The sequence below is a fragment of the Ambystoma mexicanum genome, chromosome 6q (genome assembly GCF_040938575.1).
Source record: "Ambystoma mexicanum isolate Mex_15411 chromosome 6q, UKY_AmexF1_1, whole genome shotgun sequence".
Lineage (NCBI taxonomy): Eukaryota > Metazoa > Chordata > Amphibia > Caudata > Ambystomatidae > Ambystoma > Ambystoma mexicanum.
Genome location: NC_090937.1, coordinates 1231988883 through 1232060971, shown reverse-complemented (window position 1 = coordinate 1232060971; position 72089 = coordinate 1231988883).

Here is a 72089-nt window from a genome sequence, read left to right as displayed (position 1 = left end):
TTTGAACCAAGTCAATCTTCCCCTTTTCTAAAGCATAGGGATGTTGGTTACATCTGGGTTGTTCCCTAATTTGGCATGGTGGTCACGGTCGGTTGGATTTACAGGGGGTTGGATAAAACATATATTAAGCTGTAACAACCAATTTGAATTTTAAAAGTAACCTCAATGTTTTTAGTTTATTTCAGCAATTTCTGTATTGAAAGTATACAAAGGAGTCCTTCATACACAATATTACCATAAAAATGATTGAACAAGAAAGCATCATTAAATACATTAAGAAGTATCAGATGTTGCAAATGTCACTCGTTTTTTTACCTTTGTCACTTTGGAATAAAATTGATCACAGATAGAAAACACTGCACAAATTGTGGTCTTCTATAAATAGATCACTACAGTTTAAAATGCACCAAGGATCTACATTTCATTCATTGATGTATGCATCGAAAGTGCAAAGAACGTAAAGTGAAATGAGTGCCAAGCAGCAGAATTCAAGGTAGGAAATTAATTTAAAGACCAAAGGAGTTATGGTGAGCACAAGGAAAGAGCAGAAGTTACAAACAAATACATTCCACATTTACAGGTGTATAAAACTAAAAAGGTAGAAGATCCATACAAGGGCAGGTTTTCAAGCAATTTTAGAGCATGCTAAAATCTTTGTTAGTTTGTAATGGTAGATTGAACTAGCCACATTAAATAAGATCTCCTTCGCCATGTCCTGCTGAAATAGATGTCTAGAGCCACTGAGCATGCCAACAAGAAAGTGAATGTATGTCTTAGTGCATTCTACCACTTTCTATTAAAATACCCCTAAAACACCTCTACCTAACATATCAATAAAATCAGATATAAATAATACATTATTGTAAGGTCTCTGCCACCACTCAAATACAGCATAGGTTTGCAAGCACTTTCCATCTATATGTGTGTGCTGCCAACTGCAGAACATTAAACCTTGCTTTAGTTAGAAGACTTCTTTGCTGTAACTGTGTCACAGAGGTTAGAAACATATGGATTCCCATCAAGGGAGCGAACGGTATAATCTGACTTGAGGTATGGTGACAATTTCAGCCTCCCTGAAATCTGCGAAAAACTAGATAATCTTGAACTTTTGTATCTGCTTTGGCAGTTTAGCTAACAAATGGGTATTTTCAAAATAGGCTCCCAGACCCACCTATCTTACATAAAAAAGCAAATCATCTCTGCTACAGCTTGTACATTTCAATAAACTAGAGACTTAGCTCCTAGTCAGTCTTTTTCCTTTGTCCGACTACAAACTGTACTAAAATAGAATCTGTCTCGAGCATACAAGGTCCACCAGATTTGTTCGAGCATTCTCTAAATGTGACATGGATACAGAAGTGGACTGCAGTACTGACAATAATCTGGTCAGGAATTGGTTTTCTGATTTTTTCAAGGAGTCCAGATTCCTGTATCACCATATTTCGCTCCCATACATTTCCACTGAAGTAGCTTTGTCTCTATAAATAATCAGCTCGTAGATGGCCGGATAATGCAGGATCATTTTGGCAAATCTTCAAACGCCGCCTGACACCTGTCTAATTTTAGTAGCTGTTATAAGAGGAATCCCCTATTCATCCATGGTTACATTGCATTCTATGAACAGTACTCTTCTGCCTGTCTAACATGTGAGTTATATGAGTTCAAAAACCTTCTAGTAAGCAAGTTAAACTGTATTCTACAATTGAAACTGCTTTGTCTTTGGAGTTGCAACTTATTAACTATAGCAATGCCACTGGAGCGCTAGAATGGGTTTTGATTATCTTTGATCTCTCACAAAGAACACAAGTCAGATTTAGATTTTTTTTCCATGTAACTCCTCTCAACTGAGTACACTGACGCACTATAAGTATGTATTTCCTCAGTGACTATTCAAATGGGAATGCATGTTTCCGTGTGTTTGTGAGAACGTGTAAAATGTTGCAACTTTGTTTTCTTCAAGGGTAATGCTTTCTTCTCTATGGCAATGTATTGGGTCTGGCTGGAGGGAGCTCCAAGCCCCTTTATACTACAGGTCTGCAACATTTGGGTCTACATATGTTTTTGACTACAGTTCCCATCAGCTCTACCCAACATAGTCAATGGTGAGGGATCATGGGATTGGTAGTCCCAATAATCTGGAAAGTGGAAGATTGCGGACCACTGCTCCAGTGTTTATTTTTTCTCTTGGATTCATAGGTTCTCGGTAATGTCAAAAAGGTGTCTGAGGAGACGTCCTGTGGCTTTCAACTGCCAATGGATATGAGTCTTCATTATAACGCCAAAGTGCAACACACCTGTGCAAACTTCCCTAATTTAGAATTCCCTCAGAGTTTAACGGAAAGTCAAATTTACTGTAAAACTTCGGGAAAACTGCAACTTATACTAAAGACAACCCAATGAGAAAAAAAAAAGTTCTGTCCCACTTAGCCCAACAGCAATTCCAAGGTACCAGTAGTGATATTAATATCAGTAGACAACAGTGATTTGATAGAGCATGCTTAAATGATATGGACCTGGTGACACACGTAATGTAAATGAATAGTTTCCTATTGCTGCTTACGATGAAGACATGCTGCCTATTTCAGATGTACGTGCCTTGCAATACTTCACTAGGCTTCTGCTAACACAACACATCAGCAGCACGGTTACTTGGTTCCGCCGCTATCAATTTCCAAACATCACTAAAATTGGCAAATATATCACTGAATCTGCCACTGCACTCTGAGTGCACTCCTTGGCTCCCGCCCATATTGATTACTGTAACTCATTATCGATGTGTTTCAGCCTTTAGTACTGTAGGAAATGCAATATGTTGAGAACGAAAGGTGCTTTTGAACATTTATAAAGGCATATGATCAGCTTGCTCCAGTGTTGGAAAATATCTGTATTTTAAAGGCATTGCTATAACACAGCTAACAATATATTCTGGCCCACTGATGAACAAAACAATACCAATTCAGCATTAACTGGTCGTGCTGCAAATATATATATATTTACATATACATATATATACACATATCCGATTCCCTCCAGCAAATGCACATAAAAATAATGAGTGAAATGAACGCACCAAATGACATAGGCACTGTATCTGTAACTAAATGGAGTCACACATCTTATTTGATAAAGCATGTTTAACTGAGGCTCTACAGGAGTCTCGCGAGCTGGTCCCTAACGATAATATCAGTAACACCTAGATGGGTTTATCGCAAAACACGTCTACTGATGAATTTATAAACTACTTGTCTGTACGTTTTACATGTTTGCAGTGTAAATAATATCTTTAAATTAGGTCGAGTGAATTTAAATTGGAAAGGACCATAGATCAGCTCTCTTGGGTTTGTTTGGCCATTGTTACTCTACAAACAACAGTAATGTCAAAATTACTAAGTAAATCTAATGAATTATTTTCACATACAATTTGTCATGGCGTCATTCCTATATATGAACAATGTCCATCATAGCAAACTATTGCACGTCAAGCAGGTGATTTGTGTGTGAGTGTTTTAGCATTAGGATCACTTTTTTTTTACAATCTGTATTGTAAATTTTGCTTATTTGTATGAGTAGTCTGTATGCTATGGTCAAATCTCAACTTTCACCCAGTGCAACACCTCTCTGCATTACCTCTCATTCACAACACAATTCTGGAAGAAGACCCAAGCAGCATGGTACTAGCAAGCAGAATGGTACCAGCGTGTGATACTCTGCAAAGTCAAGCCTTTCATCCTTTCCGATTGAGAGCCATAGTCCTCTCCTGCATAGAGTCAATGTCCAAATCATAGGGGCCCCGGGTGCCTCCTTGGCCCTCTGAAAGCCACCCAGCACAATGCAGCAAGCTCATCACAGGACTACCAACCTTCAGACCTATCACTTCCATCCTCAAGAAGCTGCAATGGCTATCCTGCAAAGTTCACGGCAGCCTGCATCACATTCAATGCAGTCACAACCAAAACACCACTCTTCCCGCCTAACAAGCTGACATTTGCAAAGGCTAGTGCACCACCAGATTCCACTGCACGATTCAGTCGACAGAGCACCCAGCCATCCACAAATAAGACCACCGGACCGCGTATATTAGAAAGACGGCCTGGTGCAGAGTTCGAAGCCGATGCAACTACTTCGTTGCTGTCCCTGATTTTACACTGAATGACACAGTACCACAGGGGACGGAGGTGCTTGCCCACAGTGTCTCACGCTGAGGCATGCTGGAACCAGAATGATCACTGATTACAATCATGGTCCTGAAGGAGAAGGCCTAACTTCACACGCCATTGAAACCGGTCGACCTTCTGGGTCACATGACCTCTTTGATATCCCCAACACCAAAAAGGGATACAAGAAATATAAATTATAACTAAAACTCATGTCTAGTGAGCCTTTTAAATGTCCCATGTGCATGGGCTTTCATAACATATTGACTTGTTGAACACAACCAAGCGTACTTGGCAAACTAAATTCCTAAGGGTGAATACATTGCAAACAGAAATCCCCAGGTTACAAGTTGTTGTGCCAGCCATTTGAGCTGTTTCAACATAATTTCATAACCAGTCCTGTCGATGAGAAACAGTCGATTAGATGTGCTCCCTTTTTTTGTTAGCCATAAATCTTTCTTATTGCATTTTATATATAATCCCACAATTGATAGCATTGAGGGACAGTTCTCTTTGGCTATCCCTGTTAGATAGGCAGTGCACCGTTCACTACCTAGGGCCAGGTACCCCGGTCAGGAACAGGGTGTTCTTCCTCTAGGGACAGCTAACAGATTGTTTCCTAACTTGCTGGTTTGTTAACTATGTGACAGTTATGCGCACATCAATTTATTTTTCTCCCAAAGAACCGTTTATGTTGTGATACCCACCAGAAACCACAACATTGCAGTAATAGAAAGAAAAATCAGCAAGAGGGAAAAAAACAGAAAACGTGCATTTCCATGCTACGCACACTGTCTCTGATAAGCCATAATAACATTCAGGATCCTACTCTTCAAATATCATCTCCCCAACTGTTGATCACTGCACACAGCGCTACTTCTCCCACTCTGGATGTCCCCACTGGAGCTCCTTGGTAACCTATGCATCATACCTCTAAACCCCTTAGTGGGCGCCCTATTTATAGTGTTCTGGAGCTATCCAGCTGGAGTTTGCTTATTGAATCCCATCCATAAATACATACATATGAACACATATGCATACATATACTTTCAGCTGTAAAACTAAATAAACGTATTATTACTGTAAAACAACCACATTGAGAAACAACACTATATGAATGTCTACCTACACAACATATTTTACCCATGCCTACAAAGGCCGCATGACAGACTCTTTAACATGAATGCATATCATATGTCAGTCGCATTTGGAAGTAAATGGTCATTTGTTGGTACTGTCTATTAGCACTTTCAGTCATTTGTTTGCACAGTGTTCCATGTTCTGTGAATCTAAGGTCAGCAATATGATGGGTTACTACACCCAATATAATGGTACTCAGTTGATGGACCTGAGAAGGATAACCTGTTAAGATTCCAACCTGCAAATTGCAGACCTATTCCAACTCACCGTGGAGTGCTTCATCTGTGAAACATCCACCCAGAACTGGAAATGTAAACAATGTATATTGACTGAAACTGACCTTTGATCTTGAACAGTGTGTAGGCATTTGCGGAAATATTGATGGTTGTGCGGAAAGGCGGCCATAGATCTGATTGTTTTAATGTCAATAGTGCCTTTTTTTTAGCTAACCCCAACCACCAATTTCTAGATGGCATGTATGGTGCATCTGCAAACGTACAGCATTCCAGGAACGTTTTCCAGAAAAATGTTAGGCAATGCATTAAGAATCTATGGGCAAGCATAGTGTGTACACCTTAGAGCATGGCTCTGGCTTGATAGTTTCAGATAAGACCAAGACCATGCCTCGAAGAAAAACAATGGACAGTAGTGTGCTTACATAACATAGACAAATACCAGCGTGTGCCTCCTTTGCCTAACCACGACTGCTAAGTGTAAATCATGAGATCTCATAGGTCTTTCATTGTAACAGCAGGAGAAAAACCTTAGAGAAGAAGGTCTAGCTACAGGATCTTCCTGTTGCAAGATAGATCTAGAGATATAATGGAGAAGGGAAAGGACTTCCCTGTGTTAAGCCCATCTCTGAAGCAATTGGGTACCTGTTCCAGATTTGTTTTTCCTTGCTCCTTTACAAATACTCGAAATAATAAATCGACCATCTTGTAGGAATCGGAACTATCAGGAATGTCCTCTAAGATTTAAAACATAAGGACATAGAAATACTGACGGTGGACTTATTGATTTATTAGAAACTATTTTCTTCCTACCTGTTCAGCATACCATTTTGCACTGAAAAAAGTTCTTCTTATAGGTATTCCGAGGACATAACTTTCAGCTAATGTTTCAAAAATACGTGTTACAGCCTATTGTACAAACCTTTCTCAATTTAACCTGATGTTGGTGGGTTGATTAAAGCTTTTGAGCTTTGTTCACTCCAGTGGTTTAGTAAATGCCATCTTTATGTCGAATGTATGTTTTTTGGGCATCTATTCGTGGTCTTAAAATGTGTCTCGTGCTTGCCTTCTTTTCCTTTGTGGGGACAGTTGTGCTTGTAAATCAGCCAGAAACTTCTTCATAATAGAAATGACCTGCCATGCCTGGGGATTGTTACAAATGTGTTGGAATCTGTGCTGTAAATCCACCAAATGGTATAATCGTTACAACAACTTGGTCTGGCGGTATTACCACCGGCATACAAGTGGCAGTAGGCGGACTTAGTTCCCATTTATTTGAGTCCACTGGAATCAATGAGGGATTTAGGCAGAATTACTGTGGCAGTAATTCTGCTGCAGTAAATCTGCCGAAAATGGATACAAAATTAGAAGATTTACATCCAGCTCATAGCTGGAGGTGAATCCTCCAACTTTCCACCAAACTTAAAGTTGGGTTGTCTGGTAATGCAGCAGTATACCGTAATACTGGCACATTTTATCCACACTGCTAATCATGTAATGTGACCCAATTAATTATTTTATTATTATGCTCTTCTCCCAGCAGTTAGATCCTGATGGGAGGTTGCTGCTAACTGATTTCCTTCCGGATGTGTCATCTTTATTGTTGTTAAATGTACAGTATTGCTAGGTTGAGACATATATAACAGCCGGAGCTGACTAACATTCTTTATTGCAGATGTATTTTATTTATTTATTTATTGGATATTTGTAAGGCGCCTATGCAACAAATGGTGTTTTCAGGTGCACGTGGGGGGGAACAAGGGTAAAAGCTAACAATAACGGTCCTACTAGGTCTTGTAATACTCAAGATCGTACAAGCACAGTAACACAGCGTGCGAGGGGGGGTGCCGGTCTGAACGAAATACAAAGTGCAAATGTGGGAAGGGAAGTGAAGGGTAGAGCGGAGAGAGTGCAGGTGAAAGGGGGTGGGGAAGGAGGGGAAAGGAAGAAGAGAAAAGGAGGGTTGTGAGGAGCTTCCAGAACTTAAGAAAATCTGTCTCAAGTCTGAGAGGGGCAGGGAGACCATTCCAGAGGGAGGCTCATGTGGAGGAGAGGTATCTACCCCTCTGTCTCTGATTAGAGAAGCATCTGAACTGCAGAGAGTTGGAGCTAGAACACCAAAGGGCTCTAGCAGGGAGATGTTTAGGGAGAACAAGCTGGATGTAGTGGGGTCCCAAGGCCTTGTGGATGTTGCAAAATGTATTGAACTTGATCCCAGCAGCCACCAGTAGCCAGTAGACAGAATTTGGAGCTGGAGAGATGCGGCCCCTTGACTTGAGGACAAGGATAAGTCTTGCCGTCCTACTCTGGATTAGTTAAAGGGAGTGAATGGAGGATAAAGGAAGTTTGAGGAAGAGGCTGTTGCAGTCGTTTATCATAGAGAGGGCCAGAGCTCTGGAGACATTGAGTTTCTAGGGGAAGGTGAGGAAACAGAGAATGCCTCTGAGGAGGTGTAGCTAATAATGTGCCTTCTTGGCAAGGACGGCAATGTGAGGAGAGAAGGAGAGAGAGGAGTGAAAGATGGCACCAATGTTTTTTGCCTCACAAGAGGGTGAAGGGGTCTCATAGAGTACGGTCAGAGGGTAGGTAGGAAGGAGGTAGCCGGGGTCCCAATGAGAAGGATGTCAGTCTAACTGGCATTAAAGCAGAGATCATTGGCAACACACCATACCTGAATAACATTCAGACATTCAGGGATGAAAGAGGAGGAAGAAGCAGTAGAGGAAAGCTTGAAGGAGAGCTGTGTGTCAGCTGCATAACACTGCAAGTGAGGAGTTAAGGAAGAAATCAGGTGGGCCAGAGGGGCAAGGTAGATGTTGAAGAGTGATGACGAGAGCATGCCACAGGTGGAGAGTGTGATAGCGGGGAGAAAAGGGCACAGTTGAACCTGGCAAGTTCAATCGGAGTGGAATTAGGTCAACCAGTCCAGTGCCAGGCCTGTGATGCCAAGGGTATCATGTTGACGATTTGTCAGGGTGAGATGGTTGACTGTGTCAGAGGCAGAGGAACAATCCAGAAGGATAAGAATGGAAGGAGATTTGAGAGCTGACTTGATGCTGAGCGGTTGAATGATAAAGCAGAGAGGTAATATGTACTTCTACAGGGTCTATGTAGGGAGCATATTAAATTATGGCCATGATGCCCTTTATAGGCAGCCCTCAGCAGGACTCTTTTACCTTGACAATGTGGGACATTCCATCACCACTGCTCTGGATGGCAAAAACATGAGGTTCGAAAAGATAGCCCGCCACGCTAGGACCTGCAGAGTACTTAATTTACTAGGCCATCTACACATGGACCTTTTCTTCCAGATTAACTATTGAACAACTGCGTCAACCTTAAAGTGAAAATATCCAGAAACACAGACGCTTTATGCAGCATGAACGGTGATGCTGAACAATACAAGCTAGTCATCTTATTGGCAAGTTTATTCATTAAACATGTGAGCATCTCATCGACCATTAGAGTAGCGCATGCAGAGGAGTTGCAAATATCTAACGTAAAGTAATCAGTGGAGTGGGTCGTCCTTAAAGTCTTCAGCATTCCTACCAGCAGCCGGGGTACCAATCAAAACAACCTGTTCCTTGGGCAGCTCCCAAAAATAATCATCATGGGAATTGTTGAAACTGTAGTGATCACTGGCACGTACGATCGAAATCGATTTGACTTCAAAAACTGGAACATGAACTATGCAGTGTCCGTATCCCTACCAAGAGATGGTATAGATGTTAATGTTAAAGGACATTTGTACCGCGCACTATCACCACCGTAGTGGTCCCTTGGCGTGCCGGCGGCTCTGAAAGAGGAGGGGAGGTTGTGTTAGTCGGAGGAAGCAGGAAAAGTGCATGAGAGCGGTGATGTACTGTTGGCGGCCTCAGCCCGGTGGGTCCGTTGGCCGGGCATGGGGTGTTTGCAGCCGGTAGTGGTCGTGTACTGTTGTGTAAGACTATGTGTGTTTTTTGTTTTGTTGTTGCAATGTAGTGAAGTTTGTGCGGTTTGTTGTGCTGTCGGTTTTGGTTCTGTCTGGTTTGCAGTTTGAGAGGTGTATGCAGAAAGGGAAATTGTTAGTAGGGTGGGATAGTTTGCTTCTCTATTCTGAATTTGGAGCGCTCGGCTTGCATGGTCTCCCTGTTGCGGCTCTGTCCTGTATTGGGTCTGACTGGCATACAGGTTCCTTACTCCTCTAGCCCCCGCCTCTAACATGCTCTCTCATAGCTCCCCTTAACCTCCATTCATACTTCTGTGGCCAGTGCCCCTGCCAATGACAACCTCTCAAGTAGTGGGTGATTGCCAATATCTTGATAGTTCCACACCAATGTGGTATCTGGCGGTAATTAAGGGCGGGCGAAGTGTTGGTGGGATTGTCTGGGGTAGCTCCATGTGTGTCACCTGTGTTCCATTCTATCAGGTGTCACCCGTCCAGGTGTAGTGGGCGTTACTCTCTCGGGTCAGAGATGTCCGTGTCTTTTCGGTTTAGACGTCCTTTTTCCAGTTTAGGTTTCCAGGTTTAGTCTGTGATGTTGTAGAGCCAGGTTTTTAGTGATTTCCTGAATTTTAGGTGATCTTCAGTGTTTCTTATTTCTTTTGGGATGTTGTTACAGGTTTTTGCAGCTAAGTGGTAGAAGAAGGTGCCTCCAAGTTTTTTCTTCAGGTATGGTTTGAGTTCCAGGCGGATTTCGTTGCTTGATTGGAGCGGTCTCGTTGGTTTGTAGACTGTTATTTTCTTTTGTAGGAATTCTGCTCCTTGTCCGCTGATTGCCCTGTGCGTTATGCACATTGTAGATAACAAAAGGGGACCTGGCTAGTCCCTGATTTACCCAGGTGAGTATATGCTTATACATTTACATGATAATCAGGGTGAGAGATTATACACACTTTCATGTTTATACCCCTACGGAATAAGGAGAAACCCATAGATTTTGTCAAGGGTATGAAGGGTTTTCAACCCCTAGATTTTTAATAAACATTTGCTTATCATGGTAGAAAGTAAAATACCCAGGGGCACTTGTCAATTCACAATCTTGTACATAATACACATGAGTACAATCCTGTCAAATTGACTTGATATTAGTAGACATAGAACATGTTTTTGCATTTTGATTGACGGGATTCAATTTACAAATAACATGTGAGTACACAAACAAAGTAACAGTTGACAGAATATCAGTGTTAGTGATGGACACTGAATAGAGAAAAAAGGCTGTCGACACTATTGTGTTTTGGCCAAAGAAATAGAGCTATTGGTGAATCTTTCATGTGGTGGCTTTCATCAGGACGGACGAGTTGGTAGTAAAGGAAAGTGTCCTGTTGGTTCCTGTCAAGATATAATGACAAGAGAATTGTGGTTCAGAACATGTGTCATCTCTTAATGTAATTACTAAGTAACATAAATCATTTAATGCTGACTTTTTAATATAAAAAGAACGATAGTGCTAAAAAACACCAAGCTGAGCTTACCGTATGCAAACCTTTGCTACGGTGAGGAGCTTGTGTGTTGTTCCCCTGTTGTCATTGTAGGAGAAAGGATGCACCAGGTTCTTAGTGAATGCGGGCTGACCAGAGCCTTGAGAGATAAAGACAAGGGTAGGAGGGACGATAAGAGAATAGTGGTCAGAATCTAATAATGATAAACACGTGTGGGAATTGGCAATACACAGTTTACTTTAAGGGGTGCTTGACATCTTACCTCGATGAGAACAAAATGTGGAGCAGTGCACTGGTACAATCACATGCGAGTGTAGTGAAGTGATGGTGAAATCCAACATCGAAAAAGGAAGTGAATCCTAATGCTGCAAATTGAAATATCATATGGGCAGATATTAGGTACCAAATGCCCAAAACTCAAAATGTCACATTCAAAATGGACAGTGATCTGCAGTGATGTAAGTGTGCAGGCGACATTTAAATACATGGGGCCGAGACCTGGCAACGCGGAAGAGTCTCTGGGTGCTATGTGGTAATTAACATAGAGATGGCGGTGGGGGAACTATGTAATCCAAATGTCCCATCCCTTCACATTCATGTTGACTGAGGCAGTCGTGTTGGATAAGTGAGCAACACAATAGTGCAAAAACCACTGATTACTAAAAAATAAGTGATTATTAAAATGGCACGGCATGAGAGATACTGTATCGGGTTCATCCCGATGTGCCATGTGTGTTCTCAACGGAAGCATGAAAGTGCTGTGCACCCGCACCTACACTGGACTGTATAGAAGGTGAGGGCTTGGGATGAACGTGCGACGGGCCACTGGTCGCATGCCCATGATTTTGTTTTTAGTGCAGTCTAGGTTAGCATATGTCTCCATGCTGAACACTTCAATCCTTTATGTTCACGCGTTGCTGAGGGACGCTGATGCCGAAGTCAGGACGCAACCAGGAAAAAGACAGAGCTTAACGATTTCTCTGTCGTGCAGGGTTGCCTGGGTTACGCATTGTTATTATAGTCCCATCGGCCATTTTGGAATACACAGCTTACGGGAACACACAGCGTTGCCATGGTGACAACCAATCGCAAGTGACTGCGTCGTATAGGTGATAAAATGTATGGGATTCTATTAGTGTTGGTCCACGTGTATGAACTGGATTTTCATAAGAACACACACAGTGGCCCTCATTACGACCCTGGCGGAAAGTGACTGACCGGAGCGCCACAGCGTAAATAGCGTTTCCGCCATTGCACGAAGGAGCAAAGTGCAGCCCATTCCGACCCATCGGGCACGAGCACCACGCCACGGCGGAAGTGCAAAGTCCGCGATGGCGGAAATGACCCAAAAACGGCCCACACCGCCGCCGTACGGCGCCCTAGGTGCAATACCGCCACCCCTCTTAGCGGTCACCGCAGTGTGCGCCTACCGGAAAGTACGGTGACCGGAAATATACGGAAACGGAAGTTAAAACATGGGCCCGGAACGGGAAACATCCCGGCGTACACCTATAAAAACACTAAAACCACACAACCACTAAAATCACTACCCTGAAACACACCCCAACCCGTCACCCACCCTAGCGAAACCAAGAAAAATGGGAAAAGTAGCGAAGAAAGCGTGCGACCGCAAGCGGCAGGTCCACTTCTCCCGTGAGGAACTCACCGTGCTAACAGAGACCCTCCAGGAGAATGCTGCCGTCGTCTTCTCCACGCAAATGACCAGAACGGCACTTGCAAACAAGAAGACCATATGGGCTCTGGTGGCACAGCGGGTAAGTGCGGTGGGGACCGCACCCCGCACCCCACAGCAATGCCGCAAGCGATGGGACGACCTGCGGATACGCGTCCGCAGCATACTCTCTGCCAACCGCAACATTGCCACAGCCACCGGGGGAGGTCCTGAATCACCCATCAAGTTGACCCCCTGGGAAGAAATCTGTGCCTCCACCATCGGAATGGAGAGCATAGAGGGAGTCGGAGGGATGGAGAAAGGAGTGCAGACATCCGAAGATTCATGTAGGTGGGCCAGATAAAACAATGCCAAATCCACACAGTCCATCCATGTGAAGTACCATGCGTCCACATAGTGCAACAGAAACACATGTCCAGGAGAACGTCCACACACATCGGCCTGATAGCGCACATTAAAACCAACAATAAATACATAAATAATTAAAAACCCCTAATACACGCACTACACGTGCAGCAGGCACACCCTAACTGCAGGCTGCAAAACAACTGCACCCTCACTCCACACACAAATTAAAGCACCTCCAAGGCCCCGACCCAAATCACCCTCAGGTACCACCCCAAAGCATGTGATACAATGCCATTCCAATTCCCACAGACCCATCAATAACCCTCGCCCTCCTTTACTCCACCACAGGGTCCGATCCAAACGACGAGCTACAGGACACCCCTACCAGCACACCTGCAAAGAGGGCCAAGACCAACGGCCAGAGACCCTCCACCTCAGCTGCACGCATCAATACACGGCAGCAGCACAAATCAGGTGGCAGCACAGAGGAGGGAACATCAACAGGCACCCCAGCAACCAGCATGCCCACAACACCACCACCACAGGTCCCCCCAATGGATGCCACAGAAGGCACTGCCTCTGGTGGCAGCAGCACCATAGGTGACACCCCATTGATGGCAGCATGCTCGGACACAGAAAACGGGGATGCCGAAGTCAGATCCATCCATGACCTGTCCCAATCCCCCTGTCTGTCCCATCCCGTACAACATGAGGATACCACGCAGGGGCACCCACAAGACGACGACTGGCCATCCCCCACAAGCCCTGTGGCAAGGCAACATGAGGACAACAGCCCCTCTGTGACACCCCCGCAAATGGCCATGGCCCAGCAGAGGCAACAGTCCCTCGACCAGTTAATCGAACAACAGCAGCAACTGGCCACACTCCTCAAGGACCATGCCGATGAATGTGGGGGCACTAAGGCAGACATAGAAACATCAACTGAGACACTTAGGGCAGAAATGGAGAGAGGTACAGAGACGCTAAGGGCACAAATGGAGAGTAGCACCGAGAGCCTGAGGGGGGAACTGCATGCGACGTCCAAAGACGTATGTGCCGAACTTGCCGCAGTGCGCCGTGTGCTCACTGAGCTCTCGCAAACCCTTAGGGACATGCATGGACGTGAGCAGGCAGACACATCATCCGTTGCAAGTTCCGTCCAGGGCAGCCCCCAACGTAGATCTGGAAGGAACCTGCGCTCCACAGGCAGGGGTGCCCCTGATACCCGCAGAGGGGGCTTGCAATAGCGACAGCCCACTGACAATGAGCATCTTTGGACACTGGTGTTCGGGGGGGAGGTAGGAGGGTGGAGGGGGTGTGTTGGGCTCACTTGGGTGGCGGGTCGATAGGGTGTTCAACATGACATCACATATGCCATAAAAAGTGCACGATCAACCAATGAGATGTGTGGACATTGATCTTTGTGTACTAGGCCATCATAGGCGTACAGTCCATATTGTGCATGTCCCAGACACACGCAGTGCCACGAGTCCCGTGTCCATGTATCAGCCACCAGGCGTGAGTGCTAGAAGCATACATCAATGAGATGCTGACGAATGTCACGGGCCTCCGGTGCCTCGCAGACTCCATGAGGTGCTGCCACATCCCCACCCTCATCATGACCATCATCAGGTGCTTGCAGTTCTGCGTCAGGGGGCATGGGCACATTTCTACGTACGCACATGTTGTGGAGCATGACACATGCCATGACCATCTTTGCAACCTTCTCATGGCGGTACAGGAGTGCCCCGCCAGACCTGCTGAGGCAGCGGAAACGACCCTTCAGTAGGCCGAATGCCTGTTCTATGACTACACGGGTACGTGAGTGGGCATGGTTGTAGTCCTCCTCATGCTGGTCCCGTGGGTTCCGGACTGGTGTGAGGAGCCATCTCTTCAGTGGATATCCAGCATCACCTGTATGTGGACGAGAAACGTATGATGTGGAATGCCATTGATACGTACGCACACCCCCCCCCTTCCTGCCAGGTCATTGCCAATTCACATACCCCACATCATCATGCATGTAATGAGACTCACCGAGTAGCCAGGATCTGTTCCCTGCGTGTCGCTCCATGTAGCGTGGTATTGTAGAGTTCCTCAAGACCATAGAATCATGGGTTGATCCAGGGAATCGGGCACAACAATGTGTAATGATCCTGTTGGAGTCACACACCATTTGTACATTCAGGGAATGAAATTGTTTTCGGTTGCGGTACTGGGCCTCCATGGCATGTGGGACGACCAATTCAACATGGGTGCAGTCGATGGCACCAATGCAACCCGGTATGCCGGCAAGTGCATGGAATCCCACTTTTGTGTTGGTAATTTCCTGCTCCGAGCGTGGTAGGGAGATGTAGTCGTCTGCGTGCTGCAGGAGGGCATCGAGCACTTGCAATAGTGTCCGTGAGAACAGTGGCTGAGAAATGCCATGCAACTGTCCGACTGTGTGCTGGTAGGTGCCTGTGGCCAGGAAGTGTAGTACAGACACCACCTTCAGTAGGGGTGGGATGGCGGTTGGGCTATCTATCATGCTGACAAGGTCAGCCTGTGTCATGTCCACAATGGCGGCTATGGTGTCCCGGTCCAGACGGTAGAGGGTGTGGATCTGCTCATCAGTGAGGTTGAACGGATGTGCTCGGAGGCGTGGGATTGCGGGCTGCCTGCGTGGTGGTAGTGGCTGTGCTGGTGGGCCTTGCTGGCCCTGCCTTGGCCTCCTCCTCCTCCTGCGTCTCCTCCGTGCGGCTGTTTGTAGTTGGTGTTCGTCTTCTTCTTGGAGTTGGAGCACTTGCAGTGCTATCAGGTCCCCCAGGGCCAACATCGCGAGTCCTGCCGGTAGCATTTCGGTGTGGTTGTGGGAGGAGACTGGCTGTGCAATTTATGTGTTTTCAGGCTGTATGGCCTCCACCTGTGGTGATTAATTCCACCTGTGCAAACTGCTCTCCCCTTTGGCCGAGCACGTCCCGCGCACAACGCTGCAATTCGGGGAATGGTATCTTGCTATTGCAATCATGTATTTGTACCCGATGGCCGTGTAAGATTGGTTGATATGTTCATTCTGCTGTGGTCCCATTGTTTCACATACTATCTGTGCAGTCGCGAACAGACTTGTGAAGGGTCAGTGGAACGTAGTACTCGAGTAAAGGTGGGCCCTCATGCATCACTGTACCGAGTTGCAACGATGGGCGGGGCGTCCCATTTGTGGGTGAAGGCAGTTGCCATTTTCACACACAGCCGCACTCGATGGAATAATTAGTGATTTCAAACGGCCACAGATGCCTTTTCGACGTGATGTTGCAAATGAGGAATTCGAAGGGCGGCGCTTTCGGTTTCCAGCTAGCGGCGAGGAGATGCCCACAGGTCTGACTGCAAATATAACGTTCTATTGTTCAATGTCCTTGAGACAGGGCCCATGGCGAGGAAGCAATGATTGATATGAATAGTTTGGGATGCGCAATAGCTACGTGGGCGATGAGGCCGGCCGTTCCCAAATACATGTTACTTCACAACACTGGAATTACGGGCTGGGGCACTGTGGATTTTGCAGGCTGCATAACGCACAGACTCAATGGATGTTTCTAATGTTATGTGAGTAATTATTCAGGCGTTTTGATCCCGGGATGAGGGAATGATGAATGGATGCATGGGCAGGTGATTTGATACAGAGTTTGCCATGTACAGGGCTTCTTGGGATCTATCCGCCTCCCCTACGCTATGTGATGCAGGGCTGCCATAGTGGGACCATCGTCTATCTGGCCTTGTTGAGCCCTCCCTGTCTCGACGCGCCCTCAGACACTTGTGTCCATGCACGTTAACATTCCCATCTGATGGATTCTGTTTTCACAGACGCATGCACAGGTACACTCGTTTGTGATGGTGTTTGCACCTCGATATAGATGGTTATGAGTCGCAAGTGGTTTTGGGGTGGTGATGATCCTTTTGAGTGGGCTAGCATGCATATGGCTGTGGATTTCGTGTGATCATTGAAGTGAGTTGTTCGAATGTAGTTCTGATGGCCATTCTGTTCTTTTTCTTTTCTTTTGGTTGACAGGTATCTCCTCCCCTTTTGCCACTGCCATCTGTATGCCACTCCTGCAGATGGATTTTACTCCCGACACCTGCTGCTTCGTGTTAATCAGTGGAGCAGCATTACGATCTTATGGGACGATCGCCAATGGCCCACATGCCCTTACGCAGTACTGGTGGCTCGGACCAACATTTCGGCCTTTCAGCTGGACTAGTGCCTCCCCATTGGGACGGCCCTGCGGTTCTGTGCGCTTCCATGTTGCCTTTTCGTACGTGAATGTGGCTCTGTGTACCATGGGGGAACAGGGCGACACACAAGTAGTGGCTGGTCATTTCTTGCGGATGCAGCCCACAATGGTGATTAGTGTTTTGGAGTTCATGGCCTGATGGCTGTATGGGCTTGGTGACTTTGATGTGCATAAAATTTCTATTCTGATTTGGCCCGTGTAGCGTTTTTCTTTGCAAGTGATGTGGCATATGCCTATTTGGGGGGCGATGTATTGTGAGGAGATCTGCATTGGGTTCCAGCTTCGGGGTTTAGTTGCGTGGTACTGTACTGGGCGCGTTTGCCTACTAAGCCCGTGAGGTCAGGGATGGGGGCTGCCTATATGACAGTTTGAATGTTGTCATGCTCAGGGGCGGGGGATTGGGTTTTGTGTAACAGATGCCGGTCAGCCAGGTGGACTGGTGGAATGATGTGATTCTCGGAATATTGCTGGTCACAGGTGCCTGTGTTTGCGTGCGTTTCTTGGTGGGGGACTGTGGTCATGTCCATTGGGATGGCTTCTGTATTCGTGCCATCTGTGCCCTGCAGCTCCCATTGGCCCCTCTTGTGTTTCTTTTGTTCGTTGCCATGCATGGGTGACTTGTACATTTCACTGGTTGCATTGTGACTTCATTGCACCTACGGGGAGTTGTACTTTGTGGGCAGGGAGCGGTGTACAGGCACTCAGTGGGGCCGTTTACGGTTGATTCGCGATGCCGTACTTCTCACCATGGCGGAATGGTACATTACGCCATGCCTGATGGCGTTAGGTACATGTCCGCTAGGGTCGGAATTGGCGTACCCTTGCGCCATGGTGGTGTTTGCGGTTTGGCATGGCGCGCGCGCGCGTGCTTGGTGCAGTTAGCGTTGGCGTTCACTACGGTGTCGCTAATGGCTTCGTACTTTGCGGTGACGGGTCATAGTCGCACCGAGCGCTATTCGATGGCGGTATTGCATTTCCGCCATCGTTTTCCGATTTCCGCAAGGGTCGTAATGAGTGTGTTATAATTTAACAGATTAGTAAAGGGAAACCTTGCATATCACATCCTGCACATTTTAGGGGTGTTTTTGTAGGGGGAGCTCCCTTGCTTCAAAAAGACTGCTCAAACGGCTCCCTCCACCCAAATAGAGTGTGAGTGGTGGCTATGCCTTAATAGAATGTTTAATGGGTGGAACTGTCTATTAGTATATGGGATTAGCCCCCATGGGAATGTTGATGCATAATTGACACAGCTGGCCCTCACAATGCCTTCAAGATCTGTTGAATGATCGCATAGAGATGAAGTTCTGAACGCACTTAAAATGGTGAAAGGGCTATGAGCCTAAATGTGGCTGAAAAATCTATGGCAGTCGAAATTTCGAGTGTAGAGAGCTCCCCCTATGCACATCACAAATCAAGTGGTGGTCATCATCATAATTAAGCACAAGCATAGAAATGCAACATGTTTGTTTGTTTGTTTATTTATTTATAATGCACGCCTCACCCAAAGGTATCTGGGCGCAGTGCAAGATGATGCAAATTTCTTATTTACACATGCAGAGATAAACTGTACAGTACAATATCATAGAAACAAGGTAAAAATAAACTATACAATCAAATCTTGAACAAGGTGTGCGATAGAGATTACCAGGTTGTTTATAATAGATGCAAGGAAGGCAAGGCAGTAAAGGAGGACATATAGAGGTGCAGGAACATATGGCTATCTATATATCTATATACATCTATATACATAGTAAGAGGCTAAGGGCCTCTAAGGGTCATTGTTGGCGATTAGCCAATTTTTCATTTTGAGCCTGAAGTTGGAGAGGGAAGGGATGGTTCTAAAGTTAGGGGGGAGGGAGTTCCACAGTTGGGCAGCTAGGACTCCTGCTTGTTGTAGCTTATATCTGGGCACTTGTAGAAGGCCCAGGCTAGCTGATCTGGTAAGTCTGGATTGTTGTTTAGGGGTGAACTTGTCGGAAAGGTATTGTGGTGCAGCGTTGTTAAGGCATTTGTAAGTGAGGGATGCCGTTTTAAGTTTAATTCTTTCTTTAATAGAAAGCCAATTATGGTCTCTTCTTATGGCGATATGCGAGGAATGCTCAGGGCTGTCCTAAGGGCATTATTTTGCAGGATCTGCAATTTTTTTGTAATGTATTTATTGGCTCCAAGGTAAAGTCCATTACAATAATTGAGTTTTGACAATATCATGGCTCCGGCCAGAGTGGTGCAGCTTTGTGTGGAGAGGAAAGGTTTGCATGCCTGGATAAGTTTACAGGTGTAGGGGCTAGCTGAGGCCGTGGCACCGACCTATTTTTTTAGCTTTAGGGAGGAATCTAGATAGAAGCCTAACGTTTTTGTTTCACCGGCGGCTTTTATGATGTTACCGTCAATATTGAAAGACTGATATTGTTCACCTGGGAGCGTTGATGGGAGTGGCTAGGAGGAAGAGTTATGTTTTTTCATCATTCAGACAGAGGCTATGTGTGGCCATCTATGCCTGAATGATAAGGTAGATTGTATTGATCAAGGCTATATCCTTGGCATATTCACCCGTCATGGGAATAAGGATCTGGGTGTCATCTGCATAGTTCATGTAGGTGTAACCCATATGATCCAGGTCATTAAACAATGGTTTGGTAAAAGCCTTGTACATGGTTGGAAATATGCCTGATCCTTGTGGGACTCCACATGTGCTGGGGATAGGGTCTGCGGCCGTAGCTGCCGAGAACACTCTCATTGACCTATTGCTTAGGAAAGATTTGATCCAAGATGGCCTATGGTGAGAAGTGAGAAGTGGTGGAAAGGTGGTTATAGAGGATCTTGTGGTCGACCAAATCAAATGAGGCAGACAGGTCCAGGAGGAGTCGGAGTGCTGAATTTCGTTTATCTTTAAGGTCGTCTAATTGAATTTGTAGGTCAATCAAGACTGTTTCAGTGTCATGTTGAGGTCTGAAGCCTGATTGACGGAGGCCTAACAATTTGTTAGTCTCTAGAAAGTTTTGAATTTGATTACATGCAGCTTTATCTATAATCTTCAGCAAGAAGGGGACAGTGGTGATGGGTCTGAAGTTGGTGGGTATATTAGGGTCTAGGGTAGGTTTTTTTAGCAGGGCTAGCACCCATGAGTCCTTTTGAGGTGGCAAGGAGAGCTTTTTCATAGAGATTTTCTTTTGAAGAAAGGCAATTTTGTTGGCCAGTGCATCCTGGATTTTAGTGCACCAGGATTTGTCCATGACACCAAAGTCAGTTTGGGGGGTGGGTGACTCAAGTTCCCTAAGTATGATAAAGAACGTGTGAGTACTTGAGCTAGCTTTATCAATCCTTTCATTGTAGGAATTACGTTTGGCTGCGAGGATTGCCTCTTTGTAGTTGGCAGTGGTTGCTAATAGGGTTTCTTTGTTAGTGATAGATGGGTTATGTTTCCATAAGGATTCATGGTTCCTCTTGTCTTTCCAGAGCTCTTTGAGATTAGGGGTGAACCAAGAGTTCACATGGGCTGTAGGTTTGCTTTTGCATTTTTAGGGCTGCCTGTAGGGGTTTGAGAAAAGGCCTTAGGTTGTCAACAGTAATGTTTTTTTTTATTTCTAGTTAGAATAGAAGGTGCTGTAGTTTTGGTATTTGCTGGCGGCATGCAGTTTGGGAGAGTGAAGGTAAGTAGGCTGTGGTCTGTCCAAGGTAGAGGCTCAATAGCCATTATATTAGTTGGGCAGTTTAAGTCTGCTAACCAATACAAGGTGTGACCTTTGTCATGAGTGGGGAGGAGTACTCTTTGGATGAGACCTAATTGGGATAGGGAGTTGGCAAGGAGTGATGCTGAGTGGTCCGCTGGGTCATTGAATCCCCGATTGAATCTCCTAGGACTAGGATTTGGGAGGTGGGTTTGGTATTAGTTGTGATGATATTATTAATGTCATCTTGGAAGGACCCTATGGGACCAGGAGGACGGTAGATGAGGTGAATGGTCAGAGTTGTGCTGTGGAAAGTGGTAGTTTGACAGTTAGTAGTATACAGGCAGATGTGGAGATATGGTGGAAGGCTAGGAGGTTAAGCAAGTTCTTAGCAATGAATGCGATACCTCCTCCTCTAGATGATTTTCTATCGGCTCTAAGAATTGAGTAGTTGTCGGATGTGGCGATGAGGAGTGAGGAGCCGGCTGCATCATGTAGCCAGGTCTCAGTGATTGCCAGGAAGTCCAAGTTCCTTTCTGTGATCAAGTCGGCAATTTCAATTGCATGGGCGACTAAGGATATAGCATTGATCAATGCTCCGGTAATGGGGGGGGCTAGTGTTAGTAGTTGGTGTTATGAGGGGTGTAATCTTTTGTGTAGCAGTGAGGGCCTTTTTAGGTTTTTTGTCAGGTTGTGTGGTGCTACTGAGGATGTTTGGTGGTATTTTGTGAGGTTGTTTGGCGGTACTACGCCTATAGTCATTAAATGGTATAGTGATAGTGGGAAGGTGGTAAGATCTGACTAGTCTTGAGCCTAGTATAATATTTATCAATGGAGTAGGGCATGGGGAACTAGGGGTGGAAGTTGAGCTGTGTAGGTTTGTGATGTTGTTATGGCTGCTGTTAGTGGGGGATTCCCTTATCATGTTGCTGTCCATGTGCATTGTGGGTAGTCTACATTTCAATGAGGGTAAGAAAGATGTGGTTTTTATGGTATGGTAAGCTCTGAGTGGTGGAAGAAAGCAGGTTGGTTTAACCCTGGTGTCAATTGGGGGGTAGGATGAAGTTGTTGATATCCTGCCTAAGGCTAATGATAGTCTCGTTAGGGAATGGGCTCTGAGAGGCCAATAAGTTGTGGTAAGTGTAGTGTATAAGGCTAAGTAGACATACTAAGTTATACAAAGTATTCTGGTACAGCATTGGGTAGGAGCGTTCATTTTCATAGTTGTTTATGCCATGCAGATTGCATTAGTGGATGTGTATAACATGCCGTTATACAGGTAGATGACGTAGTGGCATGGGTAAGAACATGCTACGGCCCTGAAGGGCATCTCATAAGGGCTGGTACTCAGAAACACATATAGGCAGTTACGAATTGGCAGGCGGGTGCACTAGGATTTGGGTTGATCAACAAGTGATGGCTGTAAAAAGTGAACATTTACAGTATTCAGGCAGGTAACATGGGCAATAGAGTGGTAAACACACATAAGCAAATACAATAAGCAATATGGTGGTGAGCCCACCTGAGCATATCGAGTAGTCTGCAGGTTAATCAGCAGGCAAGGAAGTATTTAAGTCATCAAGCTGGAGATTAGGCACATGGCAAAGGTGGTAAGGTAGGCACACATAAGCAAGTTTACAAGTCAGTAAAACGAAACCAGCAGGATGATCAGCAAGTTGAGTTCATTCTTGGTATTTAACTGTGTGCATAGTAAGCAAGGTAAAAGGAACAAATCATTTGCCTGTGTCTGTGTACATTTATCTAACTCTTACATTGCAGATTTCGCTATGAGTATCTAAGGCATGCAGGGCACCATGCAGCTATTAAAGCAACTGTAGTATACAATCTAGGTTTGGTATTTCAGGACTGTATGTAATGAACAATCAGGCCTAGGTCTACAGATTGAGGCATATATGATATAGACTGCCGTTGTATACTTCTAGCGATCTGTAATAGGTAGTCTCATAGGTTTAAGCAATAGAAGATGAACGTGTCTTTCCGGTTGGATGAGAAACACGTGTCAGGCTACTCTGCAAATAAATCCATCAGACTTATAACCACATCTCTCTTCACTTACTTGCAACACATGCCTATATTGCACTCTTGAGCGCTAGTGCTACTGAGAATTGCCCATGCTCTAATTGTTTCCACAACAGTGGGTTGTACTTGGCAGTACTCCTACAACTCTCAGGCACCTGCAGCCTATGTGCAATCTTCATATTTATTCATACCAGCGCTGTAGTTTTGTGACTTTTTCTGCCAAACCTGTGTTTTCCCTTTTAAAACAGTCAGCAGATCCTTCGCAATGGGTGAATGTCTGATGGGGTTTGCTAACCCATTTCCTCAATCCAGTGGTGTGGCTTGCTCTGGAGTCTCTGAGGAAGTGCACTCTCCCACTCTGGGGGATTCCCACGAACCTCAGTCTCAGGGAACCCTCCCGGGTCTGACTCCTCCGTGTCTCTAGTCCCCTTGATACAGATCATCCGACGCATAGTCATTGGGAATGGCCATGCGCCTGCTCATTCGGCACAAGCCCACTGAGGGAATTCCTTTGAAATGTGAGGAGTTCCGAGTGACAGGTCCTGTGGTTCCTTGTGCCATGATCATAGACCCCTGCTTCTGGTTGACCAACATGGGCTGCTCCTGGAAGACTGAGATGTGTTTGTGTGTCTGAAGTTGCTTTACGGCAACAATATTGTCCACTTCGATCTGGGGTGCTCTTGCCACTCGCCCTTGGTGGTGCATCCCTTCATGCGTTCTTTGGCGGCTTTGTCTCGCTCTCTTAGGTCCTTGTCAAGATTCTCAGGCAGACCCTCTGGTCGGGCTTGCAGGATCCTTGTTTGAATGTCTCTTCCAAACATCACCTCGGCAGGGGTTCTCCCAGTGGTGCTGTGGGAAGTGCTCCTATAGTCCCTCATCAGCTGATTGAGCACTTGCTCGTAGGGCTGCCCTGTGAGCTTGGCTATTTGAAGGGCCTTCTTCAGGTTGGCCATAAATCGTTCTATCATTCTATTTGCCTGGGGCCATACTGGTGTTATTTTCCAGTGATGGAAACCGAGGTAGTTTGCATATTGAGTGAATTGATGCCAATTGAATGGGGGCCCGTTGTCGGTCTTCAGAAAATACGGTCAAGCGCTAGTATGACGTGCTAGGCTGCTTTCGAGGATATGCGTTGTGTTTCTGGATATCGTTACTTGATGGAATACTCGTCCATCACTGCCAACACTTATTTCCCTCCTTCAATGGGCCCGAAGAAGTCGGCAGCTACAGCTTCCCATATGCTTTGGGGAAGCTCCCACATCCTTAAAGGTTCTGGGTGTCGGTTGGGCGTGATGAGTTTACATGTAGGGCATGACTTTAAAGCTTTCTCCACTCGGGAGTCCATGATGGGAAACCAAACCTTTTGGCGCAGGATGCGCTTGGTTGACACCATCTCTCGGTGGCTCTCATGTGCAAGCTCGATGACTCGATGGCAGGATAACTAGCTTGCAGTCTGTCAGGAGTAGGTGTTTGTCAAACAAGGCCAAATCGTCCTTCACCTGTATCCAGTCGCTCCACTTCGATGTGCACCTGATCCCCTGCAGCTCCCCCGCTTTCAAAGGCTCTCCTCCACATGCCTGACTGAAGGCCTTCACAGATGATTTGGCACGCCAGATAATTTTCAGACTCTCGAGCTACTGTCACAATGTCTGTCACTGCTGGGGTAGTTTGATGAATGAGTTACCAAAGATACCTGTCGGCTACAAAGTGTTCTGGCATGCATTCCTCCCGGGGCCTTCTGGACAAGAGATCCGCTGGGTTTTCACCCTCCTGGCCTGTGCATGATTTTGCAAGCATAGTCCTGCAGTCGTAGCCCCCATTTGGCAATCCAAGGTGGCATCTTCACCTGGGGTTCCCATACAAGAATAGCAATGCCTGATGATCTGTAATGACTCGAAATGGTTTGCCATACAGAAAAAGGTGGAAATGTTTGCATGCCCATACCACAGTGAGGCCTTCCTTCACTGCTTGCGAATATGCTTGCTGCGTGACAGGCTCCGGCTGGCATAGGCGACTACATGTGTTCTCAAAGGGTCTTTCGGGTCCACCTGTGCCAGGATGGCTCCCAGTACTACAGGCTGGTGTCTACTGTCAATTGAGTTTGGGGGCTGGGGTTGTAACATGACATATTTTCGGCCTTCGCTACTCTTTCCCAGATGGTCTCGAAGGCCTTTTGGCACTCTTCCGTCCAGTGGAAGGTGGCGTCCTGTCTGGTTAATAGTCTTAGTGGCTTGCTGGATGTAGCGTGTACAGTAGCTGGCGAGCCCTAGAAATGACCTCAGCTCCGATATGTTTGCTGGGAGTGTGGTGTCATTGAGTGCGGCGACCTTGTCGGGATCTGGGGTCATGCCTGTTTCTGAAAAGATGTGTCCAATGAGCTTCACTGTGCTCTTCCGGAACTCGCACTTGTCCCGATTGAGTGTGAGATTCGCCGCCTCCAGTGCTTTGCACTGCTTCATGAGTGCTTCGTCGTGCTTGTTGGTATCTGCACCGAAGACAAGGATGTCGTCGTTATAATTGAGGCAGTTCGGTATATGTTGGATGACGTTGTGCACCTCGGCTTGGAATATTTCTGCGGCCAAGGACACGCCAAAGCTTAGCCTATTATAGCGAAAGAGGCACAGATGCGTGCTGAAGGTGGTGATGTTCCTGCTCTCTGGGCTCAGCATGAGTTGGTGATAGCCTTTCTGTTGGTCGAGCTTGAAGAATACTTTGGCTCTGTTTGAAAGGTGAATCATGTCTGAAATACGTGGTGCTAGGTGTCTTTCGCTCTGTATGGTTTGGTTGGGGCGCCTCATGTCACTGCAAATTGCTTCTGATCCTTTCTTGGGTACCAGCACTATTGGGGATACCGAGGTGGTGGGGCCGGTGGCTGGCTCAATGATGTCTTGCTCGAGCAATTTGTGTAGCTCGTCCACTACCTTCTTTTGAATGTTGACCAGGATCCCTCTGTAGTGTTGAGCTACGGGGCGTATGGAGTCGTCTATATGCAGCTTGATGGGCCGGTTCTTCAGTTTTCCTATCCCTTTGAATAAACAGGGGTAGCGGTTGTTGATCATTTCAATGGGGTCAATGTATTTGTGGCCCATGATGTTGTACAATATGTGAATGAGTCACATATCGGCTGCTGCCTTGAAGCTCAGAACGCACCCACTGTCCATTTCCGTTGCTAGGATATGAATGGGTACTCTTCTCTCATGTCGGTTGTATCTGCAGGTGCCTTCAAACTGTCCTAGACACTTTAGGGGTGTCTTGGCGCCATACACATATATGTCTACCGCTGCGGGGCATAGTTTTGGCTGTGTGGCCAGTTCTCTGAAGATGGTCTCGCTGATGACATTGACCGTGGGCCCTGTGTCGATGAGGAATTCTGTGGGCTGCTCATTAAATTTGATGATCAGCATGGGGCTGTGCACTTTGGCAGTCAGGTTTCCTAGGGCATAGACGTATGCCTTCCTCTTTTGATCGCTTCCCGACGAACTGGGGTCACAGTCAGAGGGCGATTGCTCCACCAGATAACGCACATGGCATCTTGATCTTCTCTCGGGCCTTGCTCGCATCACACATCTCCTCCTGTCCCTCCTCTCCCTTCATTGTCTGTCATCCCCTGATTCTCTTTCATTGGTGTCAAGGGGCATCTGATTTGTCTGTCCTGATGTTGATGTGCCCGGGTGGTTTCCTAAGGAGGGGCTGGCTTTGGATTTGGGCCGAGAGGACGGCTCCCTCATCTGCTCCCTGCCTTTGTCACGGAACAGTCTACAGACCACTTTAAAGTGGCCTTCTTCGCCACACAGGGCACATAGTTGACTAATTGCCGGGCAGGTCCCCTTGTTGGGTATTCAACCCACATTTGTTGCAGAAGAGTTACTCCGATCTTCTTTCCTGCTGTAATCTGCCAATGTTCTCACCCGGTGTGGGATTGTTGAAGCTCTCCACCTGGGAGTCCATGGCCCTTTCAGCTCGGGCTATCACCAGAATTTCATCCAGTGTGAGTTGCTTCTGCAGCAGCTTCCTCCTGAACGTCTGAGACTCAAACCTGGCTATGATCTGGGATCTGAGTGCCTCTATGTTGGAGTAGTTGGCAAAGTCGCAGTGTTTCATATTTGTGCGGAGCCGCATGACATAGGCATCCATAATTTCACCTTTGGCTACTTGGTGCAGTGGAACAGGTGCCTTTCGTAGTCTATGTTGTGTGGGGAGTAAAGAACGCAGCCAGCGTATCAGGTCTTGGATTGAGTCAATGGAGTCAGGTGGCATTTTGTTGATGATATTGCATGTGGCAGAACCCACTGCCAGTTTCTACAGACATATTTTGCAAGCATCATTGATGGGCCATGTGGCCCCCATATAGAGATCAAAGTCTCTGATCCAATTGTTCCATCTGGGACCCATGTTACTTGTGTCCATCACATCGAAGTCCCCTGGCATCTGTGCTGCCAGCATCTCTGGCAGCCAATAGGGGGCTTGATCTACCACCTGTGGGCCTTGTCCCTGTTGCCCTTGTCCTTATGCCTGCGCACCCTGATCATTGGCTTGGCCTGACATGTTTCACCCTGGCCTCAGTTATGGGCTTGGTGTGCCCCCTTCTTTGAGTCTTAACCCTGAGCTATGGCTGCCTTCCTAGGTGCAGACACTATCATTGTCCCGACTGTGTTTCCTTGGGGTGCAACTCTTTCCCTCAGCGGACAGAGATGGCCGCCTCTATTAGGCATGAGCACTATCTGTTGGATTTCCAGTGTCTCAGAGGTGCTGGGCCCTTCCCTGGCTCACCTCACTTTTAGATGGCTCCTCCGCTATGATGCCATGTTGTTGCTGTGCTCCCTCCACAGCTGCTGGCCAGGATTCTATTTCCTGCGGCTTTATCGCTCGCTGCGGCCCAGATCCTTTCTCCTCCCCACGTGGGGATGAACCTCCCATGTGCGCACAGCGCTCCGGCACCACTCACGAGCAGGCACCCGCTGCTCTGCCAGTACTCCCCGCTTTCTTCTCCTGTTGCGGAGGCTGCCCGCCTCATTGCCAGTTTCTGGGCATGGGCTCTAGCCAGCTGGCCGCACGTGGTGCAGCAAATAATGAGAGGAGCCGGAGCGGGAGATTGTACGTCTTCTTTATTCAACTACAGCATTCACTCTGGCTAGCCCCGCCTCCCTCGGCCCTTCACTTTCCTTTCCTCAAACGCCACTTCCCTTCACCCACAAGCCCACCCCCCATAACTATGGAGACGTCAACGTGACACCATGCAGCTAACTCTTCTGTCAACAATTCAAATAGCCCCTGCATATGCCCGGACACGTTTTCACTTAGAGCTCTCTCTGAATTCCTGCTCACCTCGGACCTGCCCGACTGGCTCAGTTACTGGCCGTGATTAACGCCCCCCTTTTTTAAATGATAATTTCACAGTATGCAGCTTAGAGGTTGACACCGTGTGAATCGTGTGCAGAGCAGAAGATCAGTGTCTGGTGTTTGAAGACAAAGGCTACTTATAGTCATCATCCCACTATCAATGTTTTGTCTGCTCAGTTTTAATTTTCAGTGTGCGCAAATCTTCATAATTGTTCTAAGGCGATGAAAACTTTATCGCCTTGGAACAACTATGAAGATTTGAACAGCAGGGTTTTCTGGGAGTGTTTTGGGCTAAAAAGCGCAAGCATTATTTCATTATTAAAGTGAAAAGTTATCGAGGTGTGGGTGGGGACGGAGCCCCGACCACCCGGGGCAAGCTGCCAGAGTCATCCATCTGACTGGGCCTTTGCATAGGCATGGTGGAGGCAGAATCGGATGTTACTGTTTGCTTCAATTCATTCATTGGGTTGTCTATTGATACACAATAGGTTTATCCATGTATAGCCAATTTATACCAAAACGTTGGGGGTCATCAAATGGATATCACATTTATATCAAAATGTTGTGGGGCAATGCAATTTATATACAATGTATAGGGAAATTACATTATTTCACATTTATATTAACATTATTTCAAACTATGTCAATTTGATATCAAATGTGTATTACACATATATTATAATTATATCAAAATTATATAAAATGTATTTCAAATTAATATTACAATTCTATCAAAAATATACAAATTAATATCAAATCTATATGAATATTGTATCAAATGAATATTACATGTATATCAACAGTATATACACCTTATATCAAATGTGTATTAACATAACACATTGATATCGAATTTAAATTACATTTAAATACAATGTTTTGGGGTTCAGGTTTGTATAAAAAATGTTGGGGGACAAAACATGTATCAAATTTATAGGGTTCAGCCCCAGGGTCAAAAAGGGGTGTGGCCACCTGTCGATTGTAATGCTTGAAGAAAGGTGTTTTCCCTCTACTACAATGATAGGCAAGGCAACAATTCAATTGATTCACAGAGTTGACTCTGTTACTTCTGTCGATCAGGTAACAGTGTATGCTGGTACTTTCCCAAAGAAAAAGCAATCAACACCTACCTGAAATGTTTATTAACCCCACATTTTTTGTGCTTCAACTCTAAATTAGAGACACCTTTTAGTATGCTGAGATATCAAAACCTCTGAAGTACCAATGCTTATAAGTGGCGCAGAACATAGTCAGAGGTAATGTGTGCCCTGTTTGACAGCTGCTGCAACAGCAAAATCACTGCAGTGCAGAGGTTGCATTTTGTCGACACCTTTGTTCAAAAACCATGATACTGAGGATAAAATACCAACCTGGTGGTAAAATTATCTGGAAATATAAGCCATACCAATGATGGTAAGGTGGCTGGCAGTTTACATAATTATTAAAGCCATGCCTGATTTGTATCATACCGGTGTCATCCATGTGTCATCCCTGTGTGGTCAGAAAAGCCAGAGAGGCTTTGTTGATTTCAAGCACCTACCTCTCGGGATTTCAGCGAATGAGATAAACAACAGGGGGCATGCATCTGCTGACTCTCTGGTAGGAAGGGTAACAGCTATTTTGCCAGGCCTTGGAAATTCCAGCTGGAGATGCCCTGACAGCCTGGCTTCAAAGTGACAATTCAATAAAATAGACCTGCTCACACCACAGATTCTTTGATCCTGAAGGCTGTGAGATGGGTGGAGTTAAAACAGTCAGAGAGCACAAGACTTGAATCCGCCACTGCACAAAGTAAAGGACTCAAAAACAAGCCTTCTATGCCTATGCCTCATGACTATGGAACAACTGCCCTGTCAGCATCAGATACGCCCCAACGGTCCTACAATTCTGAAAAGTACTCAAGATTCACCTCTTCAAGGAGTCTCTCCTCCTCAACATCTAGGCCATCACGTCGCCCCTCGCACCACCTGACTAGCTAGACACCATCCGCCCCTCTCCTCCCTGCAACCCGGTACAGCTGTACCTCTCCACTGTGCCCCTTTTTATCCTACCCCCCGCTGTACATCTATTCTGTTGTTATCTCTGAAAATCACTCCACTATTCATCTGTACTGTTGTATACCTGTATATTTGTTTTATTTTATTTATTGTTCATTTATAACATGCTTAACACCAGCAAGTGGTTTATAAGTGCGGGATCGAGATTCAAACCTGTGTTGCGCCTTGTTTTAGAATGAATTTCTAAACTCTGGCCTAATGGACAGAAGTTTAGGAGGCCACCCGAAATTACTGAAACAGGGGAACCTTCTGAACAAGCCCGACCAATCACAGTAGCTTGGCTGGCGGTCAAGACTAAGGGCCTCATTACGAGTTTGGAGGTAGCCATGATACTTTTAGCACCATGGCTGCCTCCAAACTCGGTCCGGTTCCGGGTTCCTTGAATGAGGAATTACCGGCCATTCCAACCTTGGAGGACCCGGTAATTCCTCATTCAAAATACCCATCCCCATTCCCATTCGAGCCCCCATAGGGCTCAACGGGAATGGGGAAGGCGCTAATAAGGGGCCCGTTATTAGCTCCCTGGTGCTTTAGCGGCTCCCGCTAAGGGACCTCGTAATGCAGAGTGTAAGGGGTTAACAGCACCGGCATCCTTACCAGTGCTGTTAACCCCTTACCGCCACACTCGTAATGAGGCCCTAGGTCTCAGTCTCATCCTGCACAATTGAAAATAACATGGTTGCACCAAGCATTCCAGACTGTACGCCAACTGGAATATATTTCTGACCATGCCTTGCCTAGTTTCTCAAATGAATAACTCAGCGCAAAGGGGGAACATAGCAGTAGCTTAGCATCTTGGAACACTAGAGGACATAAACACCTCTCATCTGTAATCCTAAATCCATTGAATAAGTTTGATATTGTAGCATTACAAGAGGTCTGGACTACAATGCCTCCAGTTTGGGATAAATACACTCTTACTCTCATACCGGCAAACACGTTAGCCCGAGGCAGATCCATTGCAGGGCTGTTGGTAGCAGTAAAATTCACCTCTGGCCTGCAAATATATCCTTGGGTCTCACCGAATATGTTTCTGCAATTAGTCAAAATCTGCACTTTGCCACTTATCAATGCCTACTGGAATCCTGCAAGAATCCAAGATGACAAATTCATACATGATTTAGAAGCAATACTAGATATTGGTCCTCGTTACGACCCTGGCGGTAGGGGGTTAATGGCACCCGTAGGGCTGTTGACACCGTTAACCCGCTATCGCCTCATTACGAGGTCTGCTTGTGAATCCTGCGTCCTTAGTGGGACCCGTAAGCAGACCAGGATGCTAACAACGGGCCCATCATTAATGGGCCCGCTGTTAGCATCCTCCCCATTCCCATTGAGCCCTGTGGGGGCTCAATGGGAATGGGGATTTACCGGGTCCGGGTTCCTTGAAGGGGGAAATACCGGGCCCTCCAAGGTCGGAATGGCCTGGTATTTTCCCATTCAAGGATCCCAGACCGGGTAAAAGCGGCATGGCTACCTCCATAGTCGTAATGAGGCCCATTGTCTCCATGGATAATTCAATTGACTACACAATCATCACTGACAATCTTAACATTAAGTCCCAAATGAGGTACTTGTCTCTTGAAATTGGTGAGACGGTGGAGCTCGCCGATGAATGACAGACAATGGGAGTCATTACAAGATTTGCGGTAAAAATCAGTTTTTACTAGCATGGAGGTAATACTGGGTCCGGGTAGCAATGACGCGGCTAACAGCAGCCAATTTTGGGAATGCATGCATGCACGTTGCAGCATGCCAGTATCGACAGTACCGGCTTGCCAGAAAAGTCCCTAAAACATCCCTTAGCGGCATCATTGAAAGCGCTGACGGCCCTTCCGCCTCCGTCCCCCACTAAATAACGGACCCAGCGTTAGCGGGTCCGCTAATAGCGAGCCTGCTAATAGTGAGTCTGCTAATACCGGAACCGGAAGTAACATCATTGCGCCGGAACGGGAAATGGTGCGGCGACCATCTTGAAAAACACAATCCATTGCCATCCTCGATACACAGGACCTGGAGCCTAAAACCAACACCAGAACATCTACCACACCACCAGCACCATGCCAAAGGCAATTAAGAAAGGGGCATCCCGGCAGCACAAGGAGCGGTTCTCCGAGGATGAACTGAACATGCTCACGGACACTCTGGCTGAAAATGCAGAGGTGGTCTTTGCCACAGACCTGAAAAGAGCAGCACAACTTAAAAAAAAGGAGATCCCGGAGCAAGTGGCCCAGAAAGTCAGTACAGTAGGCACCACCCCCCGCACAGTAAAAGACGTCTGAAACATTGGGATGACCTGCGCCTCCGAGTGTGCAACACCTTGTTGGCCAACCAGAGCCAGGGCCTGGCTACTGGCGGGTGCTACAACTCCCCAGTCAAACTAAGCCGCTGGGAGGAAACCTGCACCAGCACAATCGGGGTGGAGTCAATGTGTGGGAGACATGGAACATGGAGCCACATCATCGGCAGATGGAGGTGAGTGTCCTAAGGAAACACAGTATTGCAAAGTACGATGATAGTCCACCAATGTGACCTTGCCATGAACCAATGCATGGACCATTACACACACATGGACACATCCCTTCCTAGATGCTGTCCCCAGCACTTACACATCCACATGCATGCAGCATGCCTATGCCATACCTGACACACACCACAGACAGCAAAACGGCATGTGTCACACTGCACGCAGTCCACAACACAAAGGTTTGTCTCATAGCAGACACCACCTCACCCATGTCTGAACCTCACGTATGCCTGAGCAACCCTACCAAATGGCAGATAACCTCTATGCCACAAGAGTAGGACAGCAAGCAATCAAATGTGTACAACTGTACTAATACCATTGTATGCATGATGCATGTACAACCATAACTGATGCTGTCCCTCTTATGGTCCCCCACAGGCCGGGATACTGACAGCGATGCAGAGGACTCTGCAGCACAGGCCATGACACCTAGCAAGAGGGCCAAGTCCAGGGAAGAAACCAATGGGCCTTCAACCTCCAAGGGCACTGGGAAGGCAGATCTGCATCCAAGGACAAAGACACCATTAGATGCCAGGGTACAGGGCCGTCAAGGTCTTCCACAACTCCACAATTCCCAACACCTGTGGAATCCGTAGCTGCAGAGCCGGTGGCAGATGGGACCCTCTCTGCAGCTACTAGTTCGGTTGGGGAAGCAGCTGCCACTGTGCCACAAAGTGGTGATGAGGTCCTTTCACAAGGCGAGGTCTGTGTCCCTGAGGAGGACTCCCACTCCATGGAATTCCTTGGCACACCAAGCCCCTCACAGGAACACCAGTACACCCCATCAGCTCACCTGATGGCACCTCTCATTTCCAGTCAAGGGGAGAGGCTGTAGCAGAGGCCTGGAGCCCCACACAGGACACACCTGAATTGGGCCCATTGCCACACCTGCCATCCACCTCCACAGTGGCCCGGGACGGGGAGTCCCAGATGACACAGATGGAGGCCCTCCAGCAGGAGCTGACTCGCCTAGTCAAACAATATGTCACCGATGGTGAAGTGACGAGGAGGGAGGCCCGAGACAACACTGCGGCAATGAAAGGGGCCATAAAGAGGCGAGCACACAGAAGATATGTGAGGAGCTGTCGGCTGTGCGGCAGGTTCTTAGCAGGATTGCAGATGCCATGGAGACTCTGCATCCTGCCCCGACAATTGATCATGCGCCCATGGGGGTCTTCCTCGATCTCCACGCAGACAAGCCCCCTTTGCAGGTCTGTGTGCACCATGCACCACCCCAATATGCCACCCCCGGAGTCAGACTCAGGCCATTAGTTGGAGGCTCAGCCTGCATGTGCACACCTATGGAGACTCGAGTGCAATAACATTGCACGCCATGTGTAGGGGAGTTGTGGGGGAGGGGGCAAAGGGAAAGGGGTGTGTGGGGGAGTTGTGGGGCCAGGGGGGGGGGAGGAGGTGCTGCGTGGGGGAGTTGTGGGAGGAGGGGATTGGGGGAGGTGATGTGTGTGAGTTGGAGGGTATGAGCACTTGTTACTTCTTACTGTTAAATACACCCATTGTGTACCTGAAAAAATACTAGCCTGGACATTCCTTATTGTGTATGTGTCATTTATTGGTTTACAGTGCATGGTGTCCATGTACTCCCACACCCAGTGCCCTCAGTCCCACATTCATGGCACCCTCAGCACCCATGTCTCTTTGAAGTATTGGCCAATCACTGACTGGCGCACAGCACGTCCCTCCTGTGCATCACCACCGCAATGGTGTACAACCACATCTTCTTCACCTTCTTCATCATCACCTGGTGGTTGCTGTTCAATGTCAGGGAGCAGAGGCACATTCTGTTGGATACACATGTTGTGCAGCATGACACATGCCATGATGATCTTGGCCACCTTCTCGTGCCTGTAGAGGAGTGCCCCACCCGACCGGCTAACACAGCGAAAACGTGCCTTCAACAGGCCAAATGTCTGCTCGATGACCACACGGGTACGGGCATGGGAACGATTGTAGTTCTCTTTGTGCCTGTTCGGCGGGTTCCGGACAGGGGTGAGGAGCCACGTCTCCAAGGGATAGCCACTGTCACCTGCATGGGTGCAAAAAAAGGTATGTGTAAGTCAATTCCTGATGGACAACTGTACTTATCACGCATGCCTGCAGATTTATGTTGTTCACATGCACATGTCCCTGGTTGTAAGCAGACATTTTACCTTGCCACAATGTGTGCTGTGCCATGGTCTTATGGTGTGGGTTGTGTCTTCCAGTTGATACAGGGTGTACACTCCCTTGATGTTCTGCATGCACTGTGGATGTATTCATCTGTGTTTGTTATCATTATGTGATGTGTAGTGATTAGTATAATTTTGTTACTGGCAGCGTTGCCAGAAGTCTCAGCATTATTTGTCATTCAGCGCTTATTATTTCCATGCTGATATGCAGCACTACTGTGCTGGTGACAAGCAGTGTATACCCTTGGCGGAATTGATTTGTGCACTCTCATGGATGCTTGTCCTGTGTTGTGAATTTTTTCGTCGGATTAGTAAAAAGAATGGAATATCATTCCCTGTCGTCCAATAGTGAGAGTACCATAGTTTTGTATTGAAGTATGGACATAATGACTACTGTGCCTCCCTTATCCGCTGGCGTTATCACTATACCCTTGTTGTTCTGTAGTTGGGCCAGTGCTTGCTTCTTCTTCCAGGTAAGAGTGTAATTCAACTTGATCTTTCTGGTTTTTAATTTCTCTAGGTCCTGTAGGACACATTTCTCAAATGTCAAGAGTTCTGGTGGCACTTGATTATCTGTTTGAGTGAAGATGGATGGTTTGTGCAGACCTTTGTCTGCTATCTCATCTTGTGTGTCCTGTGGGTGTTCTTTGAAAAAGGTTCAGAGGCTAACTTTCCAAAGGAAAGTTTGTTTTTCCATCTCTAGATCGTACCAGTCGGTCTGTTTAGTTGGAACAAAAGGATAATCCTTTGTTCAAGATGGATATTTGTGCTTCTGTGATCTCAATTTTGGCCGGGTTGAACACAGACGTCGTTGAAGCTTCAGTAGTGGATGTTAGTATCTCGGTCTCTTCCGGCGTGTCAGCATTACATTTTCAATTACTATATCATTCAGATGTTCTCCAACGAGAGACAATCTATACGAACGGTCTATATGTCACGGCATTACAACTATTTAATATCAAGCCAGTGAACAAAATCACATGCCATAATGACCATCTTCATGCTTATGATCATGAGCTGCATAAAATCAAAACTGCATACATAGCTGATAGACGTGGAGTGAGAAATCTGCCAGAACAAATTAAGGCTCATAAGCTGAGGCTTCTTAAATCCAGATATAAAAAATGGATTAAGTCCAGGAAAGCACAAATTACTCAATTAGATGCTTAATTAATGCTTCAGCCGCTTGCCTCCAAAAACTCTTCTTTGGTATGGGGATTACTAAATAAGGCCTATAGAGCAACACAAACAATTGTGCAAGTCAAAGCAGTACCAGAAGATACTTGGACAATCGACTATGAAACACTACATGCAGCAGCTCCTTTAACCATCCCGTCCTCCAATTGTACTAGTCAAGGTTATATCAGGTTTAGTATTTTAGTATAGAAGACATCATATTTCTAATATCAAAACTTAGTACATCGAGTGCACCTGGGCCGGATTGCCTTAGTAATGCACTCTTATGCAACATCAGGATCCGTGTGCTAAAATCCTTTACATTATCTTTACATAAACTCTGAATGAACACCAAATCACTCCATCATGGGGAAAGTCCATTATCGTGCCAATATACAAAAAAGGAGATAAACACCAGCCTGGGAATTATAGACTGATTGCTCTCCTTGATGTACCAGGACAAATATGTGCACGTCTGGTGCTCAAGTACTTACATCGTTGGATCTTGGAAAATAATCTCCAGGATCTTTTTCAAACAGGCTTTCTTCCGGGTCTAGGACCCAGGGTCAATGTGCAAACTTTGCATGCTATTAAATCGAATGAGATCCAGATGAGGCAACCAATACATCTTGCCTTCATAAATGTCCAAATGGCTTTTGATTCAGCCTCAAGTCAATTACTTCAAACTAAATTGATTAAGACAGCTTGTCATGCATACCTACAACATTGGTTACTTCACTTCCACTCAGGCACAACCATCCAAATACAGCTGACCCTAGATGGCAAATTAACCACCCTGATCACAACCTTTAGGGGCATAAATAAATGCTGCCTACTGGCTTCTGCTCTTTTTATTTCTGATATGAAATTACATTATCTTCAAATAATCTCTGATTCCCCAAAACTAGGTCAACATGCAGTTCCAAGGTTATTTTACACTGATGGCCGAGTTCTACTGGCAAAAACTCCCAAAGTCCTGCAATAGCTCTTCTTCCAACTGAGCAAATATATCGAGTTGAATTTTCTGACAGTGAATCTTGAAAAATCCAAGATACTAATATCTGCAAATAAACATTGTATAATGAAACATTCTTACTCATGGCTCTTGCAAGAGAAACCCCTTCAAATTGTTGACAAATAAAAAATATCTGGGTTTAAGTACTAATAACCAGGCATCTGATCGCCCATGCCTAATTGAATTAAAAATGAAAATTAGAACAGCGATGGCACAAGCACGTATTCTGCATGCAAAATACGGGAATTTTTTTTATTATTGCCATTATTAACCTTCTGCAAACAGCAGGTGATGCCCAGCATTATATATGGAGCTGAATCACAAAATTGGCGATCTAATACTTTTTGGCAACATTTTGAAGGTTTCTTTTGGAATCAAGTTTTATGTTTGTCTCTTAGTCTCAATATGTGTAGCATGAGGCATGATTTGGGCCTTTTGTCCCTCCACAATTCGTATATGTGGAAAATGTGTTAATTCTATAGGAAATGCCAATTGCCTTCTCCTCCAAACTGTGTAATGAACATCCTATCAACATATGTTAAAATAACTGAGCATAAAATTATGCTAACATGGAAAAACAAGGTCTTAAGCCATATGCTGACGACAGGGGTATCAGAACAATTTTTAAAAGATGACCTGATGAAATGTAAATTAATATTTTGAAAAGTATGAACATTCCAGAATCATATTGCATCAAATGTCCATCATCAAAGCACAGAGCACTTTTTATGAGATTTCGGTTCAACATATGGTGTACAAATGATCTGTTAGCTAAACGGAAGATCATTCAAAAGCAAATAAACGTGTAGATTTTGCAAGAGGGTGCATCAGACCAGAAACTCTTGAACATCTACTGTCTGATTGTCAGGCCTTATTGGTAAAAAGGAGGATGTTCTTTCAATGTTTGTTTTGCCAGTACATCATTATAACATCTGAGTGATCAGTAGCCCACATTGAGCACATACCGTAAATATACTACAGAATGCTCTTCAACAGGTGTATATTACAAATGCATATACATTTATTGTGCTCGTTAGATGTCAGTGGATGGTGCTTCAAGCTGACTTGCAGAGACAAGGCATAAGAGGCAGTCATTAACTGCTGGGGATGAGTACAGTGCTGGCCTCAATGACCGACATAGCATGTGGGCCTTCCTGCAGACTTGATTGGAGAAGGGAATGGTGTAGATAGCCACCTGGTCGGAGGTTGGAAGAGTGGAAGATGGCAAGCATTGAGATATTTGGATCGCTCCACTAAGTGCAGTGCTGCAACAGACTCCCTGCAAAATTGTGGTTGCCCAGCAGAGACTGTGCCCTGTGCCATGCAAATGTCCAAGATGGGAAAAACTGGAAGCAACAGTCAAAGTGCAAATTCGAGACACCCTCTCACACTAAGAGGAGCAAAGTAAAAGAAGATCCTCTGTGTGTGAGTTCAATGTCATCAACACTTGATTTGACTGGGGCATTCAATGGTATCAAAGTGATGTTTAATCAGCTGCAAGCTAGAATAGAGGTTTGACTGTACAAACATGGAGAGAGATTGGAGAAAGCTGAAACAAGAGTGTCAGTGGTGGAGTTGTCCAGGTCAGAAGGCTGTGTGGTGGGTATCGTTGAGAGGGCACATCAGATCCCTACTGTTAGAAAACTAGTTCCAGGTGCGCCGGCTCAACCGATCATAGCCTGAATGCTGAATTACCGGGACTGGGATCTTCCTTTCCGTAGAACCAGGGAGATAGTTTCATTGACATATAAAGTTGATTCCATTAAACTCTTTCCAGACCTCCTTGACAAGGTCCAGGCATCTAATAGGTGGTGATGGGTGGCATCTACTGTTGTTGGGGGTCTGCTGGGGTGGTTGGGCACTAAAGTAGCACTCAAGTGGAAGCTTATGGCAAATCGTGTTTTTGGGTGGGTTGAGGTCACTGTTATGTTGGGGTTGCCGGTGGGATTGAGGAGAGTTGTTGGGGGCTGGGATTGTTTTGGGTAGAAGGGGTTGAGTGAACAGTGAACAGAGGATAGCACAGGGGCAATGTGCTGGTCTTGGAAGCAAGACCACGCAGAGCAACATAGGTTTGAAACCTTTATCCGAGATTAGAAACCAAACTCAGGTATTAAGCGCGTTATAAAAAAAACAATAAAATAAATAAATACATTCATGGATTCACCTTCATCATGTTTTGGGGTCCCCTTATTGTATGGTCCAACTGATGCGAAGGAGATTTAAGGGGGTGCGGTCAAGTTTTGTGGAGCACACATTGGCCAGGTGCGTAGGGGTGTGCTGGTCAAGACCCTGGAGGAATTTTCTGTTGTTGTTCAAGGTCATGGCTAAGGGGTTGGGTTATATGATGGGAATATCAGAGGCCTGAACTGGCCATCTAAGACCCATAGGGTAGTGCTATATATGAAACAGTACTGAATAGACATAGCGTTTCTACAAGAGTAGCATCGTATTGCCTCTGGGGAATCGCATTTTGGGAGTGCATGGTATTGTCACCAATATTTGTCATCATATTGCACTTATTCTCGTGGGGTTTGCACACTGGTACATAGTTTTGTTGGGTTTCATCTGATGGACTTGTTGAGAGATCAGGCGGGTAGAGCAGTGCTGGTTAGGGATTTTTGTATAAGCAGGCGATAATTTTGGTCAACTACTATGGTCCTAGCAAGGATACAGCGGACACTATAGAATGAATAGACTAACAATTGGCCATGCATTCCTCTAATATAATTGTGTGGGTGGCAGAGTTCAATGCGGTGCTGGAGTCTGAAATAGATAGAGTGGGGTGTGTTTGTAGACCTCTCCCGAAGACGAACTATAAACTGAAAATGTTGGGCCTGGGAGCTGAATTACATTTGGAGGGCTAGGCATGAGGAATATAGAGGTTATATGTTTATTTTGTATAATGTAATGGGATGGGTCCGAGGTCATAATATTAGCTTGCACTTTATCTGATCATGTGCCTGTTGTACTAGTGCTGGAATTCGTGGGAAGATTTGTGAGAGACCGGCATAGATGTTTAAGAATGATGGTTTGTCTGTTGTTATGTTTCGAACAGCCATGACACAGACTCTGGGGATTTTTTTAAAAGGAAAATGATTAGGACGGATTTAGCAGATAGTGAATCAAAGATTCTACCAATACAGGCAGACATTGGTTATATGGCTAATCCAGTCGTGCAGAAAAAGGGTAGGGATGGATTGGAAAAATGTTATACTGCAGCTCAGCTCGAAGTGAACTTCCGAATGTGGAAGGCAACAGTTTGGCAATACAGGGAGAGTCAACGTGCCGCTAGGCTTTTAGCTAGCTCAGCTGAAGCCGATACACCCAGAACACACATTACAGTATTTAAGCAGGCACTTGGGGATACGAAATATAAAAGATAGAGACATTGCTCAGGGGTTTTGGGAATTTTACACTCACATTTATTGTTCACAGATTTTCGCTTCGCAGTCCATGATAGATGAGTTCATTGACCAAGTGGCACTACACTGGTGTACTACTGAGGAGAGAGAATGGCTGTGTCAACCATTAACATCACAAGAAATTCTATAGGTGATTAAAGCATTGTTGCCAGGAATGGTTACTGGGCCAGATGGCCTTACGGACATTTTTATAAGCAGTTTGCACCAGTCCTGGGTCCAAGTCTACTAGAGGTATATCAGTAGCTTTTGCGGGATTGGAAATTGTCTGAGTCCATGGGAATAGCAGTGGTCACCATAATGTTGAAACGAGCGAAAGCTGCAGATGAGTGCTCCTCTTTCTGTGCGATTTCACTCATTAACTTAAATAACACGATTCTAGATAAGGTATTAGCTGTGCAACTATCAGCACTGATGCATAAATGTGTTAAGTCGGATCAATCTGGCTTTATCCCAGGATGCTCAACCTCTTATGGTGTACAGCATATATTTGGATTGATATCAGTCGTGTGAGAGAAGAGTCTACAGTGGCTGTGCTGTTGGATGCCTAAACTGTGTTTGATTCAGTGGAATGGCCCTGTTTGAGAAGAATGGGAATGGGGAAGGGATATATCTCTATGGTTTCCTTGCTCTACTCTTCCCTGGATGCCAGAATAACAGTAAATGGTCAGCTCACCCTGTTAGTTCTGTTGGGCAGAGGCACAAGACAGGGGTGTCCTCTCTCGCCTCTGTTGTTCACTTTGGCGATTGAGCCATTGGCTGAACTGATCAGAGATAAACAACCAAAGAGAGTGATACAGTTGTACCGTCATAAATTGGCGGTGTCTTTAAATGCAGTAAATGTGGTGATATATGTCAAGGATCCGGAGTTAAATTGTTGGCGATTACGGCCAATATATTGGAATGTGGGGAATTTCCGGGATTGAAAATAAATACTACGAAATCTGTACTCTTTCCCCTCAATGACCACACTGAGCAATGCAATGATGGATTACATTTTCAGTGGCACACAGACTGTACCTGTGACCTGCGAATAGACATAGCACACTCCTAAGAGCTTTTATATCAATGCAACTATGGGAAGGTGTATGGGCAGGCCAGGGCGGTAGTTAGGAGGTAGATGGGACTGCCCCTTGCCCTGTATGGAAGGTTTTCCATGGTTAAAATGGTCTTGCTGCCTCGGTTCTTATATGTATTTTTTAATGTGCTTCTGGTGTTGCCTAGGTTCTATTTCAGAGAGGTGCAACAGTTGTATCTCAATTTATATGAGCAGGTAAACAACCACGCATGAGGTGGGGAAGATTATTTGCACCACTCATATTATGAAGCAGCATTTCTTGCAAATTGGTTTGTTACTGGTACCAAAAGGAAACATGTAGAAAGAGAGAGAGACCTTGCTGCTCCTTTTTTATTGAAGGTGGTTATACTTACGGATCCTAGTAACTCATCTAAGCCAAAAAAGGATAAAAGGAAAAATCCTCCCCCTGTAGAGGTTTCGATGGATATGGGGGTTAGCTTGCACAATATTTCCCCCTACTTAACAAGAAGAGAAATAAGGATTGCAAAACGTGTGAAAGGACGACTTTTTACTAACCAAAACTGGGGGCAGTCAGTGATGTGCAAAACTCCCCTACAAAAGCCTCTTAATTCCACCATCATGCCTTCAGTCCCATGGAACATAAAATATGCATAGGAAAAAGCAGGGTCACAAACAAAAACAGTCCTGTAGGAAAAAAAACAAACTGGTTGGCGGGGGAGGAAGACCCTCCAAAAAATCAGGAGGTGAACTTGGAAAAAAGCATCCCCCAGGCAGAACCAAGTGATGATAAGTCAACCGCCCTATAACCAGGATCAATGGAGTCCATGCCAGAACACTGGTCCCAGGGCCCACTGAGTGGGATACAGCTAGAAGCCGCTAATGAAAGTAACAGCTGCAAGGAATAAGTTCTAGTGTACTTGGAAGACAAGACATTTACAATGGGACGTGGCCCAGAGACTTTTTCTGTGAATAGAAATAATAGGTCAGACGTTTTGCAACAAGGTATTGGCCCTTCGTGTGCTTGAATCGGCTGACTTCAGATTTGTGGAACCAAGTATATCAGAGGGAGGTACCTATGTACGTGTACTATGTGTTACAGCGGAAGTGCCCGCCTTATTTCGAGCATATCACGAAAGTATTCAGAAAACGGGCTACCTGATTAATAGTTCTACCCACGTCCCAGTTAAAAAATTGCACAGGCACAATCTTTTGCACACGCTTGAAAGGTGGCTTGGCATCACAATCTAACACCTGGGTGCAACCCTTACATTCTATCACAGAGGATGTGTCAGGATGGGAATGGTTCAAAACGTTTATCTTGAAAAACCTAACTGGTTGTGCATGGACGCTGAAAGCTCTAACATGAAACACTTGAGGCCATGTGCTTTTTTTTTAGATCAAAAAGGTTGTTTGCCTTGCCTATGTCAACAGGACATATTACTCCTCGAAGAGACATGGCTTATAAATCCCATTCATCTGGAGGGATATACATTGACACAGAGAATGGCAGCTAAGGGACCACGTGGTTGCCCCTATGGTGGTCTGATAATAGGCCTAAAACAAAATCTCCAAATTCAATGTACCAACATATTGGCTGAAACAGATAATGTCTTAGCGATAGAGGTGGTTTGTGGGGAAAGGGGATATCAAAATGTCAGCTTCTACTTGTAAATATATATGTGCCAGCAAATATAGTGAATTTGTAATAGGTTTGTGAAAGCATTGATGGGGTATGTGCCAAATGGCTAGCCACAACAGAGCACACATTAATTTTGATTGGGGGTGATCTGAACGCTAGATTTCAAGACCAGATGAAAGTGGTACTTATAAGCATGAAGGCCCAGTGAGCATTATGAAACAAAATAGAGCTGATGCAAAAGTAAAGAAATGAATTGCCTCACTCAAAGAATGGGGTTTGACAATGTTGAATGGAAGAACTACTGGTGACAAACCTGGGAATTGTACGTGGTTTATGAATAATACGCGCTCTACCCTAGACTACTTTTTTGCTAGTGATAAATGTTCTCAGAGAGTAGTTTTGCTTAAAATACAGTGACCACTCCATATTAGTATTGACACTTGACATGGGAGAAGTGGAGCATGAGCAATGGGGCTGTTATGATATTTAGATTAATAATCGAGGGAATCAAATTGGGTGGACACCACAAAATCTTCGTAGGGCTGCCAGTGCCACACAGCGTTTATTTAGATACAATCTACCTACATTTGCTACATATGGTCTGGCTGAGGTGGGTGACTGCTTGAGTACTCTAGCATTTAATGCAAGGTCCCTCAGAAACAGAAACCTATTGATCTGTGATAACAAGCATACGCACTGATTCGATCCTGTGGTGCAAGGTGAAAAAAGGCCATTATGGAGAGCGATTAGGAAAGTGGTATTATCTATATAGATCCCTGAGGTAAAAGGCAGCACAATTAGAAAGTATAAAATCACTTGCAAAAAATGTCTAGCGTGCCATAAATTCAATATGAAAAATAAGCAATGGCAGATGTTAACAGTATTATGCAGCAATAAGACCAGCGATATCTGACAAATGCTGTCTAAGATAAAGGGATATGGGTAAAAGAAGCTAGACAACCCCATCCCGGCATGGAAATGTACAACCTTTCTTAAGAACAAATACGTTCAAACTACTCTATTGATGGTGAACCGGCCCACTGGGGCCTTAAAGATCTCAGCCGTTACTCACTGTCCAGGGGGTGTAAACCAGAATGCCTACGGATCAGCAAAATTGTCATGTGTGTAAAGAAGCAGATAGACCCGAGACGGCTAGACATGTTTTGACTCATTGCAGAACCATGAGCACAAGATACATATGCTTATTGTGTTATTTTGTTAACTAATACGACTCCATAAAAACAGAGGCATTCTGGTGTTACTGCCTGAATACAGAGACAGGGGTGGTACAGATTGCATTATTTTGGTCCTGATGAGAACGGTCTCTGTTTTACTGCAATTAAGGCAGAGATCATTAGCAGTGCAAGATACCTGAATAGCAGACAGGCAGTCAGGAATGAGAGATGAAGTGGAGGAGGCAGAGGGGAGAAGCTTAAAGTAGATTGGCTTGTAATCCGCATAACATTGGAAGTTCGGAGAGAAGGTGAAGATGAAATGGTTTGAGGGGACATGTAGATGTTGGATAGAGCCCTGATGGACACCGTGGGTGGAGAGTGTGATGGCGTAGAGAAAGGGGCCCAGTTGAAAATGGAAAGATTGGTCTGAGAGGAAGGAGGTGAACCAGTCTAGGGCCAAGTCCGTGTTGCCAAGGGTATCACAGAACAGATGTATCAGGGTGGCATGATTGACACTAACAGTCTCAATCTAAAACATCTCAATGTTTTACAAAATAATGCCTTGAGAGTAGCTCTCAATATCTCGAGAGCCAATCACATAACAGCTGCAAGACGGAATGCCTATTTTGTAACCAACTATAACACAAGAATGTGATGTATTCTCACTCTGTACTAGAATTAATTGCAATACAGTGTTGTTATGCACTGAACGGAATGTAATCGAAGAATGTGCTGAGATACTTACGGGTTAGGTGTGTTATACAAATAAATACATACATAAATACATAAATGATTGACCGCATCAAAAGCAGAGGAAAGGTCAAGAAGGATGAGAACAGAACGAGATCTGGAATCAAGATTAGAGAGCAAGTCTTCACAGGTGTTCAGGAGAGCAGTTTCCGTGTCTCTGGCAGCTCTGAAGCCAGACTGGTGGTTTTGGAGACAACCAGCAGATTCAATGTGGTAGCGAAGCTGGGAGATGGTCAGCTTCTCCAAGAATTTGCCAAGGAAGGGGGTAATGGAAATAGGGCAGTCGTTAACAGGACAGGAAGTATCAACAGAAGGCTTTTTGAGAAGAGAGTGCGCACGGAATTGCTTGGGGAGTGAATAGAAGGATCCAGTGGCAAAGGAGTGATTGCAGAAATCGGCCAAGGCTGAAGCAAGGGAGACAATGTTATCCTTGATAGTTCTGGTGGAGCAGGGGAGCACCTGTTTGGATGAGACTTTCATAGAGCAGAATTGTCTAAAAACTGCATCAGGTGTTATGGGAGAAAAAGAGGAGAGTAGGGGTAAGTGGAGAGGGGGGCCAATGGAGACCTGACAGGGGATGAGGGAGACAAGTGTGGAGTAGAGGACAGTGAGGACAAGGTGTCCTGAGTTTTAAAGATTAAGTGAGAGGCCAGAGAGCACTTTTTTAATTATACAAAAAAAAAGAAAGGCAGATGAGAGTGGAGACTGCTGTAGGGTTGGCGAGTTCCTTGCAGATTTTGAAAAGTTCAGCAGTGTTGTTAGTGGCCACAGAGATGCAGGCTTGGATTTAAGACCTCTTCTTTGAGCAGATGGATAGTCTGTATTGCCTTTGGAGCTGGCAGCAGGCCAGTTTGTCAGAGGATGTGCTTGAAGTCTGCCACTTCTGCTCAGCTGCTCTGCAATTGTGTTTCAGAGCGACCAGGTCAGAACATACCAGGAGTTACACTTGAAGGCAGGTTTCATGCAGATCATCATGACAGGGGCAATGATGACCATAGTCTTGGAGATGGAGAGTTGAAGGTTAGCAAGGGCTGTGTCAGAGTGAGAGTCAGTGAAGGGAGTAGGAGGGGGAGTGAAGATGGCAGCTAAGAGTGCCAACTCACACTTGCGTCATCAGCTGAATGATGGAGATGAAGGCTGCAGGGCGAGTGGAGGCTAAGCCAGGAGGTCCAGGTGAGAGGACAGGAGAGCATGATCAGATCAGGAGAGAGGAGTAATGAAAGGCTTGGAGATGGGGATGAACCAGGTTTCTCAGAGCTGTGCGATGGTTCGAGTGAGTTTGAGATGCAGATGCTCAGTGGTTCAAGTCAGTATGAGATGCAGCAGTTGAGGTGTACCAGCGCCGAGCAGATGTCGGGTTTAGGTCGAACTGAAGAAAGCTGTGGTTCAAGCAGGCTCCAGTGATGCAGATCGTGGAGACCACTGGGTTTCTTTCGACTGTCGAAGTGGAATGGCAGATGTGCTGATGGCGCGATGGGTAGGCAAACTGGTTCGATGTGGGGACTTGAAGGATACAGTTTGCGAGGGTCAGTTTGATCATCAGCAATGAAGAGGCTGATGGTTGAAACAACAGTTTGAGCAATGCAAGTGCCATGGTACTTCTCTGTTTGAGCCGTTACAGTGACACACTACTGCTGGTGCAGTGTGGTGGTGAACCCATTCAAACAGGCAGAACTGTGGTTGGAATGTCATAGAGTGCCAAAGGCAGCTGTGGACAGTCCTGTTAGTTCAACATGATTTGAACTCTCGATTCATAGCTTGTACCCTTTTGACAAAGGAATTGCACAAATCCAGGCTGTCCTCGCTCTAACAAGCTATGAGTCCTACTCTAGGGTCTCAAGGACATGACAAATCCTATTTCCTGGATGCCAAATATGGGGCAGCTGGCTCACACATTAAGGATCCGTCAGCAGGGTGAGGTCCAGGGCAGCGGTGCGACTGGCAGAGATACAGGTATTGATCTGGCAGCAGATTCACCCCCAGTAGTCCATGGGTATGGTTATGGTACAGAGTTTGCCTCTACCTTGGAACACATGCCTTCACTGCACAACTGGAGGACTTTGGAAAGAACTGCTCTCCAAACACTGTCCAATAAAATCATCTTGAAGTTTGAATACACAGGATACTTCAAAGATATAATGGGAGAACCCCTAGTTTAAAGACACAAACTCCAAAGTAATTGGACACAAGCTAGCCTGCTTGGAACAAGTGGGCCATGCCTTCTAACATCACATTCAAAGTGATTTGTGGTACTGGAAGAGGAGGAGGGAATGAGCAAAGATAGAGGTTGGGAGAAACACAACGGTGAAACCTCCCTTCAGCTCAAGAGTTCACTCTGCCTACACTAACCTCACCCCCTTCTCTTCTCAATAGAATCAAAGGTCCTTTTGTATGCAGCACCCTGGTGTGAGGCTACTTCCTTTGTCAATGGGTGTGACATTTGATTACTGTTCCCAGTACAGCTTCTGGTGGGGTGGCGTTTCTGTGGGGCTGGTGTTACCTGCCCTCACAATTGAACAAAGAGAGATGACCCCCAGGCAGCAACGGCTGTCTGGCTGGGGGAATACACATAACCCTCCTACAGCTAAACTGTACTCACAGGGCTGACATATGTGTGAAATCATACTGATGTGGCTTGGATAATTATGAGAGATGCTGGCAACCATACCCTCATTTCAGTTATGGCCTATATTCACAGTTCTGTGTGAGAACAGGACAACATTTGTTATGTTATGTTATATTAGGGACATTTATAAGGTGCACGATCACCAGAAGGCATCTTGGTGCTGAGGAGTTAAAGCCACTAAAAGCATGAAGGCACAAATAGACCTAAAGCAGAATGTTTAGAAGAGATGGGTCTTCAGAGCTTTTCGGAAGGCCAGATGATTGGACAGTAGCTTCAAAGCAGTTGGAAGACTGTTCCATAGCTGAGCCGCTGCGATGGAGAAAACACAACCCCATAGCTGAGAATGGCGGCAGGATGGCATGCACAGCAAGCCAGCAGAAGCTGACTGCAGAGGTGATTAGGTACATAGGGCTCAAATTTTACACACAGGTACTCTGCTCCATGGCCGTGCTTAGCCCGGTGTACAATACAGAGCGTCTTAAACTGGATACGTTCAACCACAAGGAGCATAGTGCACAGCTGTCTAGTTTTTGGAACAGGAGTGCATATTCGAAATGCAGCCCCTCTGCTGTAATGACTATGGCTGTCATTTTAGCTGTCAAGATGGCACTTGTGACCCCTGATTCTGCTCTGTGCCACTATAGAGCAGATGCTGCTGATCAGGATACTGATCCAGCAGGGCGCAGCTGTACACTATCTATTTGGCATGGAGCTTTTGGAAAGCGGGATCCTAATTATCAGGTGACCTTTCTAAGATGGAATTACCTGCTTCCTTTTATTCGTTAATACAAATTAAAAAAATATCCAGGGCGTCTACATCCTTGCCAGATGGCAGTTCCTCGCAGGTAGTCAACACTCACTGTTACACGATAAATATCTCATCAAATATAAATCATTCCAGTTAGTAACTACATGAACAATGACGAGTTTTGATTGCTTATTTTACACATAAGTTATTTTTGTTGTGAAAAAGATGTATTTCCAAAGTGAGCCTATTCAACACGACAAAGAACTTGCCATTTCTGTGAAGGTGAACCGTTTCTAAAGACCCTATCAACAAAATATATGTCAGCACTCATTGCGAACGGAACGTGCTGAGGCACATTAAATATTAATTGTCCATATGTTTTAAAAGTGGGAAGTAAAACAGGTTTAGACATGACATGCTTTTACCACCTCAAGTTATTTCATGGTTTTTTGACCTTGGAGAGAAAAACATAAAATATGTATTGCGCGTCTGAATATCTAAAACTATGTAGGCCTGATTTACAAAAGCGTTTTTGAACGGGAAAGTACAATTCAAAAACGCTTTGTAAATCAGGCCCTATATGTCTTACTCATCTATTTTGGTTAACTTCGAGTGTTCCCAAATCTCATGAGACAATGCTGTTCAATTGTAGGATGGATTGCAAAGGCATCTATATGCAACCTAATTCCAACTTGTTATATTATCATGGGTACATAAAACAATGATAACACGTTTTATGTTTCTTCACTGCCTTCTTGTTTGTCTTGTTTTCTTGGCTGTGATTAAATGGTCTAGCAGGGGATCAGTGGTCCTGATATGATAGCTTTATTGGGTACCAGGAATTGTGCAATCGATCAGTGCAGCTTGGGCATCTCTTCTGTGGCGCTGGCCTTTTAAGGGCACGCACGCGACGGGGTGACGTTCACTCCGTCGCGTGCGCTGTATAAATAAACGGGGTGTTCCTGGCGGCTGCGGAGTCACCGGGGAGCCCACACGAGCAACATCACGTCTCCGTGTCAGTGTGTGTATGCGACTGGGGGGCTCACGGACATGCAGTCTGAGTAACTGCTAACAGTGGCGACGAACGATCGGACCCATCCCCGGGACAGGCGGTGATGTTTGCATGATGCGCGGATGATCCAAAGTGAGTGCATTTTGCAAAATCATGCTGCCGAGAGAGGTATGAGACACGCAGTGGGCGGCCATTTTGTTGAACAGGCCCTGGGAGGTCACGGCTTCGAAATGAAGCGCCAGTGAACCATACAAGCCTAATTTTTGGACGATCCAGTGGCGGATAGCCACTAGAAGCAGCACATGTAATTTTCATAATGAGTTATTGACATTTTCACTGTTTTTCACCGAGTACTTGGGTGAAGCGCCAAGGAAGGCCTGCTGGTTGCGCACCTTGGGGCGCACCCTGCTAAATTTTTGGATCCTCCACATCTGCCTGGTCACCGGATTTACCCATCGTGGAACTACCGTTGCCTGACTGCATCTGAAGAACACTGGTGTGTGTGGTGGTGAGTTGCGGCCCCATTTTTTGGACATCCCTGGGGTGCCTGTGCGCTTACCACCATGAGCCAAGCTCCGGCGGTTGCGGCTGCTCCTCAACAACCGGCTGCTCCTGCACCACAGCCACCACCCATCCTGCCGCCAAGACCTTTGCTGAAGCCACCTGGGGCCCTGCAACCAATGCCTGAGTTTGATGCATCAGGCATGCCATCAAGTCTGGGACCGAGGTGGAAGATGTGGATGGACAGACTCGAGATGTACTTCAGGGCCACTATGGAGACTAGTGATGACAGTAAGTTGGAAACCCTCCTGTACTCTGCAGGTCCTGCAGTACATGAGATATTCGTGTCCCTGCAACATGGGGATGGGTCGTTTGCGGCGGCAAAGGATGCGCTCCACAACCATTTTCTGCCCATGGCAAAGGCAGATTATGAACGTTTCCTCATGGGGGCGGCGCGTCAAAAGGATGATGAGACCCTTGATGTCTTCTATGGGAGGTTGCGCAGACAGGCGGTGCCGTGCGCGTGGATTGACCCAGACACCACGATTCGCAACCAACTCTTACAAGGGTGTGTGTCTGGCAAACTGTGGCGCCAAATCCTGCGAGAGCCTGACATCACCCTTCCCCGCATCCTGGAACTTGGCAGATGCCATGAGGTGTCCGAACTGCGAGCAACCAGAATGGAGGCCGGAGTGCACCCCAGAAAGCCGGATAACATATGCGCGGTCGGCAGGGGCCATGGGCTTAGATGCCCGCAAGTGGCCAAGGACCTAGAGTGCCAGCAGGGAATAACTCCTGCATGAAATGCGGATACGATCTCCCGCACCAAGCAGAGTGCCCGGCCGTGGGTGTGAAGTGTGGCGGGTGTGGGGGTGCGGACCATTTCACCAGGATGTGTAGGGCTACAGCTCCGAAGGTGGTTCCCAGAGGGCCTGTCCGGGCTGGTTTCTTCCACCCCCAGAGGTCGTTGAATGTCACCCAGGTGGACCAGGGCGAGGACGGTGCCCCTCAGGAGGGTGACGAGGAGGATGAATAAAACGTGTTTTTCGTGTCCAGCATTGGTGTTCTGAAAAGCCACTCCAAGAGGCTGCCCAGGTGCAACGTGCTTGTCAACGGGGACTCAAACCCAATGTTAGTAGACACTGGGGCTTCCGTAAATGTGATGGCCAGACAACACTATGACTCGATGCAGGCCCCGCCGGCTCTGGCCACGCGGAAGGCACGTATATTCACTTTTGGGGGCGATCAGCCAATTCCCCTGGATGGCGTGTTTGTGGCAGAAGTCCAGTACGGCCACACATCGCTCCGAGCCAGGTTCTACATCACACCGGTAAGCAACAACACATTGCTGTGCTGTGCGGCGGCCGAGGCCCTTGGAATCGTGACATTTGCATACTCGGTATACCTGGACGACATACAGGTATTGCTGGGCAAGCACGCTTCCCTGTTTGAAGGAATTGGACAGATGGTGGTTGAACCTGTAAGGCTACACATAGATGAGTCGATCCAGCCAGTGGCGCTCAAGCATCGGCGGGTGCCATTCCACCTTAGAGAGCTGGTGGACCAGGAGTTGGACAACCTTGTCGGTTTGGGCATCATTGAAAAGGTGGAGGGCCCCACCCCGTGGGTGTCCCCCATTGAGATCACCCGCTAGCCCAAACAACCAGATGCAGTGCGAATATGCGTGGACATGCGCCTCCCCAACAAGGCCATAAAGAGGGAGCGACACCTGACCCCCACCATTGATGACATCATAATGGAACTGCAAGGGGCAAGGTTTTTCTCTAAGCTCGATCTAAAAGCAGGGTATCATCAGGTGGTCCTCCACCCCGAGTCCCGCTATATAACAACATTCACCACTCATCAGGGGTTGTACAGATATAAAAGGCTGAGTTTTGGGGTCTCATCGGCTGCGGAGGTGTTCCAGAACATCATCCGAGGGGCGTTGGCAGACCTGGATGGAGTCCTTAACATCAGCGATGACATCCTGGTGTACGCCAAGTCTGAGGTGGAACATCTGGCGCGCCTCACCAAGACATTTGGACGCCTTCGCTCACTGGGACTCACGCTGCATAGAGACAAATGCGAGTTTCTCAAAACGACCATTGAGTTTTTCGGATTTGTTTTCAAGGCGGATGGGGTGTCCTCTGACCCCCGCAAGGTGAGGGACATAAAGGAGGCCAGACCACCGGAGAATATAGCTGATGTGAGGAGTTTTCTGGGCATGGTCACGTATTGTGGTCGTTTCATCCAGGAACTTGGAATCCCGCTCGGAGCCATTGAGGGCACTAACGAAGAAGGACACCGTCTGGCAGTGGGGGCTGCTTGAGCAGGCGGCCTTCGATGACATCAAAAGCGCTCTGGCTGCCGAGGACACCATGGCGTTTTTTGATCCGAGCCTACAGATGGAGATCGTCGTGGATGCCAGCCCCTATGGGTGGTCCTCACCCAAGTCGGGAATGATCAGGAAATCCGCCCAATAGCATACGCCAGTAAGGCGCTCTCTGATACCGAGCAACGGTATTCACAAATCGAGCGAGAGGCCCTGGCAGTGCTGTGGGGCTGCAGACATTTTTGCTTGTACATCTTGGGGTGCCCAGTGACTGTGGTTACAGACCACAAGCCTTTACTGCCCATCATGGCTGGGTCCTCATCGAAGCCACCAGTGAGGATAGAGCGCTGGATGCTCACGCATCTCGAAGATGAAGTTTTGCTGATCTATCGTCTGGGAAATAACAACGCTGCTGACTACCTCTCCAGACATCCGAGAGGGGGCTCCCAGGATTGTGGTCCCCCGGGCCAAGGTTCAGCAGATCATCGCCCTGGCGCACCAGGGTCATCAAGGCGCCCCCAAAACAAAGGCTTGTCTCCGCCAAAAGGTGTGGTTTCCAGAGCTGGAAAGGAGGGTGGAGGAGTTTGTGTCGTCTTGTGTGTGGTGCCAAGCTGCTTCACCGGCCCAGCGCGAACCATCCATCGAAACGATGCCCCGAGGGGCCAGGCCATCGGAAGTCGTTCATGCTGACTGTGGGTCCACAACCACGGGCACTCACTTCCTCGTAGTGGTGGACGAGTGGTCTTGGTACCCCGAGTTCGAGATTGTGGAATCGGTGGCGTTCGACAAGGTGGTGATAGCACTGGAGAAGATTTTTGCCACCCACGGTCTACCCACGGTCTTGTGCTCCGACAATGGGGCGCCCTTCCAAGGAGAGAGCTTCGCAGACCTCGTGAAGGACTACGGCATCCATCATAGAAAGGTCACTCCACTCTGGTCTCGCGCCAACGGGGAGGCAGAGCGCATGATGCGCACACTAAACAAAGAGTTTAGGATCGCTCAAGGGAAAGGAGAGTGCCTACAAAGGGCGCTGTATGTGTTCCTGCGAGGATACCGGACAACACCCCACTCCTCTATGGGTGTGGCATCAGCAGAGGCACTATTCCAGCATTGCCCGAGAGACATTATACCTGAGGTGGGGGGGCGAGAGCCGGCTGTCATTGACAATGATCAGGTGGAAGAGGAGAGAAGGGCAAGGACTGAAATGGAAAACAACAGAAGAGATCTGAGACCCCCAAGGATTGCCCCTGGAGACGAAGTGCTGGTGCAGAATCGTCACCCACAGGGCAAATTGTCTCTCACGTATGAACCAGCCCCATTGGACGCAGTGGAGGTCAAGGGGTCCATGGTGACCGCATCCGATGGAACAACATCAGTGACTAGGAATGCCAGCTTCTTTAAGAGACTGGGTGAGCCAAGGGCAGAGGCCATGGAAGACATTGACCTCGAAGAAGCCCCGGATGAAGGAGGGGGTCAAACCCCCACAGTGGACTTTCCAGCCCGTGGGGGGCCAAGCGAAGGAACACCAACCAGAGAGGCTGGCAGGAGGTACCCCCTGAGAACCGGGCGTGGGAAGCCTAACCGCCTTACAGACTATGTGACAGACTGAGATGGGAGGGCTGGCCGGTAGTTCCGTACAGGCCGTTGGGCAAAGTGCCATCGGGGGATCCAGGGTGGCTGCCAATAAACGGGGGACGTGTGGGTGCTCTAATGTGTGCTGTTTAGTGTGTGGTAGTTTAGCCCATCCTTTGTCAAGTTTGTTGTTATGGAAAAGGAGGAGTGTGGCGCTGGCCTTTTAAGGGCACGCACGCGACGCGGTGACGTTCACTCCGTCGCGTGCGATGTATAAATAAACGGGGCGTTCCCGGTGGCTGCGGAGTCACCGGGGAGCCCACACGAGCAACATCACGTCTCCGTGTCAGTGTGTGTATGAGACTGGGGGGCTCACAGACATGCAGTCTGAGTAACTGCTAACATCTTCTGCCCAAACCTCTTCTCTCTTGTAGGAAGCTGCCTTTGGTCCATGACAGGAAAGTTTTTGTAGTGAAATGCAGCACGTCTACACGTGTTGATCGGTGTCAAAGGGACACAGTTACATAAATGTGTCAGATGGTGGCCTAGTGACTTTTCCACATGTTTAAGTGGCTTTCCAGAAGTTAAAAACAATATGTATTTATGTCGTTTTTGCAACTCATTAAGATTCTCACTATTGAGTTTCTGACTAGGGATGTGGGAATTTGCCAGCCAAAGAAATGTATTCTAGTCATCTCTTAAACAGCATTGGTGTTGGTAAAACTGTCTCAAATATACTCCAAGAACATTGTGTCATGGAATCTTGTCTGACTTGGGGTGCAAATAAACAGTCTTCCTTCAAATAACTGTGTCAGCACCAGATGCTCAAGCGGGAACATGTATTAGCCTAAGACATAAATTGCAGTGTCAAAACAAACTACATGTATTGAATTGACATCTTTCCAGGCAATTGAGACACTAATTGCAGAGATGTTCTTCCAGGGGTCAGTGCCACAAAACATGTCTCTCTTGATGATTTATATAGCTAGTATCGTCACATGATCAGATAACATTGGTAAACAGCTAAAGCTTTGAAAACCTTGGAGCCTAAAAAAAACTGTTATTTTAAAATTGTTTGCTTTTCTCACAACGGGATTCAGTCAGCAAATAGTACAATTAAATATGTGTTGAGTTGCCCTGTGTGATCCTCCCTGCATGCCCCTCAAATCGCATGCATTTCAGACAATTAAACCAGGTCGAGCACCTGACAAAGTGCTCAAAAAATTGTTTGAAGATTGACGACATGGTTTAAAAGGGGACACGGAGCTGGAGTTAGTTTTCAGCCACAGGCATCTTTGAGATAGGCTGGGAGACCTTGCTGGAAGAAGGTGTGGGACATTTAGGGTTACTAATATTGAGAGAAGTTCCATTAGTTGACAATGAAGGTGGGCAGGGAGAGTGAGTGAGTGACTGAGACCCAGTCAGTGAGTTATATTTAGGATTGATTTCCCATTACCTGTGTTGTGTTACACGTTCAGTCATTTCAAGTGTGCACCTCACACCCATGCCATTACCACAGATGGGGAAGACAGGTGAAAATCTAGTGAGTGTAGATCTCTTGATGGATGAATAGGAGGAGCTAGGAATCCCTGATGGCAGCTTGTGGGAGAACCACACTTGCATTGATTTAGCTAGGTGGGAACAGATAAGATTCTGGGAGAAAGTGACACACCACTCCATATCTGTCTCTTAAAGTGAATGGACCAGACACATCCCATCAGGTGAAACCTGGGAGGAGGGGAAATAAGCAGCAACCTCTGAATTCTGCTTCTGGGAGAGACATTTTAACCTGATTTTTGCTGAGAGGGAGCAGTAGACGTTCAGGAAGGTGATCGATATAAGAGTCAGTGTTCTGTCTGTAACCTGAAATGAGTAGATGAGACATGTTCCATCTGAAGATACCAGGGAGGAGAAGAAAACTTAGTGATCAATCCTTAATGGCAGCTTAGAGGAGAGACACACTCACCTGATGTTGATGAAAGGGAGCAATGTAGCTTTGGGGAAGCATGTGACACAGCAGTCAGTGTGGATCACTTGAAGCGAAAGGACAAGACATGTGCTATCAGGTGCCACCTTAGAGGAGCACCATGAGGTTCTGGGAATCACTAAGGGGAGCATGCATTAGAGTCACACTCACATGGTTTTACTGAGGGGGAGCTGTGAGCATTCAGGGAGGTAGCTGACACAGCAGTGACTGCTCATCCCTTGAAACAAGTGTACAAGACAAGTGCCATCAAGGGTCACCTGGGAGGGAGAGTTTGAAGAGCTGGGAACCTCTAAGAGCATCTTGTGAGAGAGACACACTCACTTTATATTGCTGGGAGGGAGCATCAGAGATTCTGAGAATTAGACGTGCACATCAGTAAGAGTTTGTCTCTTCAAGTGAGTGATTGAGAACTGTGCCATCAGGTGGAACCTGGGAGAAGGGGTGGGAGGGCTGGGAATCCATGAGGGAAGCCTGTGAACAATGCATGCTTGCCTGCTTTTGGAGGGAGGAAGCAACAGCAGGGCTGGATACACACCAGCCAGTGTGTGCATGACAACTTGCAACAAGATGTTGACACTCAAATGAGGCAGAGGCATGGCTATATGTGCTGTCCACAGCCTTTTCTACTTCTGCAGCAGCCCTTGTTTTGTGCACTGTGGAGATTAGAACTGTATGGAAATTAGTATATCCCACCCCCCTAAGCACTTTCAGGTGACGTGAATCCCCTAAGAGGTAGTGTATTGTATAAGGGGGTAGATAACCGCACTCTGAAACTCGGTGCCACAGCAATATAGCGCGAACAGCAAGCAGATGCATGGCATTAGGAGACACATAAAAATGCCATTTTGTAGTTATGGTGAAAACACAGGCTTGCAAGACCGCACTGCATCAGCCACGCTCCATGTAAATATGACATTAGACCCAACATCATTAGGGCAGAATGAATGCACACCACCAGTTTCCACAGAAGTCCACTTCCCCCATGTCCCTTCACTGTTGCAAACATTTAGTATCTTTCAGAGGAATGCGCCCTGCAAGAGTGTGAGACAACACCAGGCTCCGTGCAATTCCCATTCTTCACCACTAAGCTGCCAAAAAGCCTCTACCCTGACCCAGCCAACCCAGAGCCATCCCAATACCACTGCCTCGACCCTCACACCTCTGCATTCCATGACAAGCATGCAACCCACCTGTCGAAACATGAATCAAGTGTCCATAAAATATCTAAGCATGCACTTCTGATTCACACACCCCCAGCATAAAATACATGCATTGTAACACGAGATACAGGGAGGGATACATTATAGATCAAAAGCAGGGTGGAGACCTTGGGTGCGAGAGGAGCAGTATCAATGAAGCCCTGAATGTGTGGGTCAGCGTGACTGTATTTCATCCTCCCTTCCCCCTGGCACCAATTGTTATTTGGTGACCCTTGTGATGTGATTCCATTGCCCCGTACCTTTGGAGGTATCCAGGCGGCCACTCCGAAAAGGGCTGTGCCCACCTATGGTGACCAGTCCCAAAAAGAGAGCGCTGACTTGTGGGTGTCGTCTTTGCAGAATCCTGCCTGCTTGTTGAAGCAGGGTATGGCCCCAAGCAGAGGTGCAGGCCTGTTGTGGAACCCTGTGAACGGAGGATTTCTGGAGAACATGAATACATGACTTTAGGCTGCAAGGGATAACAAAGTAGGGTTGGGTGTGTGGAGCAATGTGAATAGGGTGAACACGCAGTGAATGAAAACTGAAAATGTATTTTGGTTTGTGGATTGTGTTGATTTTGTCTGGCCATTTTCTAGTCACTTCTTTAAGGTTAGTAAAGAAAAAGGGACACAGGAGCCCCTCTGAGCACCACATGCTCTGTCCCGACCAGTGTGGGAGAAAAATAAAGAGAAATATAGGAGCTCAGTATAATTAGAGAGCTCGGGAAAAGTAGTGGTTGTTGTTTTAGCTTATTTATTTAGTTTGTTTTCTCTGTGTACTTTAAAGTGTAAGGAGGAGGCACAGGAGGAGCGTGTATGTTATGCATGTGTGGGCACATCGGAGAGTGTGTAGTGAGTGTGAGAAGAAGCTATTTTAGGGAACAGTGAGTGGGGGAAAAGTGAACTAATGATTTTTCTGTGAGTTCATTGATAATATTAACATGTACTAAAGATACGACGGAACTGTATTTGCTTTAAATGTGTTGAACGATTTTTTGTTTTGACGGAGGCACAACATAATAGCCTCAACTCAAGACACACGCCAGATGCGTCCATGGGGACAGACACGCCCTTAGAGCATATATGTAAGGTTTTGCCCTTGTATTGTGAGAAGATTAAAATGTACCACAACCAATGGGTGAGTGAGACTAAAGGGGAGGCAATGTCCTATATAGAATAGACAGTGCACCTATAAGAACCGTCCATGCAGAGCAGGACAGGGAAACAGACAGCTTGGGATACGAGAATGTAGGGTCCCGAAGAGGGGACGAGGAATTATGGATTGATTTCGATGACACAGGAGAAGAAGGAGAGGGAGGGGCCAATCAGGCACCCCAGGCCACACTCAGACTAGAGAGTATATTGGATGGAAGACTAAGAGAGAGGTTTGACAGAATAGCATTAGCACAGAAAAGGGAAGTGCAACTAAGGGCGGGAAAGGAAAACTGAAAATGCAAATGCCACTTATCCACAAAGGCGCAGGGCAACCACACTATATACCCTGGGCACAAATGGACAAAAATAACCTCCTCAAGGGGCTCCAGCAGCTCTCACTGGTGGTGGTAAAATGTATCTATGCATTGTTCGTAAAACACAGCATGGGTACCCTTAGCAATAGGCGACATCAAGCATTTTTTAGTATCAGCAGTGGGAAACCAAGCAGAGACAGTGTGGATTAAAGCTGGGTACCCGGGAGTAATGTTAAGTAACAAAGCCCATAATGCAGCATCATTCAATAAGATTAGGGCACGAGTATGGGATGTGCTGCGATGCACGTTCCCAGATACCCCAGATTTAAAATCAATAATGCAGTGCACAATGGGAGATGAGGAAGACGCTGCACATTCATGTTATGTATTGATCTCAATGTGCCCCTAAGAGAATTGTCTGATGAAGAACTTTTTCAGGATGGTAATACTGATGGAGAAATTATCCTTCAGATTTGTATATTCTGTGAAATCATGGTGCAATACAGGAAGGTGCAGAGCCCCCTAATGACTGTCGTTACAACACCCCCATTCAGCCAGATTCCCAAACATTTATGGACAACAAACCCACACAATGTGGGGATGCTGAAAGAAGTGACCCCTGTAAAAATCAAACTAAAAACAGGGGTGGTGCTTCCACGGGTGAAACTATACCCACTGTCCAGAGAAGCAGGGGCAGGGATTCGAGAAACACTGCAGGCCCTATTTCACCGAGGGATCATACTACCTTCCACCTCACCATGCAATACAGCCTTATACCCCATTAAAAAGGAAACAAAGGGCAGTAAGAGGATGATCCAGGTTCTCTGCCCCCTTAATGATGTAGTACAGAAGGAGTTTCCACTTGTCCCTAACCTGACGTCCATTTTGTTAAGCATCCCCAAGTTAGCGACCCATTTGACTGTGGTAGATTTGAAAAATGTATTTCTCTCAGTACCACTTCACCCTGAGTCACAGTACCTCATAGCCTTCACCCTGGCGGAAGGCGCCATGAACACTCTCATTTGCCCCAGGGGTACTGTGAGAGCCATAGCCTTTTTAACAGGATATTACATGAAGACTTAGGGAATATCCAAGTATCCAGCATGATAATTCAATATGTAGATTATCCACTGGTCTGCAGCGACAACAAGCAAGACTGTCAAAGGGACTCCATCACATTACTGCAGTTACTAGCAAGGCAAGGGTACAAAGTGGACAAGGCAAAGCTCCAGTACTGCCAATTGGAGGTGCTCTACCTGGGGCAACTGATCTCTAAGAACGGAAAAATAATCATCCCTGACTGGGCGGCAACAGTGTGTGCCACTCCCAAACCACCTACAGTAAAAGACATGCAAGATTTTCTATGGTTGTGCAACTATTTCATAGCATGGTTATTAGATCATGCAGCATACACAAGACTACTGCTACAGGGCCTCAAAGAAACAAAGAAGGAAAGCAACAAAATAGAGTGGACACAAGAAATGATAACAAGTTTCAATGACTTAAAAGAAGTGAGTTTGGCAGCAAATGTCCTTGCCACCGCAGATGGCACACAGGAATTTTATATTTCTCACACTAAAATGGTACACTTATGACAGCAGTATTCACCCAGAAAAGCAAAATGGGCCATAAGCCACTGGCCTATTACAGTGACACATTTGACTCATTAATGCAGAGGCAATTCACCTGCGAATAGGCTCTTGCAGCTGCAGCCTTTGCAATTGAAAAAAGCTTCACAATGTTCATGGTTTGCACATTAATGTTATATGTGGAACACTCACAGTTTGCGATTTTGGATTGCTCCAAGTCCACACTCACCACACAGTGAGCATCCGCTTATGAAATAATATTATCAAGCCCCCACATCCATGTTGTAAGGTGCAAGACAGTAAACCCAGCCATGTTCCTCACACAACCATGCACCGCTGAAGATTTGCAAAAGCATGACTGTGCATCTTATGAAGGTGAAGATGATGATATACCCCAAGCCAAAGACAGCCCACTGGAAGAGAGAGAAATCCTCTTCTTTGACAGATCAGCATCAATTGATCAAGAAATCGGTGAAAGACATGTTGGGGCAACAGTGGTATGCTCAGAGAAGGGAGAGTATAAAACATTTGTAATGAGGAGACTACCCACACATTATTCAGAAGAAGCAGCTGAACTGGTAGCACATATAGTAGCCCTGCAATCATCTAAGGGGTGCTATGTTACCATTTATTCAGACTCTACCTATATCACCACCACGGTGACGGTGCAGGTAGATCTGTCACGTTGGAGAAGGAGCGGGTTAAGGAGAGCAGATGGCTTACCAGGTATAGCATGCTACCCTGCTCAACACATTGATTTCCACCCTCATAGAGCCATCTGTGGTGGCGGTCGTTAAATGTGCAGCCCATACACACAATACAGCAAAATCTTGCTGGGAAATTCAGCCGCTGACGCAGTGTTTGTGATGGTAGAGGGACTCTAAGAACCCCCCTTGTTTTGCATATTAAGTCGCTTTGTGTTTCACATTAGGTTACATGGTGAATCAAGACGTGGACCCCTTGCTCACTGTTCTTAGAGAGGCACAGCTCCAAACTCACTGATGATGCCTGACAAGGTCAAAACACGTATCTGGGGTTGCTGTTGGTACTCAGAGGAGAATTATCTAGCATTTAGGTGCAGGACATCCCCTGGGCAGGACAAAGACTAATATGCAGGGATATGTCTCCTCTGTGAAAGGGACAGTGAGCTACAGACATGGTTGAGATTCTCCCGGGGGCCATCCGCCCAAGAACAGAACAATGGGTCATGTTCTTGCTGGTAGAGGGACTCCCAGAACCATCCTTGTTCTGCTGTATATCTACCCATGCCAATGCCTGCTGAGTACGTTGTTTTTTATTTTTATTGTTGTTTTGATCAGTAAAAACCTGACCTTTCAACATATTCATTACAAAATCTTAAATTGATTCATAAAAGAAACATTTCATCATTCAGTTTCTACAATTATACAAACTTTCAAACATTTCTATTTAGAGTGATGACCAATTAATCATTATTCACTCTCAATTTTATTCAACTTTACATACATGATAGGTATATAGGTACATATGCACATTTCCAATTCTTAGCCATCATTGACTTCATATGACACAATTTCTAATGAATTTAAATAGTTCACAAGTGCATATCTTGACCGTTTTGAGTGTCCTCCATGCAATATTAACCATAGCTGGTCATGAGTGGTAACCGCAGTCTCATTAAACAAATGCCTGAAGTAAAATATCCACGCTGTTAACAGACCAACGCACTCAATTACCAGGTGTTTCAACATTTCAACCTCTTGATTACAAAAACAACACACTTGGGCAGGTGTCTTCTTCCATCTGTATAATATCTCTTTTGTGGGCCATATGTTCAACCTAAAACACAAAAAATCTTGCCGATGTTTGGGATTAGGAGACTGCTTTAAATATTTTTCCACAAGTCCCTGTACTTTTAAGACAAAAGGTTTCTAGATTTTCATGCAAGCATCTCGTGTCTTAATCCAGACAGATCTCCAAAATTTGGATTTAGCTTTGTTTGGATTTTCGATAAGTAAAGTTTCAGAAACATCTGTTCCTTGTAAAAATGTTTTAGCACAATCGTGCCATGTTTTTGCAAAATAATCATTTGATAGCAGTAGATATCGAGATATAATGATGAGTAGCCCATTAGTACTATCTTTCATAATACATTTTCTATACAGTTGGCAAACTTTCCATTTATATACCACATAAAGTGATATTAAACCTAATTCATGTCTAATAATCAGCATAGATTCTGAGTTTGGCAGCATGAGTGATTTTTTCCAATGACTACTTTCATATTTGGATCAGTAAACATAGGATTGACATTTTTTTTGTTTCTGACCCATACAAAATTGTAGGAACATATTTTTGTCGATAGTAAATAATCATGGGATGTATGGAAAATGTACAGTATTTTGCCCGAATTATTCGAATTTGAGATAATGCACTCAGATGTTTCAATTAAAGGTGTTCTTCATATGGTTTGTCAGTCACATGACTATTCACACATACCCCCAGGTATATGTATGACTTTGCAACCAGAAGATTAGTATCTTGTAATTGCCAATGGCATGCTTTTTGTCCTTTCTTAACACCAAATTGCATCACCTGAGTTTTCCTAGTGCTAATACTGATACAGTTATTCTTGGCATAGATATCTAACGCATTTAACATAATGCGCAAGCCAACTGGTGTTTCAGACAATAACACCATATCATCGGCGTAGAGAAGCCAATTAATGGCCGTTCCTTGTAATTTAGGTGGAACAATAGTCAACCCCCTAAAACTGGCCCCGAAGTTTAATAGGAAAATATTAAACAGTGCAGAGGCCAACAGACAACCTTGTTTCAGCCCCCGTGAAGTCTCTATGCGTTCAGACAGCAACCCCTCATTATTCAAACAAATCAAAATTGATGTGTTTGAATGTAATTCAATGATCCATTTGAGTATGTGCCAAGGACACCTTAAGTCCATCAATTTCTTAAAGAGTAGTTCCCTAGGAACAAGATCAAAGGCAGACCTAAAATACACAAAAGCCACATATATTGGTTGTTTCTATTGTTTATTTAACTGGATAATGGCATGCAGGGTGAGTAGATTGACAGCTGTACATAGGCCGGGGACAAATCCTGTTTGAAAGGGATCTATGTGGTTTATATGATTTAACCATTTATTAAACTCACCCAAGATCATACTGGCAAAACATTTTCCAGGGCAGTCTAGCAGGGCAATAGGTCTATAGGAGGCCGGATTTGCCCAGTCTCCTTTCTTAAATATTGGCAAAATGATCGAAGTTTCCAATTTGGTGGTACAGAGCCTGTACCATAATGTGATTAAACATACGGTACAATATATCCGACCATAGGTATCGATTTTGTTTTATTAAAGCATTATGTAGACCATCTGGTCCAGCAGCTCTAGAAACACTCAATTTGGATATATAAAAGAGTATATCATCATGGTCGAAATTCACCTTATGATTGCCAACAATGCTAACCCAATTTAAACCAATACTTTGGTAATGGTGTAGTTTATATATTGCCATAAAAGACTTTCCAACACTGCTGTGGGATGGAATTCACTTGCAATGCAGGCTGACTTTTCGTTGATATGGAATTTAATAGAGCCCATATGCCCCCAGATGATTTGAGGACAATCTATTTCAGCATTACCTCTCCATCATGTTGATATTGGGAAACACGCCGGCCTCTTAGCCATTTTTTATACTCATTTTTTAGCTGTTTTATGAGATCAAGTTTAGACCCTGGATTCAAACTATATACAATAGATAGCTTTTTTATATTCCTCCTTAATTCACTTTTCCTGCATTTAACCTCAAGGTGAAAGGCATGAAGGTGAGATTGAATACCACGTTTAAGGTGTACTCTTTGTGTTGGGAATATCTGCATAGCATGTACATAGCATCCACTATCACATTCACTATCAACAGAGTATAGTTCAGATAACACATCTCTATGCTGGCATAATTTCGACTGGGACCATTTTATACGATTGCCAGAATTATTAACCTGTAAATTAGACATGTTAATATTATAAGCTTGTTTTTTATTTTTCGGCCAATCACATGTCAAATGGAGTAGACTATGATCACTCAGGATAGTTGACTTGACAGAGAACATGGTTATATTGCTCAAAAAGTGAGCATTTACGAAGATATAGGGCCTCATTACACGGATGGCGGAGAACCATTGCGCTATTAGCGCCATGGTCCATGCCGGTAAAATACCGGCACCGCCTTGGCGGAAAGGGGAATTACCGCCCCATTCCAAGGTTGGCGGGGCGGTAATTCCCCCTTCCCCCATTGCCTTTCCCCATTCCCATTTTTGCCCCATAGGGCATAATGGGAATGGGGAAGGCGCTAATTATGGTACCGCAAATTGCGGTACCGTAATTAGCTCCCGGGTCCCTTTGCGGGTTGGTTTTTAACGCCTGCAAAAAGCAGGCCTTAAATCCCCCAACCCGCAAAGGGACCTCGTAGTAAGGAGGTAAGGATTTACCGGTACCGGTATTTTACCGGTACCAGTAAATCCTTACCGCCATCCGTGTAATGAGGCCCATAATCTAGGATTGCATGATTACCAGCATTGTGGCAAGTGGTTTTGGCTGGCACATCTCCCTGTAGTGAGCCATTGACCATAACAAAATTTCGATCAGCCATTATAGACAACCAACAACATTCATCTAGCATGGACCTCAGGTTTTTGGAAGATAATAGATACCAATGTAGGTCCCCCATTATAAATGTGTTGATGATAGTGTTGTCTAATAACAATTGATCAAGAATCAGGGTCAGAGTCTCAAAAAATACCATAGAGGACAGATGTCTTTCCCCCAATATATGTTCACTATAGCACAAAAACTTTGACCATGCTGGATTTTAACATATTGGAAGCAGGGTGAGGGAGATCTATGCCAAATAACTTCAAGATTCTTTTCCTTCTTAAAGGCCATTAACAAGCCAACCATAGGACGTCCCTTAGACTGCTCAATAGCGGGTACCACAAAGATGTTATATTGATCCCAAGCTAGTATTGTACGAAGCCATGTCTCCTGGAGCACTAGTATGTCAAACTGAAGGAGCTCCTTGCTCTTGTTATTAATCAGATGTCTGTGACCTCTTGTGTTCCAGGAGAATAGGCTAATAGAAACCATCGTCTGGGATTGTTATGATCTCACATTACAATTATCAGCTGCCCAGACATTTTGTGTGCGCCCTACCGCCGATATCACAGGTGTTACATTGTCGCCATATGTTCTAATTTTTGGGCGATCGATATTCATTTGATTCGTGTCATGGAGGGTCAAATCCTGTGTTAGAATAAAGCCCAGATTGTAGAAAGCTGTATGCGCTAGCCACAAGGTGTTTAAAGCAACCCTTGATTGAATAAACAATTGTTTTTCTGTTAAATCTATATCATTAACAAATTCCACTAAACTGATATCCGCAAATGTTATGTCTTCAAGTGCAGTAATTTCCACACAATTATTCAAAAAGCTAGCACGATTAAGGTCATATGTGGCAAAAGGATAGCCACAACATTTGATAAGTAGGTGATGATGATGTTTGTATTGGCCTTTACCAACGTGCCTGGACATCCCGGGGTCATGCTCAGTCTTTTGGATCCTGGGCGGCCTACTATCAGTTGAGGGGCCCATAATCCCCTGCTCAGCAGACTCATGTGGTGCCGTTATATGTAAAATTTTAGGACCTTCCAACAGAAGCTCAATATTGGGCATTTCTTTATGAATAACTTGCTTAAATTGATCAGGATTGCTACGTATGCCTGGATTAGCTAACCTGATGGTTTGTGTGAGGGCTTCATTTTCTCTGGTATATTTTTCAAAAGAGAGTCATATTTATTCACGTAAATCTTGCAACATGCTGTCAGTACTATTTAAATGTGTATTTTCCACTTCTCCATGAGTACCATGCACTTTATTGGCTTGACACTCACTAATAGGAGCTGAATAGCACTGCACAAGAGCATCATTTGCCTTAGAGTGTTTTGCAAAAGACGCCCGTACATCTTTGCGTAAATTCTGTATGATGTCAACAGTTGAGCATGATGCATTTCCATGAGTAACTAATGTTTTAGACGGAGCTACTACTGAGCTCAGGGCTGGACTGCCCCAGCGGGACACCGGGACATCCCCCGGTAGGCCTCTGTCTGCAGGGCCTCTTTGGCGCGGAAGCGCCATGACAATGGTAATTAGAATTGTAGTTACCACTTCAGAATGTTGGAGCTGGAGGATTGGCTCGAATCCCCAAACTTCCAGGTACAAGTCACAGCACTTATTCACTGTGCCACAGAGACTGCCTTGGAAATGGCTGTACAGAAAGCCATATAATATCAATGAGAGCAAACGCTTGTTTTGAATTAACATGCCAAGATTCACAGACAAAACGGCACAAATTAGATCATATACAGTTTATAAAAACGAGAAGTGCTGGAAATATGATTGGGTGGTGGTTGTGGGGGCGTGTTGGGGACACTGGCGTAACAGGGGCCCCCGCACCCCTCGCGGTGCGGGGGGCCCCGTGACCACATGTTCTGGAAGGGGGCCCCACTTATGTAAAAAAAAAAAAAAAGTCTACCTTTTTTTTTTTACATTTTCTTTTTAATTCACTCTGCATGAAGGGCAGAGTGAATACAAAAATTCTGGTGGCTACCCCCACCCCATGACATGAAGACCCTAGGCTGGAGGCCTCCATGTCATGGGGTGGGGGAAGCCTATGACTTAAAAAATAAATAGTTTATTTTGAAGTCACTCTGCCTTCATAAAGAAATTATTTCCATTATGGTTTAGTCCTTAACAGAAATAATTTCTTTATGAAGTCAGAGTGACTTCAAAAAGAAATAATCGGCCTCATTACGAGCATGGCACCACCTCCTGCGAATAGGCAATAACCGGCCCATTACAAGCTGAATGAGCCGGTAATTTCCCATTGGCGGGTGACGGTATTGCCGGGCTCACGATCCCCCTATAGGGCAGAATGGGGGTGGGGAGCATGGTTGTGTCGGCACCGTTGTTAACGGTGACGGCGCAATTACGAGTTATGCACGCTGGTGCCACACAGGTCGGGAACCTGCGAGCAGAACTCATAATGCGGCGGGACAGTATGAACGGTGCCGGTGCCCTACCGCCACCGTTCATACCGTCACCGCCAGGGTCCTAATGAGGCCAAATGAATTTTTGAAGCATTATGGCTCCCCTCAACCCATGACGTGTGCATGTGTGAGTGTATGGTGAAAGAGTGCACATAAATGTATGGGTGGCTGGTTATGCATGTGTGTGTGTGTGTACAGTGAAAGTATGTACACTTAAATGTATGGGTGGCTGCCTGGGTGTGCCTGTATGGTGAAAGTGTCCACACTTAAATGTATAGTTGACTGTGTGAGGGTATGCTGAAAGGATGCACACTTAAATGTATAGGTAGCTGCCTGTGTGAGTGTATGGTGAAAGGGTGCACACAAATGAATGGGTGGCTGGGTGTGCATGTATGGTGAAAGGATGCACACTTACACTTAAATGTATGGGTGGCTGCCTGGGTGTGCCTGTATGGTGAAAGGGTGCACACTTAAATGTATGGGCAGGTGGCTGGGTGTGTGTGGCTGTGTGGTGAAAGGGAGAACACTTAAATGTACGGGTGGCTGCCTCGGTGTGCTTGTATGGTGAAAGAGTGCACTCTTAAATATATGGATGGCTGGGTGTGTGTGTGTATATATGGTGAATGGTGTGTGTGTTTGTGTTCAGGGGCACAACAAAACCTACATTTCAGGGAGGCTAACCCTTCAAATGTTGGGAGAGGCGCTAACTTCACGCGTGGTGGGCAGGAGAAAACGTATTTATGTGGCGGCATCTAACTTCTTTACGCATTTTAATGAGACTATTCTAGTGCAGCTTCAATGTTACAAGCAGTTAAATCTCTCCTTTAGGTCTGAAAGCACCCACTTATGGGCTCCTGTGAGAATGACTGGTCTCCTGTTTCCTCTCTACCCTTCCAATCACTCCCCTGGCAAGCAAGTACTAAACCCACATCGCAATTTCAATTGCTTAAAAAATTTGGTATTTGAATGCAGGTACTAACAGTGAAATGCTGTACATTGGTAATTGCTGGGCCGGGCCCTTGTTAACGGCAAAACCCAGGTGCCGTTTAACATCTGTGTCCTTTTCTGTCCGGCAACTGCTCTGTAGGTCAGCCAGGTCAAGTCAACATAGCCCACAATTTCAGTGGGGGGAGGGAGTGCTGAAACCCAGTCAGCTCAATGGTGTTGCGCCACTACTTGTGTTTAATGCCTTGATTAATTAATTAATTATTGGTAATCATCTTTCACCTATGCCTATTCTTCCTCATTCCAGTACTTGTGTATGAGGCACTATGCCTCATGCACAAGTACTGGGATAAGGTAGAGGTACATGAAGGTAATGCCTGACTTAGCTACCTGTAATCTTCATTACTCCTAGTCCCACTCTGCCCCATCCCAGTACTTACCAGTGAGGCAAGGAGCCTCATATGTAAGCACTGGGACAAGGAAGAGGGACATGCAGGTAATTCTGGGCCAATGAGCTGATTTTGAAGGTTGGGGTAGGGGATGGGAGGGAGAAGGGCTGTGTGGGGCGTGGAGTTGTGCAATAAATCATAATGGTCGCCAATGTCCATGCTATGCAGGCATGATATGTGGCATTAGTGGCTAGAGAGGCATTTTGGTGCAGCCAGTCTAGTCATTCCTCAGTTTGGTATGACTTTTTTTAACTGGGCATTTCTGATAGAGCAGTCCTGCTAAGTGTAATTCCTGGCTAGACTGACATTTGGGTTCTGCCAGTCTAGCCGTTTCTTACTGCGGCACTGTATATTTTTCTGGGCATCTGTGATAAAATGATATGTTATGATATGATAAGTCATATATAACACACCTGTACACAAGTGTTTTTAGGCACAACAAGACAAGGGAAGGGAAACTGAGGGAGGACAAGACAAATGATCTTACTAAGCCTTGTGTCATTCAGATCGTGCAAGTGTGAGAACGAGAAGTGCAAGGGGAAAGGGAGGGGGAAGTGCAAGGGAGAGGGGAGGGGAAAACACGGCAGCAATGCTCTGAGTAAGTGCCGCCAGGGCAGCGTGGCTCTGGGTAGTGCAAGGAGAACAAGGGACTGTAGGGTTACAGTTACAGCCCCTAAATGCGTGGTAGGCCTGGAGGCAGTGCAAGGGTGACTGAACAAGAAAGAGCCTTGACTCAGTGAGACAGAGGGTAGCCAAGCAACCAGTTGGTACAGCAGACAGGTAGGTCAGCAGGGGAGGCAGAGAGAGAAAGCAGAGGAGAGGAGGAACGTTTTGAGCTGCTTCCAGAGGGTCAGGTGGTCCGGCTCAAGTTTGGGAGGGTCAGGGAGGCCATTTCAGAGGGAGGCACCTGCAGGGGAGAAGGATCTACCCCCCCCCCCACTCTCTGCCTGGAGAAGCATCTAACCCTTAGGGCTCGAGAAGGAAGGTATTTTGGCAGATAGCGTTGGATGTAGTGCGTATCCCAGCCCCAGAAAGCCTTGTGGACAATGAAAAGGGTCTTGAACTTGATCCTTGCAGCCACCGAGAGCCAGTGGAGAGATTTCATGGCTGGAGAGATACAGTCCCTGGGCTTGAGGCCAAAGATAAATCTCGCAGTCCTGTTCTGGATTAGTTGCAGAGAGTAGAGGAAGGCAGATTGGGAAAGTGGCTGTTGCAGTAGTCCACCCTAGAGAGAACCAGACCTCTGGAGACAGTGAGCTTCTGAGGGAAAGTGAAAAATGTAAGAGTCCCATTGAGGAGGTGCAGCTGGTAGTGGGATTTCATGGCTACGTCCGAGATGTGAGGGGAGAGAGAGTGGAGTTGAAGATGACACCAGGAATGAGCGAGAGAGGAGAGGCTGAGGGGAGCCTGAAGGAAAGCTGAGTATCATCCACATAACACTGTAAATTAGAGGACAAGGTAGTGATTAGGTGGGTCAAATGGGCCAAGTAGAGGTTGAAAAACCAGGGTGAGAGGATAAAGCCCTGGAGAACGCTACATGTAGAGAGAGGTGACGGAGTGAAAGGGACCAAGTTGGACCTGGGAGGGGCGGTCCAAGAGGAAGGAGGTCAGCCACTCCAGGGTCTGATCCATGATGCCCAGGTTCTCACAGAGTCAATTGATCAGGATGGCATGGTTGACCGTGTCGAAAGCAGAGGAAAGTTCCAGGATAATGAGGACAGAAGGAATGCTGGAATCAAGGTTAGAGATCAGATCTTCACAGGTGTTCAGGAGAGCAGTTTCAGTGCCTCTGGCAGCTCTTAAGCCAGACTGATGGTCATGGAGACAGCCAACAGATTCAGTTTGGAGTGTAAGCTGGCAGTTGGTCAGCTTTTCCAAGAGTTTGGGAGAGGGGAAAGTTCCGGTGGCAAAAGTATGATTACAGAAATGGATCAAGGGTGTCAATGTGGTCCTTAATGGTTCTGGAGGAGCAGGCGAGCACCTGTTTCGCCGACACTTCCATAGGTGGGACTTGTCTAGAAACCTAGTCAGGTGTTAGAGAGAAAGAGGAGAAAGGAGGAGGAGAGGGAGAGATGGCCAAAGGGGGCCGTGAGAAAAGGAAGAGGGAGAGGAAGAGGAGATAGTGGACAGGATGTTCTGAGTTTTAGCGGAGAAGCGAGAGGCCAAAGCTGTACAGAGGACCTGTTGAGGGAACAGGAGAGGTAGAAACCGCAACATGATTGGCCAGTTCCTTGCAGATTTTAAAGAGTTTGGCTGTGTTGTTAAAGGCCGCAGAGACGCAGGCTTGAATGTGTGCTCTCTTCTTTATGAGTCTTATTGCTTCAACTGGCATTTTGGTGCAACCAGTCTAGGCATGTCTTAATGTGGCCTGGCATGCTTTACTGTAATGTTATTATGTGTCTACACTGGTCTACATTGTGCAGCCAGTTGGACATGTTTTCATTGTGGCATGGCATTTTTAATAGCAAAGCATTAATGTTCATGTACAGTGTTGGTGACTTGCATGTATTGGATTTCTGTTACCCTACACAACAATACCAAACACTGTGGCTTTTTAGCCAATTTTTCTCGGAAAGTGTGCTGTATATAGCATTAAAACACATATTTATATCTTTCTTCTAGTGCAGTGTGTGGTATATCCCTTCATCAACACGTTTGTGCATATTGCGCAAGCGTGGTAATCTAGGCCTGCCCAGCGTGTGGCGCGACCCGTGATTTGTTGCCGAGTTGGGGGGGGGGCCCTCAGCATGGCTTGCAGGGGGGCCCCCAGACCATGTGTTACGCCACTGGTTGGGGAGGGGCGGTAATTGGTGGGCTGCAACGTGTTACTCCCTCTTTTATGTTGTTGGTCGTCCCAGTTTTTCGTTTTGGAAATCTGGTCACCCTAAACCATCAGCAGATAGCAGAAGCAGGAGGCGACTCGAGGGAGGCTGTGGTTGAGGGCAGCAGCCAGACTGCCAACTGAAAGGTAAGAATTATTTTTTGCGTGCTGAGTGCCCCACTCTCCCATTGTATCTTCTGCTGAGTGTAGTTGCGCACAAGGGGCAATGTAATGCCACTGCCCGCAGGCTTAACGCTATGGATATGGATGTAGTGAAACTTACTGAATGGCACGTTTCACTGAAGCACTGGCTAAAAAAGGGAAGAAAAAAAAAACTGAAATCTAAAAAACACTAATCCGAGTCAATACTTCACATAAGTGACTGGACGTTACATTTTCGAACTCAGGACGAGTGTAATTAAGGTTGAGAGTTCAATGAAGCCCCCCGA